The sequence below is a fragment of the Leptidea sinapis genome, chromosome 25, assembly GCF_905404315.1.
Source record: "Leptidea sinapis chromosome 25, ilLepSina1.1, whole genome shotgun sequence".
Taxonomy (NCBI): Eukaryota; Metazoa; Arthropoda; class Insecta; order Lepidoptera; family Pieridae; genus Leptidea; species Leptidea sinapis.
This window is the reverse complement of record NC_066289.1, coordinates 5,791,155-5,863,243: the sequence shown is the minus strand read 5'-3', so window position 1 is coordinate 5,863,243 and position 72,089 is coordinate 5,791,155. Positions and strand designations below refer to the sequence as shown.

Below are 72,089 nucleotides of genomic sequence, written 5' to 3'. Positions count from 1 at the left end.
AATGCAGTGCCGGTTAGGATTCTTGAAAAGCCCGAAAATTCTGAGCGGCACTACAATTGCGCTCGTCACCTAGAGACATAAGATGTTAAGTCTCATTTGCCCAGTAATTTCACTAGCTACGGCGGCCTTCAGACAGAAACACAGTTATGTTAACCCATTACTGTTTCACGGCAGATATAGGCACCGTTGTGGTATCCATAATCTAGTCGGCACCCTGTGCAAAGGAGCCTCCCACTGGTAACTGTATTTCATGTATGGCGACAAGACATTTAGGCTACTAACAACAACTACCAACAAATTAAAAGCAAATTTAAATACTACTTTTCATTTTTCAACAGACCTGATGACTATTAGAATCATGTATCGTAGTCTGGAATTGGGATCAGTAGAACTGTCCTAAGCTGTACTTGGTATATACAAAAATCCCTCCCTAAATTGTAATAATATTATTCCGCGTTACAATTACTAGATTTTCGCGATGATACCTGTACAATATTGTATATTTTTATTGAAAAGAGCGCAAAAAAAAGAATGCTGGGAGAGTTTCTTGCGCCGCTTCTTCTCTCTCAGAGCGCCATTTGTTTCCGAAGCGGTAGTAGTATCTAGTAGTATAAGAAATGACATCAAAAAGAATTCTAAAAGAATCAATTTTGAGAAAATAAATGCCTTTTATGCCTTTTATGCCTTTTTACCCAAACATACATTTCGTGATATAAATTTAATAAAACTTACATATTTAATTTATTTATTAAAGCCTCGTATTGCCTCTTGAGAAGAAACTATTTAACTATATTATCCGAATCGAGGAGAAGATGGTAGTTGATTGGGGCCAGGCTTGGCATGTACGTAGGATGTCAGAGGGTTTTTTTAATAAAGATCCTAAATTAAAACGGTTTCTCGAGCCGTGTAGGGTTTAAATTTATCGTGGAACAATAATAGTGAAGTAGGGTTGACGAATTACATCTGTATCACCACAAGTTACACCATTATTGTTCACAGTTTATTAGAGTTTTTCGACACGTCACAATTCAGCCCAAGATCTCTTCTTTTATTGCCGGTTCATACTTACTATATTTACATGGTAAGGGAAGTATCAAAGCGTGATTCTCTCTGTGTGGCCTTTATATTTCTAGCTTTTTTTATTTCAATGATTTGATGCAAATGGTTTAGACTGTGGGTATACTAATCTCTTGGTAGTTTGATACGAATTGGCTTCTACCATCGCATCTAAATACTTCTGTTATAATTCCTCATTAGTTTTCTTGGTGGCTGGTCTGGCCTGGGGGTTCATTCTTCAAGTCATAGTTTCTTCTATGGAAGCGATTTATTAAAAAACGGCCGATACATTAATTAACCATATTATAGTTTCCAGATACAGCATTGATATTGCTATATTGTGTGCTGCCTTAGGTCCACAACGGATCTCTCATTAAAAATTAATCAAATTTTAAATTTATTCATCTATATTTTACAGACTCCAAATTCTACCTTCGCACATCACGCCACAAATTAGGATATTATCCCCACCAAGTGAATGTGTGGTTCAAGGAACTTTCTTTCACGCACAACAGAACTGTGGAATGAGCTTCATTTTGCGGTGTTTCCAGGACGATACTATATGGGTACTTTCAAAAAAAGCGCATACACCTTCCTTTAAGGTTGGCAAAGATCTTGTGATTCCTCTGGTATTGCCAGGTAACCCGTACGCTCGTTTGTCTTCCTTTCCCTCATAAAAAAGAAATCAATTCCAGTTCAAACAATCCAACGTTGTGCAATTATTAAATCTAGAAGGTTCTAGCTGTCATGTGAAAAAAGTTTACTATACAGTCTTGTACCAAGGAGGCTTTATTTAAATCCAAAAATAATTCAGTATGACATCTAAAACAAAACACGACTGTTTATTAAACATACAAAATAGGTATTTTATGACAAAACTTAAATATACTCGGGTGAAATCACTCGGCACTACTAGTTAAAAATACATGGCTCGTACAAGCTTCGAGCGTTGTCACCTCGAAGGACAGACCATTAAACAGTTTAAATATATCGTGAGTAGGTTCAAGAATCCCGGATATACTCTTGTTATGGTTAAGTAATTGTAATATAGCGTATCAATACAACCATTATCTCCAAGTTTGCTGGGAAAAATTTAAATTGAATATGTACAATACCTCTTTACGTTTTGTATGTAATAGTATTTTATGATGTTATTTTTCTTTCTTTAATCGCGTGTCGTCTGCACAAATGAGACATAACAACACGAAACACGGATCCAGAGCTCAAGCCCAACTACTCTCTCAGGTTTATCAGCCAAGTCCATCTCCTGCCTCTGTTTTCTGTGGATCTTTCCTTGCATAACGAGTTGCAGCAGCGGGAATCATGCAAGATATGGGCCTTACTTTACTCTGAGCATTGCAGAACGTCTCCTTCTGGATCCAATCTCTCTATGAAAATCCCTGAACTCTCAATTTTTCTTGAAACCGAAGCATTAGAAGAAACTGCAATTTACTGAACCTGAATTTCTCATAATTATTTTGTGTGTGATTATGGATTTCACTACAACTCTAATTTGTCCAAAGACTTTATCATCGGTACGGAACAAACTTATAACTGATATTGACACAATGCTACGTAGTTTCGGAATGGAGCCTGCAAAAGTAATTTCAGTTTAATACTAAGAAAACAGAAGCTTTTTATTCCCTCGATTTGTGTTTACTCTTCTAACTGCTACAGCTTGTATGGGCACACTTTCGTCGCTATATCCCGTGAGCGTCAGTTCCGTGGTCACCTAAGAATAGACAAATTGGGCTTAAAAAAGCGTCATTACAAGCCATGATACTTATATCATAAATAATTCTAGGCCTAAATTCGATCACAAACTTCTTGCCCCTCACAGCCACTTTATGGAACTAATTACCGGCTGTAGTTTTCCCAAATTTTATCAACCATTAGCGTACTCCCAACTAAAATAAGAATTAAAAAATAAAAATCTCTTAACCGTTTATTCTTAATTAATCTGTATGTTTTTTATGTACATGCTTTTCTTCATTGATTTATACATTAATTCCAAGAATTGGGAGAAAGTATCTTAAAGAACCTACCCTAGTGGTAGAAATATATCAAATTTAAGTCTTGATGTCTTTTCGAGTTATTGTGAATGGTTTTTAATTAATTTACCTGTATATTTAATATATATGACGTCTCTTTCATAGCATTTAATTCGAAGTTTTTATAGTTCATTTTAACTCTTGTTAGGTTTATATTATGATTCGTAGTAGAACTTTATGGCAAATTCAATGTGTAATAGTAATTAAAGTGTAACCGCAGAAAAATATTTGTACGGACAGACCGGAAAACATCTTAGTAGAGTATAAGGTTGTGCGCATTTACAACACTTAATGGTAACGGTTGACATTTGTAGTAGGTGTCTTTGATCTTATGACTCTAGTGTACTGGTGATGTGATAGCATTCTCCTTTCTCTTTTAGAGTTCCGCACCGGAGGCTAACCAAAAGAATACCCTGTTACAAAACTCCGCCGTCCGTCCACCTGTCTGTCATCTGTACTTGACACTTGACATAATGTTAATAAGTAATACGTGGAGTTAGTAGATTTACCACTAAGTAATACGTGGCAATACGCTCTCTGTCAAATACTGTAATTCTAAAGCGGTAATCCGCCATAACAACAAAATAATGAAAACCAAGATGGCGGACTACAAAATGGCCGCCATGCATATAAAGAAAACGTTTTAGAAACAATATTATTGCAACAACATTGTGTTATATTGTACCATGGTAGGGAACCCTTGAGCGTGGCTACTTGCACTTGCAAAACTTCTGTTTAAAACATCCACTTTTTAGATTTACAGTTCTAATCGATTTTTTTTTCTGTTGTAGGAAATCTCAATGGCGTTTTTCGAACGATCGTCATAGCTATCTTATATCTCCATAAAGTTTATGATTTATACAATATTTGAATCTATATTTTTTTTAAATGCTTCTTATGAGTTTTGGATTTCGTGCACAGTCAATTTTAGGATGCACTATCTGATATTATCATATTTCTTCATTAATTAAAAAATAATTATTTATAACACATTTTTACCGAATTAAATCACAGATGTTGCGATAGACATCTGTTTCTATAAGTAATTGTTTTATTTGAAAAATTATAAACGAAATGTTTTGAGTTTTCTTGAGTGTGAATTCCGCTAATATTTTGTCATCAAAAAATAATTTTTAAAAATAATTTCTCATTCAAAATGGATCACTATATATAAGCTGGTATTAATACAGAACTGGAACATAAGCTGCTATTTTTAAAATAAATTGGCATTGTCTTGTCCATGGAAATCCCAGAAGTAGGTATTTACATTGATGAATAAATTCAGGGAATTCCTTCCTTGATAATATTATTAAAGGCACTTATTTTACCTTGAGGAGTTTTAGTTATATTATCTCTGTTATGTACGCACTTAAGAATACGGATGTGTATATACATGCAATCAAAAGTTGAGTGTCTCAATAGATAGAACGATTTACTCTTAGCACCGAGGCCCCGGTTTGATCTTTGCCTGCCACGAACCAATGTGATTTTTAGTTTGTTAAATCATATTATGTTCGTTTCGATGCTTTATTAAATCAGCAACGCTCTTGTAATTCTAGGGGTTGGTCAAGTTTTTCGAGAATATTCTGTAGAAACAAAAATATGTTGTAAAACAGAGACTAGATATTATTAGGAGTATGTCAATTGTCAACCCCATTTAATGAATGCTGTCGATTCATCAACTATATATATTATAAAATCATAACAAAGTAAAAACTGTAAATTGAACATTTTTTACAAGATTACTTGGTGTGTTTTCCGCTGTATTTATCCATTTGTATGCCTGTCTGTTTGTTTGTCAGGGTAAAACGGAGACACTACTGAATAGATTGAGACTGAAGACAACGATATATTAAATACAATATACTTACTTAAAACATGCATATATACTTATTAAGATCTATGACTCGGAAACAAACATCTATATTCATCATATAAATGATTGCACCTACCAGGATTCGAACCTGGGACCTCTATAGCTTAGTAGTCAGGGTCACTAACCATTCGGCTATATGGGTCATCATATTAAGATGTTGTTAATATTCTAGCCTAGTGGTATACGTGATAGACGCTAGATGTAGTCATAGTAATATCAGTGCTTTATGGCGTCTACGCAGATGACGTCGCGGGCAGCAGCTAGTTTTTGCATAAGGGGCGGATAACTTGCATTCAAAGTAAGAGCAATCGTTGACAGCTGACAAAAAAAAAAAACAATTTAATACACACAAATACTTGATTGACTTGAATGAAGTTCCTGCATCAGATAAATATTTAGAGAATGAAATACAAATGACTATAATATTCACTTCTTGTTTAATAAATATTAAATATTAAGTAATTGAAAATGAACATATAAACCAGCAAAAACACAATGTAGCATTTAAACAGTTATTGGCGATATGACGTAATTGAATTAATTTTAGTGATACGGCTGTCTTATTCAATCAATTTCATTATAATATATAGGTGAATTGAATAACATAATATAATATGTATGAAGGTAAAACGTTGCCAATTAACAAGTAATTGAATGGGTCCGGCATATAGCCAAAACATTTTTTTTAATGAAAATGAGGGACGAGACGAGCAGGACGTTCAGCTGCTGGTAATTCATACACCCTGCCAATTACAATGCAGTGCCGCTCAGGATACTTGAAAAACCTAAAAATTCTGAGCGGCACTACAATTGCGCTCGTGACGAGCTTGAACTTGAGACATAAGATGGTAAGTATTATTTGCCCAGTAATTTCACTAGCTACGGCGCCCTTCACACCGAAACACAATAATGTTTACACATTACTGCTTCACGGCAGAAATAGCCGCCGTTGTGGTACCCATAATCTAGCCGGCATCGTATGCAAAGGAGCCTCCCACTGGTAAAAACTGAAAGCTAGAACTTTATCCTCCTAACTAGGCTCCTATTTATTTTATAAAATTAATGACTTAAATTCAATTCAGGGCCATGAATGCATGATTCATGGCCCTGAATTGAATGCATTCCACGAAGCCATTTTAAGAGAGCTGAGATTACTGAGCGTCCCTAGACTTTGCTCAGACTTTACTTACGAAAAACTTAGCTGGGTGGCTGTCTTAGCTTCAGCTCAGTAAAATTTCAGTCTTTGATAATTTATACGTCTAGATAGAGTCTCTTGCTGTTAGACAACAGGCCAGGAATATTAATTACAAGCTACGTCTTACACTAGTGATTTGTATGTCACTTTGTGCTAGGGTGCGTGCATTCCACAAAAAAGAGTTTACCAATCAACCTCAATTTTTTTCGACGTTTTCACAGCTGTCACATATCATTTATATCTCTAGACATCTAGACGTATGAATGATCTAAGATTTAAGCTGTCAAATGACTATTAAGAGAAAATCAAAGATTAATTTTGCTGAGCTTACACTCAGCAAAGATTTACCTGAGTATAGTCTGTGCAAAGTCTCAGTAAGCTCTATAGATCTCACTCTAGATACTCCATAGCACTTGGTATCGATACAGATATAACAAGGTGTATGGAAGCATCGGACCTCGTGAAAACGAATTCTTGGCTGCTGCAGCATTTAGAATGTGCTGATTGAATGGCAGACTATTAGCTGAGAGCGAGTGTAGGCCCAACACTGATCTCTATACCACTGGACTGGCGGCTGTCAAAGTGCTTTTGTGCCTGTTTTATATTTGCCATTTTGGCGCTGTTGGCCATGTAGCGAGAGTCTGCGTTACTAAAACTTGTGATGACAACCTCAGCAAACATCGATAGATGGTGGGAAATTATTTACAAAAAAATTGTGAACTTTATTACGTTGATTCTTGAAGTACAAATAACACGGAAAACGAACGAAATTAATTTAAAATGCTATAATACTACTGAGTATTGTACGTCAAAAGTAGTTCTCTGGGCGCTCGCGAGTGGCGCTTCAAATAGGCACATTAAATTTGATGTCAAACATATGGATCAGCCTGTCCAGTGGTATTTCAAGTCAGTGAGGCCGAACGTGTGTAGTTGCAGTCACTGAGTCATTTATATAATGAATATATTTAGTCATCGCGCACTTGTCATAGCATCCAGAGGTAGTTTGGATTTCAAACCTGAATCGCTGGACCAGTCACCTGTCTATTCACTGATTAATTGAATAACGAACTGGCTGCTCAATATTACGGCTGCCTAGTACTAAGCCTGGGCTTTAAGGCTGAGATCTATAACAAAACAAAGTTTTTCTGTGACCTCACTTTGTGTACCGCTTAAGTAGTTGTTTCGATTTAACCACCCTATTCTTATTTAAATTTTCAGTTACGATATGACCAGAAGGGCTGTTATAGGCTACAAGTCATCTTTTAAAATACGCAGCATGGTTATAGGTGCTATCTCCATCTCCCGAGATAAAATCTTTTGCTATCGTATAGGATTTCTTCGAATTCTTTCCCTTATACTGCTTTGACTCGCTTTTTCGTACGAGATTTAAGAAATAGACATAAATGGCATCGTTTATTCATTTTACGATGTACTAAGGGTCACTATCTTTGTAGAAGATTGTTTATACGCATTATTAACCCATACGCGAGAACATGCTGATAAAGTAGGTCGGGAACGAGTTTAAAACCTTAAAGTTTGGCAACGAATCTCCTGACACCTGTTGTTTCGGATGTGCATGGGCAGTTGCCTCACCACTCCCCATCCTGAGAGCCTCTTGCCCCTTTGCCTCCTCTTATGTAAGTTATGTTCTGAGCACTCCCCGTGATAAATGCGGTAGAAGATGCAGAGAGAACCCACATCTCTACGCAATGCTAGAGAATCAAGCCGATCGGAGATGACTTGATCGTCGATGATTCGAGCCGCTCTTCGTTGTATGCGGTCAAATGGTAGAAGGTACTGGGGAGCACCCGCCCAGAGGTGAGAACAGTACTCCATGTGAGGCTGAATTTGCGCCTTATAAAGTTGCAGGCGGTGGCTTTTAGTGACAATACTTCTACTGTCTCGCCTTACTGAGTACACCAAGCTTTTTTGAGGCTAGTTTGGCCTTCTCTTCCAAGTGACCACGGAACTGAACGTCACTCAATATATCGACGCCAAGTATGCCAATACAGGCTGTGGAGACTTTGCAAAGCATAGTCTCGATTTCAGACACAAATTTGATCCGGTTCTCGGCGACGCTATCCCGGGACATGTTGACACGGCCGGTGTAGGAAGCATACCCCGTGCTGTCGTCTGCATAGCAGCGGCGAATTCCACCATCGGACATTACGTGCAAAGTACCATCCGCATCACGTAGACGTCTGGCATTCCACAACCGCGCGTTTTCTTCGCAATTTCTTGCCTCGCACAGCCACTTTGTGGAATCAACTACCGGCAGCGATCTTCCCGAACAGATACGACTTAGGGACCTTCAAGAAAAAAGCATACTCCCACCTTAAAGGCCGGCAACGCATTTCTTGACACACCTGTTGTTGCGGATGTCCATGGGCGGTTGCCTCACCTCTCATATAAAAAAAAAAGGCGATGGCTTTTAGTGAAGTACTGTCTCGCCTTACTGAGTACACCAAGCTTTTTTGAGGCCAGTTTGGCCTTCTCTTCCAAGTGACCACGGAACTGAACGTCACTCAATACATCGACGCCAAGTATGCCAATACAGGCTGTGGCAGTTAGAGAAGTGTTCTCGAATCGAGGGGATACGACAAAGGGAGACTTTTTAGTGGTGAACGCACAAACTTGTGTCTTCTTGGGGTTGAATTGGACTAAATTTTGTCGGCCCCATTCCGAGACTTTGCAAAGCATAGTCTCGATTTCAGACACAAGTTTGTTCCGGTTCTCGTCAACGCTATCCCGGGACATGTTGGCACGGCCGGTGTAGGAAGCATGAATATTGCTGATTTGCAGCATATCATTGATATGCAGAAGAAACAGCGTAGGGGATAGCACGCGGCCTTGCGGGACACCAGCGTTTATGGGTTTTAAGTCGGAGCATGCACCGTTGATAACAACCTTGATGCTCCGATCAGCCAAAAAGCTAGTGACCCACACAAACAAATCGGCAACGGCATCTCTGTTGTTGCGGATGGCCATGCGTGGCTCCACATCCCGTGAGCCTGTTGCCCATGTGCATTATTTAAGGCTAGTAAAGAATATCTTATGATTGCGCTTAATACTACTATAATTTTAAGTGAATCTGGCTATTATAATACAAAATGAATTTTTCCAATCCGATACCTAGATCTGATGATTATTGCGTTCAAACAAACAAAAACCTATACACGTATTTATAATGGTGTTAATCTATATGATCTTATTACGTTATAAAACACAATGGTGAGATTAATACGAAATTTTATACTCATATAAAAATTATAGGACCTTAAATAAGATGCGATTCGATACGACCGATAAAGGTTAACAAACTTTATTTTGATATTAATTATATCACATCAGAAACCGTTAAAACGGTGTTTGTCAAAGCGGTGATTGCGATCTACATGACACGAGCATTTGGAATTATAATAATCTTGTAATGTGATACAATTATTATTGATGATAGTAATTTATTATGTACCTATGTTTGATAATTTGGTTGACATGAACAGTTAAAATAGAATGAAGTGCAATTTAACTGTGATTGTATGATTTTTTACGGACCTACTTACTCGCCATAAATACTGTTACAATAAAAAATTAACAAAATATTACATTTGAATTTGGAATCTGTCATTTTTATATGATTGTTCATTATGTTTTTTCATTTTGGCGCCAATACATTGTGCAATATTTTGCGATATTAAAGTGGAGTGGGGTGATAAAGAGAACCGAATCGCTGTGATTGCATAACACAAAATAGGTATGGACCCAAATGCAATTTTTAAAACTCTCCATACGCTTGGTATTATTATTATATTTGTGTACCGGCCTATTTATAGGAAAAATGAGACCTCCTCTGTTTGTGACAGAAAAAGATCTGGCTGTAGTGTGAGGTTACAGAAAAACTTTGTTATACATCTCAGCCTTAAAGCCCAGGCTTAGTACTAGGCAGCCGTAATATTGAGCAGCCAGTTCGTTATTCAATTACTCAGCAAATAGACAGGTGACTGGTCCAGCGATTCAGGTTTGGAATCCAAACTACCTCTGGATGCTATGACAAGTGCGCGATGACTAAATATATTCATTATATAAATGACTCAGTGACTGCAACCACACACGTTCGGCCTCACTGACTTGAATAAATACCACGGGACAGGCTGATCCATATGTTTGACATAAAAAAAATTGTGCCAATTTGAAACGCCACTCGCGATCGTCCGTAGAACTAATTTGGACTAATTTTTCCATGTTATTTGTACTTCAAGAATCAACGTAATAAAGTACACAATTTTTTTAAAATAGTTTCCCACCATCTATCAATGTTTGCTGAGGTTGTCAACACTAGTTTTTGTACCGCAGACTCTCGCTACATGGCCAACAGCGCCAAAATGATGATGATGCCATCAGTTCAAGAGACAAGCTTGCTGAGTTTCTTGCCGTACCGTATCCTCCCTTTAAAGTTTTCACAGTATCCACACATTTTTATCGTCTATATATATTTATCTCAGTGGATACTCCATAGGGAGTGCCGCTTGCGCCTCTCTCTCCCCAAGAGAAGGTCGCCTTCGATGAAGGCTTAGAGGGCACCTGCCCAAAGCCAACATCAGGTGGTGTTTAGTGGGTAGGCACCTAGGTTTTACGTGAGTCCCACATAACCAACGCAGACTTAGGCTGTGTTAGTATGCATGAGCATTCACCACCTCCCTCCCGTCGTTATCCCGGAGGGTAACCATTTCCCTTTGTTTGGGCGCAAAAATTTACTTAGAATTATTAATTATATGTTGTATTCTTCACATTTCCTTACTTACACTCGCGTCTTTAATAACATTGCCCAGTCTAACTGCCTCTTTATACACGTGCCTTCAGTTATGTCTTAATACCAATTTATCAATTTGGTATTAAATGCCTGCCCCTTTCATTTAAGATACTTAACATTGCAACAAGATTATTGTTTTATTTCACCAGTGCACAATTAATTTTATCTAGCAGCTACAGTACCTCGCGATCAATAATCTTATCATAGTTTAGTAACATTGAAATTTCATTCCAAAAGGATTTACACTTCCTAACTTGTGACAGACAAGAATCGTGGTTAAATTTCTTCACACTCAAATGTCACCCGTGAACAAATAGATGACAAATAGTTGTATCGCTTCCCTTTCATTAGACATGCCTCCGCCCACGACTTCACTTGAAAGGATTTAACAATATAGTGATTGTATCTTAGGGCTTATACACATTTGGTGGGTTCCAAATGTAATCTAATATATAAAATTCTCATGTGTTTGTAGTTAAACTCCTTCGAAACGGCTTGACCGATTCTCATGAAATTTTGAATGCATATTGGGTAGGTCTGAGAATCGGACAGCATCTATTTTTCATCCCCCTTAATGTTAAGGGTGGCTCACGCCAATTTTTTTTTTAATTTTACTGACATTTTTTTTTTTTAATTTGTTTGATTATGTGTCAGTCAAAAAATACATATAACTTCAAATTTTCACCCATCTACGATCAACAGTTACTTTTGTATCGCGATTTTAATATCGGCAATACAACGTTTGCTGGGTCAGCTAGTTTATATATTAAGATTAAGTACTGATCAATGTTACCAACAAGTCAACCCCTAACATATTTTTCGTTGTGTCAAACCAATTTAGACATAACTTTGACTTTGAAAAGTATTTGGTGGATTCTAAATGTACCGCGTCTGATCGCACATTTATCTAGCAGACACTTTTTGTGATCTCTCGTTTTACGTTTTTTTAGAATCCAGATTATAATCTAATTTTTCCATCCATCAATACAGAATCTTCATTTCAAAATGTCTTTCTTTATTTAAAAAAAAATAATCTAAAACATCAAAATTCGTTATCCAAAAATGGATTGAAAAAATGTTCCATAGATTATAATTTAAATTAACGGTAGTTGAAATTACAAAATAAGGAAATAGATTAAATTTTCGATTTTATTTTGCATCAATATGAAGAAAAATATAGATAGTAATAATAATTAATTTGAAATAAAAATTTGACGTAGTAGTTTTTAATGAAATATAATTATAGATATAAAAAAAATAATTATTTAAATTCCGTTTATAAATAGCAAAGATAAAATATTAAAATATATGACATCTATATCTCCTATGGTCATGGTTATGGTTTGTAAAGCGGCTTTAGCAGAAAAAATAATTTGACAGATTTGCTAAAAACAATTTTAAGAAGTGGAAAATAAAATATACGCGTCATTGTGTTTCAGCACTAGATGTGATAATAGTTAGTGGAGAAATCTGGTAAAATACACAAAAAATACATAGATTAAAAAAACCCTTTTTATTGTAGTTGGTATGGGTAAGAATTAAAACATTTTAGCCTACTTTAAATTTTTACTAAGAATTGAAATGAAAAATTTTTGGTACAGAAAAAATGTAATGTAAATATAATAGAAAGCATCGCCTTTCTTTAGTGATTCTCCAAGACCTATTTACCATACACAATAACAATTAGTTTCTTGGTGTTTATTTTATGTGGTGATGCAATAGATCAAGGGCGGTGATTATAACCTTCACGGTTGTCTGTCGTCATATTCCTTAAAAATATTTCTATCGGATGATCTTCATAAAATGTTTTTTTTATGAAAATAAGGGACGGACGAGCAGGACGTTCATCTGATGGTAATTGATACGCCCTACCCATTACAATGCAATGCCGCTAAGGATTCTTGAAAGACCCAAAAATTCCGAGCGGCACTACAATTGCGCTCGTCATCTTGAGGCATGAAATGTTACTAGCTACGGCGCCCTTCAAACCGAAACACATTACTGCTTCACGGCAGAAATAGGCGCCGTTGTGGTACCCATAATCTAGCCGGCTTCCTGTACAAAGGAGCTTCCCACTGGTAAACTAAGTTAATATCGCTTCCACGTGATACAATAGTGATACGATAGCCTTAAATATAAAAAATAACAAGAAATGCATTATTGTAATGCTGACATTAAAATTAAATATTAAACTATATAATACTAGAAGACCCGACAGACGTTGTTCTGTAGATAATAATAAAAAATCTTTTTTTAAAGGAATTTGCCAATAATATTTAAAAACGTCAAGAATTATTTCGTAAAAAATGCTCCCTGTTGTTATAATGAAATTGTTTCACAGTGAAACTGACAAACCGTGCGTCACTAAAATATGTCCATACAAAACAAATATTGAAAATTATAATAATTATGGGTCCCAAATCGAAATATAAACTATCCTATCTCTCAAATTGGACTAAACTGCACTCTATGAAGTAATCCCCAATAAAATCCGTTCATTAGTTTAGGAGTCCATTGCGGACAAACAACGTGAAACGTAATTTATATATATAATGATTTGTTTTAGTTATAATAATTGAAACTGTTATTATATAAAAAATGGAATCAATGTTTTCTGAATATTAACGCTTAAATGGAGCACAACCTTTATACAGCGTGATGAAAAGACGTGACATTTTAGTATTTTATGTGAATAATTATATATAGTTTCAGAAACAAACTTCGCGGTAAAATATGTCATGAAATAATACGTCATAATCATATCAAACTAGCCGACTCTATAGGCGTTATACTGTTAATAGAAAAAAAAAATATGATGTCAGTCCCTATTCGGGAATAATGTAGTCTAAAGGCCATTGGAGATGTGTTTTTTTTATATGAAAGTAACGGCCGAGACGAGCAGGACTTTCAGCTGTTGGTAATTTGATACGCCCTACCCATTACAATGCAGTGTCTCTCAAGATTCTTGAAATATTCAAAAACTCTAAGCGGCACTACAACTATTGCGCTCGTCACCTTGACACATAAGATGTTAAGTCTCATTTGCCCAGTAATTTCACTAGCTACGGCGCCCTTCAGACCGAAACACAGTAATGCTTATACATAACTGCTTCACGGCAGAAATAGGCGCCGTTGTGGTATCCACAATCTAGCTGGCATCCAGTGCAAACCTCCTCTGCCTCCCACTGGTAAACCTGGTGTACCTAATCTTATTTAATTAGTTAAAATTGAAACAATTACCGCTTTATAATTGTTAATTTATTAAAGAATTAAGATGGATATAGTATATCGGGGACTTTTCTGAAGACCTATATAAGATACACAATTCCACCATATATAATTTTGTTATATCTCTAAAGGTTTAGACAGCGTTTGCGTTTAATTCTCCCAAGCGGCTTATTTTTTCGACTCCTCCAAAAATATCTTTAATGTTTGCAAAAACCTTACAAATTATATACGACAACCTCTCACGAGAGCCACGCTATCCATTGGTGAGAGCATTAAAAATCGGTGCAGTCGTTTTTGAGTTTATCGTGAACAGACAGACAGACGCGGCGAAGGACTTTGTTTTATAATATGTAGTAATAGATAGTATTTCTTAGATTAGATTCCTCCTATTCCTTCCGAGATCCTAGATTCTATGAGCCTCGCCAAGACAAAACAAAACAGGCCAATAATTTCATTCTAAACATACTAATGTAATATTATAATTAATCCATGAAAAGTAATTGTATTGTCTACAGTACATCTCATCGTGTCCAATAATTTACACTCGTTCCTATAAATTTCAGATTATAAGGAGTAGTTTACATCAGGAACAACTTTGTTTGAATATTTTCTGATTCATGTGTTAGCTTCCAAAATGTATGGTTTGCAGTTGATATTAGTCAACTAAGCAAGTTTGTGCTGTGATAAAATAGCCAGTGCAACAGGCAAGATAATGATATATTACAAAGAGAGAAACAAAAAAAAATCTCATATTTTCTTAGGTCAAAATGACACTTACCACCACTGCAAAAGTTGAGAAGAAGTGGCAAGACACTACTTTACAGTTCTAGCATTTTACATTAAACTTATTACAATGTATGTAAAATGACGCACCAAAATTACTTGTGTATGTTAAAAAAAAGAAAAAGTTAATAATCATTAAAGAAAGCCAAAAGACTTACAGTGCAGTAGATGTATCATGTATTCAGCCCACTAAATAATAATTAATCCAGTTTACAACCGACAATTACTTAAAACAAATATCATCATACACGGATCCAATGCAATATTTAAAAAAAAACTCATATTTATCTTACAGTTAGGCCTGGCACGCACCACTTTTTTTATTTCTGTTATATGATTATAAATTCGTAGGTCCATAGCAAAGGTTTATTTCTATTATTTATTGTGTACGTAATAACCGCTAATCTTAGTCACTGCTACACCAATTTCAATGTGGTTTTTAATAATGAACTCTTGCAATTCCCATATACATAATTCAATCCAATCTACTTACAAACAATATTTTATTACGTTAATTGACATACTACACCTATAACTACGCGATATATGCAATGGATGTTTCGCATGTTCTAGATAATACAGCTGACTTGAATGGAACGTTCTAGAAAGTATGTTCTAAAATTAGCTGACGAAGCTAATATTAGGTAGTTGAAATTCCTTAACACTTGCAAAGTCGCGGGCGTCCGATAATACTAACGAGATACATATATTTAATAATAATAATTATAGATAAGTGATCTAGTGTCTCGAGAGCGGAATGTCGACTAAAAATTCATAATGCAACTTCATACAATGCAACTTTTTTTCGTGACTTAACGCATTTACGGCAAAATGACTATTACAAATCACAATAATAAAATTGCGGTCATATTAATCTCGTTTTATGTCATCTTTAAACATGGAAACAATGTGTATATTGTTAAATAATAACAAAACACAGTGAAGAACCGGCTTAAGCTAAGTTATACATTTATGCCTACTACTCGGTTGGGTCGAGTAAGTAAGTCTTTTGTTGGGCAATGCTTCTACAATATGATCCCAGAAAATGTACAAAACAAATGTGTTACGAAATTTAAAAGAATTGTTAAAAAACGTTTGTGTGGGAAAGGTTATTATAGCTTAAACGATTTTCTTAATGACACCACGGACTGGGAATAAAGCGAACACCCTCAGGCTCTTTAATTATAAATGTTTATTGTACGATATTACATTGTAATCCATATTTTATATTAAAAAAAAAGCCCGCTGAGTTTCTTGCGCCCATTCTTCTCAGGTCTGAGGCAGTCTCTTTTGAATGGGTGGTAGTTTTTGACGTTCAATAAGTGATTTTAAATCCTATTTTGAATAAAAATATTTGAATTTGAATTTGATTGGCACTCTTCTCACGGCAAACGCTACCTAAATCCTCACGCCTCATAAAATCCAAAAAATATTAAATCAATTCATTCATTTTTTATTTTATTTATTTTGTTTTTTATAAAATCAATTTTATTTATTTTATTTTGCATTTCATAAAATCTATGGCTTACATCACTTATTAGCTAGTTTAATAAATTATGGCCGTCAAAAGTGATTTGGTTGCTTGTTGTTGAATTTTTTTTTTAGCTGACGAAGCTTATATTAGTTAGGTGATTGGAATTCCTTAATCCTTGCAAAGTCGCGGGCGTCCGATAATACTAACCAGTTAGATATTTATAATAATAATATTATATAAGTGATCTAGGTTCGTAGGAGCGGAATGTCGACTAAACATTCATAATACAACTTCATACAAAGCAACTTATTTTCGTGACTCAACGCAATTACGGCAAAATGACAATTACAAATCACAATAATAAAATAGCGGCAATATTTGTCTCGTTTTATGTTATCTTTAAACATGAAAACAATAAGTATTATTGTTAAATAATAACAAAACACAGTGAAGACCCGGCTTAAGCTAAGTTCGTATTTGATTGGCACTCTTCTCACGGCAAACGCTACCTCAATCCTCACGCCTCATGAAATCCAAGAAATATGAAATCAATTATTCATTCTTTTCTTATTAATTTTATTTTGTTTTTCATAAAATCTATTTTATGTACTTTATTTTGTATTTCATAAAATCTATGGCTTACATCACTTATTAGCTAGGTTTATAAATTATGGCCGTCAAATGTGATTTGATTGCTTGTTGCAGTGTTAGCTAGAACTAGCAGAGTAATGATGAATACTTATGTATATAAGTAATTATAATTGTTTTTCCTGAAATAGATCTAGATGAAGCCGAAAAACAGAAGCAGGTAAGTTGTGAACATAAAATTATTATATTAAAATCTATTGAAGTAAAAACTTCTTTAGCATGGTTGTGATTAAAAAGTCAATGAAACGAAAAAGCGAGGCAGTAAAAAGAGAAGAGACACACAAATTTATAAGATTTCGTGCGAGAAAATGAGATAGGAAGCATTATACAGTGTTTTGGTACCAGGCTATCATAGTTGAAGAAGAGATTGTCTTATGTATGACGCGAGTATTACCTTAATGTATTCTGACGTCATGCGCACGATGTATAACTACGTAGACACCAGGAGCATATTAGTATGGTAGCGGTGATAGTAATGTCTTTCATAGCGGTTGGAATTATGTGTCATCCTAGCAACATGTACCAGGACTTCATATGCAGTTTAGAGGTTTAATGTAAATTTTGAATCGGATACAGCGATTTCGTTGATTGAGTTTTTGGACGCCAAATTTAATTTGAAGCTGTGCAGCAGTCGCCAGTAATTGAGACAGTATTTCAAAGATATATTGAGCATATTAAAACCAAATTATTTATTTCATACTTTAATTACTATAAGCCTCTTGTATCACTCATCGTAAATGTAAGCTCTGAGTCTGAATAAATCCATGTAATTTATATGAATAAAATGTAAAATAATTATAAAACATTGTATGACTATAATCATTACTAAAACCTACAATTGTCCTCTTCCCGAAATTTTACTTTCATCTCATTATCTTAAAGCCAAAATTTTTGAAGGGTTTTCCCTATAATATGACCTAATAGATGAAAATGATGTAATAATTATAAAAATTATGATGTAATAGTTATTATATTGTTAAAAATATCACAAAACGATATCCTTAACTATTTTTTGCAGCAAAAACCAACAAGACTTCGTGCGCCTCTTCTACATCATCACGACGTTAGATAATTAGAGGTATTGATGGTCGTGTTTGGATAGTAAAGTATTTGAATGATATCAATAGCAGCGACTCATATTCGATAATATAATTATTTTCGATTATGAGTCAATATAATAATAGTATATAATGACTGGAGCTAAGTTCAAATCAGCCGAGAGTCTAGTGAGCAAGTTGCTCACGAGTTTCATACGCACTTATTCAACACACTACCGAGAAAAAAACAAAAAAGTATTGCTTAAATCGTTTATTTATTCAAAAAAAATGGTGAATATTTTCAAAATGATATTGGATTAAGTATATTTGGCAGGGTTAAATCTATCAATTATTCATCTTTCACGACACACAGCAACATGGAAAATCGCGCGCAAGTTTTTTTTTGTACACGCCAAATTTAAGATTGTTGATTACAGCCTACTTCAAAATTAAATTTTTTGATATATGCATATATGTAGTTAGGTACTTACATACTGTAAAACAAATTTCTATGAATTATAAATAATTTAATACTAACTATGATAATAATTAATGTTTTTCGTCTTAATTTGGGACATATTATTTATTAATTCCAAAAAAGTAAATGGATTATCAGCGGCAGGAAACCTCTTTATTGCTACAAAAAAACTGTATTACCTGGTTAAATTGAAAATACTCTGTATACTCTCATTTAATTTGCAGTTAGGTGCTATCTTAACTTTGTAGGGATAATTTTATTATGCATTAGTGTGTAATATTATTATACATAGTGTGTTATAGTTCGTTTTATCGTCCTAAAACGATGTAATAAGGCTCACTTTCGAACAGGTGTGTTGAAAATATTATAACAATATTATATAAATGTCTGACTGATAACTGATCAGTGGCAAAACTGGCGTGATAAACAAAAATTGTTTTTTATTATATTTATTTAAAAATAGACACTGTAAATAAGGACTAAAATAGCTTTTAATTCCCAGGGTAGTAATAGTGATTAGATTTTGGAATGTGGAATCGACAAAAATATCAATCACTGAGATTAAATTATCATGTTACTGGCTGAATGATTAGAAAACCGAGCGCGAGCCTTATCAAAAAAAAAAAGTTTTCAAAGAAGTTTTAAAACGTGCGTATTCATTCCAAGTTTCTGACATCATGTCAAATGTCAAAAATGTGTGTCTTCCTCAAAGACTGTATTATATTAATTCCAGAGATATGTGATACAGAGTCGGTATTTTACTAAGGTACATCACCTGAGAAATACAATATAGCATTATTTATATGAACATTTCTTTCATACGATAACGCAAATAAATATATATAGCTACAAATAAATAATAATAATTTTATTAGTGCACATTGTTATATTAAAAAGTTATATTTAAAAGTGAGTTGAATAAAAAGTAAATAATTAAAAAAAGGATTTTAATTACAGTGGAGAATGGGTTTCATTAATAAAAATCGATTCCCTCTTTAGTATTAAGCTAAAACATAGTCTTTTTTACTAATCGTTACATTTTAATTGTTCAATATTTTTCGTATACCTATTATAGTCCTCCCGAACTGATTTTGGACGTCTTCTGGCGTAATGGTTACTGATACTTAAATACTATACTCTCCGTAGTAACTTTGCAACTCTGATTTGTTGCATATGTACAGGCACATTTGCACACACCTGCTGATACATTTCCACACACACACCCACAAATACTCTGGTAGGCTACCAGGATTCAGCCAGACTATGACTACATTGCTGGAATTATAGGAAGCCAGGATGCTACAAACGTGTGTACAAAAGTGCGTACAAAACAAGAGAGAGAGAAAGAGTCCAAATAAGGCAAGCAAAAAGTGCAAGTAGCTGTATTAGCTGTAATAAGTTTTATTACGGACTGTTAGTTGTTAAGCTAAGTCCCTTTCCGTGCAGAAATGCTTGACGGCAATCCCGCGGGGATCAAAGAGGAAACAGAAGAAAGAGGCAGATTTTTTGTTGGTATAGGTCACCAGACCGAGTCCGAAATACAGGGTCCCTGGCATCCTGACTCCACGATACGTAATAGTATTTTAGTTCAGTTCAGAGCGCGCTCGGTAACGTACATGCTCACTGAACTTACGAATATAATTTATATTCGCGATCTGCGCGGCAACCGCCGCTGCACGGTTTTATGACTTTGAGTTCCGAAAAACTCACAGCCAATGAATGGCTGGCATTCCTTCAGCACGCAATTGATAGTATGGACGAGACCAGTATCGTCCAGATCTGTGCATCAAATTTTAAGAATGAGGAGATCATCAACGCAAAGACGCTCCTGTACGAGGTTTTCATAAAAACCAACTAGATGCCGTCCCGCAGGAGGGATGAAAGTGGAGAGAGAAGTCTTCAGGACATGATAAATCTCCTGAAGGTGACTGATCCTGACGAGGTACCGTCTTTCGTGGCAAGGAACTTAAACATGTTACCGCCCGTCACCTTCGACCATGTCGACGTCACCAGGTTGCTGAAGGACATCACAAACCTCAAGGCAGGCCTGGCAGAAGTAGTGTTATCTTAGAAAGTAGAGGCATCTTAGAACACCATCAGGGACCTGCAAGCTGAAGTTGCAACTTTGCGCAACAATACTGTTGTAAGTAGGTCAATAGAGGCCAGTAACATCAACACACGACGTGGGGCTTGCATTGCTTCGCCAGCGAGTTTTGAAGCAGCGAAATTCGACTCGACACCGGCCGCTGTGCCCGCACGTGTAAGCGGTTATGTACTTGCCGCCCGTCCCACACCTCCTCCCCTCCCCCTCTGGAGGTGTCGCCTGCTGTCGTTACGTCAACACCTCAACGTGACTGTGCTGCTGCCATCCGCCAGCAACCCAGAACTGTGTCGAAGGGTCTGATCGACAAGGATGGCTTCATTAAGGTGGAGCGGAAGAAGAGGAGGCCTCCTAGTCATAACCAATGTGGCACAGCACCGATAGGACAGAACCAACTCCTGCGTCCCGTAATCCCAGCGACGTATGTCTACGTCTCTCGCTTTCACCACACCATCAAGGCGTCCGACATTTTTCAGTACTTGGTGAAGACAAGGTTCCGGATGGGGGCGAAAAGTTGGTGACGCGTCACGCAGTAGACTTCAACTCTTTTGTTATTCGCGTCCCGACAGAACATATATCGACCTTCATGGACGTGCAGCTGTGGCCGAAGGGGGTCGTGTTCCGCAAGTATCGCGGACGTCGCCGACCGCCCGCGCCGGAAGCTACCCTACTGCCGCGAAAATGTGACGTAGATTTAAGCTATATGATATATATATATATGTATGTTAGACATAAGGTACTTATTTTATGGGCCTTGTAGCCTGAAATAAAGGAATTATTATTATTTACCCCTCAAAGAATACTCTCACCCATACTTCTAACACTACCTACACTCCCATTTTGTAAACACAGGTTGATAGAATCAAAAAAAGTTTTTTTTAATCAATATTATTGTTTTTAGCCTGCCCTCACTTTACTACGTATCCCACCTAACCACCTTAGAGAAATGGGGATGGCCGAAAATATTATTTCAAGCAGCCTCCCTTCGCATAAATTTAATATTAAGTTCGTTCTCTGTATTTAAATTTGCTTGAAGGCAATAAATTTTATTATTATAATAATTATTAAAACATCCAAAATGAAGACTTCGATAAAAGAATTTCTTACAAACCGGATACAAATACAATAGGTGTTTCACGACAAAATTTTACCACACGCAGGTGATAGCACGGCTTATCCTCTATTTTAATTAGTAAAATAGAATATTAGCAATCATTAATCCGCATTACGTGTTTCAAATCTGCTCAAATTGCACGCTAAGAAAATGAAATAACAGTAAATTATCAAAACAATCAAACATTTATGAGTGAATACATAAAGTTATCAAGTCATGATTCACAAAGCCATCCATCATCTTTATAATCTACTTAATTGAAACGTAAATGCGATTCCAAGTTTAGAAACAAAACGGTTTCTCATAGCGAAACGGGACAAGGACGATTGTCTTTTGTGATCACGTCCGTAATAAGACTTATTAGTGTATTTGCGAACTTTAATGACATTACAGTTATGGTGAATGTTTCTTTATCTACACCCATGCTTTAAATCCTCTATTAAAGATTCTGAAACAGTTAGCTTATTGCCAACATTAAAACACCCAATGTTCTAATAACCATTACATCACCCAAAAGAGTGTTGTAATGTTGTACTGAATTTCATAACAACACTCCTATGTTTTTTTTTATCCCTTCATGCGCAAAGAGTTTCAACATACAGCCACATTCTTATTGCTCGATGCATGGTATCTGTATGAATTTCAAAAAAAGAACATTTTCGTTTACGCGCTCTCCACACTCCCAGAACGTCGCACGCCGTAAAAAAAAAGTAGGTTATTCGAATCCCCGCCATTTTTCTTCTATATTTTTATTGTTTTGTTTACAAAAAGTGAGCGATTCATTTTAAACGCTGCAAAAGAACATTATATTCGAGTGAATTTTAATTATTGCACTATACAAAATGTAAATTACTACTAAAATAAATAATTGTTTCATTAATACTTAGTTTATTTGTTTATAATCAGTAATGAATTATATTAGGTAAGTAAGCTTACTGTTCCAGAATCTTTTAGAGGATTCATATTCTGGGTGTAGATAGAGTCTTGTATGCAACTGTTGTTGACTCATGTGATGCTATTATCACACTCGGCTTCGCCACAATCCATATTCGTGTTTTAATACCCCTTATTACACAACAGTTGCATAAATAACTATTACTACATGAGCTGTTAGATCCGCATTCCGGTAGGTGTCTCAATAAGTAAAATGTAATCAAATGTGATTTTTCCCTGAGTCTTAATAACTGTGCATAAAAGACAATACGATACAAGACATAAAAACAAAGTTTACTATTACATAAATTACTTTATTTAAGATGACAAAGGCTATTTTAAATCTCCTTTGCACAGGATGCCGGCTGGATTATGGGTAACAAAACGGCGCCTATTTCTACCGTGAAGCAGTTATATGTAAGCATTACTGTGTTTCGGTCTGAAGGGCGCCGTAGCTAGTGAAATTACTGGGCAAATGAGGCTTAACATCATATGTCTCACGGTGACGAGCGCAGTTGTAGTGCCGCTCAGAATTTTAGGGTCTTTCAAGAATCCTAAGCGGCACTGCACTGTAATGGGCAGGGCGTATCAATTACCATCAGCTGAACGTCCTGCTCGTCTCGTCCCTTATTTTCATAAATAAATATTAATATTTCGGTAATAACTTTATATATAAAACCATTTTTTTTGAATTTTTGTTTCTTTCATTGTTTCTTGCGCCCGTTTTTTCAGGTTTGAGGCATATTTTTTCGAATGGGTGGTAGATTTTTTCGTTCAATAAGTGAATTAAAATCCTACTTTCAGTTAAATTATTTGACTTTAAAAACACTTGATCACGAAATGCCCAGGCTGAACCTTCGACTCGACTAAAACAAACATGACCTCCGAATTTTTGGTGAGCACCTAATAATTACATAAACACCAACTATACAGTGTAATGGATAGCCCAAGTGCAGAGCCTGGTTATATTATCATCTAAAGACGAACACGTCACTAATGTTATCTTTAAATTATATAAAAATCCTGGAGAATATGATAATGCTCGGAGAAGTCTGTGAACAGGTTCTGAATTTCTACGAGAAGCTGGTCTGGTTTAATTAATCGGCCAAAACTGTATGCAAAATGGAACCTACGTGTCAGTGATTTTCTTTGTTAAGAATGAGTAAAAAATGTATAAGAATAGGTAAATAAAAAATAATATTTAAAGTTAACACACATTGTGAAACTACAAAATATTTTATCAAAATACTATTCACACAGATTACTAACGACTAAATAGTAATAATTTTATGATTTTTGATTTCATTCCATATTCGTAATAGATTGGTGATAATAGAAATCGCAATCGACCTAGGTACCTCTCAAATGTGATTGTAATTACCACTTATACTTTGATAAAATCTTAATAATTCTTTCTGCAATCCCCTACTAAAACCAATGCAAAGGTTGTAGTAATTATGGTTACAAAATAAAATGGTAGAAACACAAGTAGAAGTCTCGCTAATGATGACAAAAACTTTAATAGACTGGACCTACTTCCCATAGTTAAAGTGTTTTGAGTTATTTTAATTTTGAAATTCCTTTTATTTTTGAAGTGAATCTTCTACGTGCAGTAAACTTATACTTACAGTATTGTGTGGGTATTGATTGAGACTTAGCTGCCACACTGGGTTATAAAACACTCGTTAAAGTTAAGTTGGCGCAAGTGAACTAAAGGAGCTTGATCAGTCAAAACGATCATTTTACAAACTGAGAAAATCCAAAAATTTTCATGTTAAGAGAAAAATAGTTGCCGATCTTATAAAGGGTTGAATAAACGTAGGTATTACGTATACCTACGTTTATTCAACATTGTACATAATACTAATATGATGAATTCGAAAACATTTTTTTTTGTCATTCAAATGCAGTTTTAGCTGGCCGTGAGCAGACGGAATCTTCTCCTTAACAATCCTTCTTCAATTATTTTTTTCTATGAGTGTCATCTACAGGTTTAAGTTCTTATCGAATGGTTAGTGATTGTTAAACACTGTGTTTTTTATGAAGAAGGAGGACAAACGAGCGTACGGGTCACCTGGTGTTAAGTGATCACCGCCGCCCACATTATTTTGCAACGCCTGACGAATTTAAGGAGGTTAAGCACTTTTTGAATGTATGCTACCGCTAAGGAAGCTCATTCCACAGCTTCCAAGAACGTGGAAGAAGGCTCCTTGAAAACCGCACTGTAGAGGATCGCCACACATACCGACGGTGGGTATTATATCCTAATTTGTGGTGTGCTGTGTGAAGGTGGAATTCAGATTTTGATTAAATTGATTGAATAGAGATTTCGAGACCCAGTATTCCGACACTAGGCGAGGCTTTAAGGAAGGTGTTATCGAGATGTGTAGAAGATGGCACACAGCCTTGGGGTACACCAGCGTTCACGGGATTCAGGTTCGAACAATCACCGTTAAAAACGATCTTATGTTGCGCCCATTGGAAAAGTTGGAGGGTTCACTTGCATAAGCCCTCGGGAAGCCCAAATGATGGAAGTTTTGTTCTGTTTCGTTGATCAACTGGTCATCCTCTAGGTACACCAAGAGCTGACGGTTAATTATACTCTCAATGAGTTTGGAGAGCAGGGAAGTAATAGCTTTAGGCCCGGTAGTTTGCTGGATCCATACTGTCTCCTTTTTTTGTATCGGATGGACAAGGGCTGACTTCCATGAATCATGGATTACGTCTTTTGAGTATGAGTGCCGGAATAAACGCTTTAGCATCGCCATCTACTCAGGGGCACACGTTTTAAGCACGATTGGAGATATACCATCCGGCCATCGACTTCCTTCCTTACGTCCAACGAAAACAGAGCTGGCCGAACAGTTTTCTGTCTGAACCATACTTCAGGTACAGAGCTCTGACACCGTGGAATGGTCGGCGATGTTTTTCCGTTGTTGTCAAGAGTCGAGTTGGAGGCAAAAAGAGCACACAGAAGATCGGCCTTCTCTTTTGCCGTATGGACCAGGGTGTTATTCCTCATGTGCAGCAGAGGCAGGCATCGTTGGTTGAAGTTAACAACAGTTCAACAGTGGTGTTCTGCGACATGGGCGTCGGATAGGCACTACATTCCTGACCAGGTAATGATCGGACATTCCGAGAGGGGCGTCGACATTGACCTGGCAACTATCGGGATGTGAAGTCAGTAGAAGATCTAATAAGGATGGCATGTGGGTGTCCAGATCCGGGAGCCACGATGGCGACTCAACCGAAGTTAGTTGTATCTAGTATATTAGAAATGACATCAAAGGGATTTCTAAAGGAATCAATTTTGAGAAAATAAATGCCTTTTAATCAATTGGGACATACCAACGCCAACGCAAAATTATGCACAGATCGTCCTGCGTGAGTTGTGGTGCGTGACCCAATCAATTCGTCATTGTGCCCGTTTAAATCACCCAAGACAACGATTTCAGCAGAGGGGATATGGCAATCACGTCGTCAATTGCCGTTTGAACGCAGCCCATGAGATGATTATGCGTTACCACTATGGGACCTGTAGACACACGCATAGATTCGGACGCGGTCGTCAAAATGTACAATTATGACTGAAATGTTCAATTATGCGTGCTCTGTAGGCTTGTTAATTTCTCTGAGTTAGGCTTAGCACGCACTGCGATTAAAGGCGAGCGGCTCAGAAATAGCTGAAAACGCAAAACCGCATACAACTTCGCACTCCGGTTGGCGTTTTGCTTAATTTTACTCCAGTATCACCATGGATTTCTGGCGAGCAGCACGTGTTGCGGCTTTGGTTTTCAAAATAGAAAACGAAAACAGCGCCGCCGTAGGTACTGGGTACATTATCAGTTAAAAGACATTTCAAATGATATTTTTGCAAAATGTACGACGGCAGCATCCCGATGAGTTAATTAATTACTACAGAATGTCCATTGGTACCCTTGACAAATTATTACAATCTGTGGGCCAGTATCTACCTACAATATAAAGACACTGCATTTCGTAATTAGTAAGGCAATATCACCTATAGATCTATCCTCGGCGCTCGCCCAGTCGAGACTGAATAGAAAACCGTTACCGAATGCGGTTAACCGCCGTGCGTGTGTCACCATACTAATACTATGGGGCACAAAAAAAACGCGCTTTTACAAACCGCGTTCAAAATGTAGCTAGTTGCGTTTTTAAAATCAGTAACTGAAAAAAGTCACAAATGCGTGCGCTTGTATAGAAATCTATGTGTTAAATTTTTTTGCGTTTTCAGACTTACGTTTAAAAGCATGGGTTTAATCACAGTGCCTGCTAAGCCTTAGACCTCCATTTTATGACATTGACATGAGTTAACACATAACTGTCTAGAGTCTAGACATAAGTGTCATCGGTACCTAATTCTGTGAAGTGTGAACTGTGAAACAGCAAAATAAAAATTTGTGATTAACTGACAACTTACAGACTGTACCTAGTTACCGAAATATCAAATATTGATCAATCAGGTAAATAATTTGCAAACATAAGATTTGAACTGAAATGGAAAAAGCTTTTGAAATTCAAAGACAGGCACGAGATAACGTGAAGTCCTTACAAACATACTTCACTGACCTGCAAAATTGGGAAAAGGAGATGAAGAGGAAAGAAGCCGCACTGAAAGGCGATTTTGAACAGGTTCAAAGTCACCATTGTTTGTGTAGTGCGATTATAGTATAATATTTAACAAAGCAAAAATCCTAAAAATAATATTATAGTTTTAGTTTCCGAATACATTGTTGTTGTCGATCATTATTTGTCAAACATTTAATGAAGTGTATGTGTACAGGATTTGCCTCCAGTTAGAAGTAAGGTTAAAAAAGAGAAACCTGTAGTTGTAATGAAAAAACCAGCTCCAAGGATTGCTGCTTCAGACTACAATTCCTGGGATAAATTTGATGTGGTAAGAAATTACTCAAAAACTATTAAACTCTGTTGGCTATGGACAAATACACAAACATCAGAATTGTTGATAAAATTTATACTAGTGGGATATATTTGTGGGTCTTAACAGAGACATGATTTTCTTATAACTATAAACTACAACATGCACACAAATTTCAATTAATACAAAAAAATTACAGCTATTGTCAAATACATGTATATAGTCAGATTTATAAATTGAGTTTTGTTTCGCCTACACTGGCGGGTTTCATGAACTGCCGCTAAAATATGCAAGCTTGTTATAGACTGAACTCAATATTGCAGTCCTTGTGAGACCTTATTTATAACATCATGCTATTCCAATAAGAGTCTTGACAATGGGCTCATTGTTGCTGTTGAGATCAGAGGTGTTTGCTGTTTATTATTATTAACAGTATAGTTCAAGGAAAAAACCTTTTTATCCAATAAATGGATGTTTGCAATATAAGAGGGTATAGACATGATAATTATGGCTCTGTTGAGAGAATACTCTTTGTATGAAAGTATCTGAGTCATATTAATTTGGAAAAACTGTCACAGTTTGTGGCCCAATATCTCAACAATGTGTTTTTGGTTTTTGAATCCATTTGTATGTTTATTTGAACTTTAAGAACTTCATTATGTTAGTCATAAAAATTTACTATCTTTGTTGCATCCATTCACATAGTAATTGTAGTTAAAATAGTGGCAACGAGTTTCTTGCCACTACATATCACATTGTTTTCTCATGTGTTACAAGAGTGTATGGGCCGCAGTGATCTCATACCATCAGATACCTGTATGTATACTTATTTGTGCTGCTGTGGTAAACAGTCATGTGAATTTTGACCAATCAGTGGAGTACATACTAACAGCTTTATAATAAATTTGAAAATATATATCAATTGGACAGATATTCAGATGTAATTGACCTTGATTATAATTTGTTTAGTGTAATATTGTAGGACAAAGCATGTGAAGAAGTAGACATGGCAGATGTAGGCCCAGCATCTCTTGATAGTAAGAAGAGCCAAGAGCATAAACAGGGAAAGTTGCGAGAGGAAGCTCAGTATGAGAAGGAAAGAGTAAGTATTTGCTAGGCTTTGTTATCAAAGAGTGATTGGGTGGAACTTGAAGTCATATCTCAGGAAGAGCAAAGCTGATGTGAAGCAGTAGGTAAAGGGTAGGAAAAAATAATAACTTAAAAGTAGATATGACAATTGTAATAAGGATGGAATAAAGTCCAATGTATAAAGCTCTTGGACATTTACTACCGTCACACATTATAAATCTGTGGCCGGTGCTAAAAGGGCCAAAGTACGTTTTTGTATGAATCAAGATGGTAATGCCAGTTTATTGTAAAAGTATGATATTTTTTTGTGGTAAAAGGGTGTTAGTGTATTAACAATCTTTCAAAAGTTACTTTGTAAAAAAGGCCAATGTTGAGTGCGCTTTCATACAGTTAAGTAAAAAAAAAATGATTAAAGGGCTGCAGTATACTTAAGCCGCTAAGAAAATAATGATTATTGATATTGGCCCTATTAGCACCAGGCCACAGAAATATAAATTATTAAGAATAAAACATGTCATCAAAGACATTACAAGTTTTAAGGTTGAGCCAGTAAAACGTCGTCTTTCCAATAAGCGGTTTATTAGAATTTACAATTACTTCACTTAATGTACGAATATGGTATTAGAAGGCAACCATGCCAGGCGACTGTTGAGGCTCGACTGGCTTGCTGATCGTTTGTGTTAAAAACGTTAGTAACCAACTGACAGCTTACTGAACAAAGAGGAGATTAAGTTGTCAGGATGCCGATTAGAGAGAACCAACACTGTCTATGGAATTAAAGTAGAGTAGACTTATGGTTTTAATATTTGTAACACAAGATACTTCTAAGAAAATAGAATAAAAATAATTAGAGGCTTTATTGCCTCAAACATTGTTTTTGTGACCTAATAATTGATGGTAAGTATATGTAGGTTAATAACTTTAAAACTTTTGTCATTGCAGAACTTTAACATAAATATTATGATGGGTACTCACAATATGTATTTCATTAATTTGATGCCGATATTCTACCGTCATCAAATTAAAAAAATGTATATTGTGAGTACCCATTATAATAATTACTAGGTTAATAATTGTTTGAGACAACTGCATGAGGCTTCTTTATTTTGTGATTTTTATTTGATTTTATCTTTGAGAGAAAGATTTTATTTTGATTTTCCTTTTCTTTTTATAATGTAATGTCTATTGCGATTAATTAAGTTATATCATTGTCAAGAGGATATTTATTAATTGTTGGAGCAATAGATTATGAAATATTGTAATATTTCATCAAATATTTTTTCAGTGCCATGAGCATGGTTAGACTGTTGACGATTCTACAATATTTATTTAATCCAGCGATTCGTTCAATCTATACTTTGAGCCTTTTTTAGTCACTATAAGCTAAGAAGGTTTGTCGATAGAAAAGTTATGCTGATTGAATAATACTTAAATTTGACAACTTCATGTGCTATATATTCTAGTAACCCTGACATCTTAGCTACAGATTTGAAACCTTGCGAACATTTATATGTTGAGTATGAATGTTTGTTTCTGAGTCGTGGATGCTTATGTGTATATATAGTATAAAAAATATATGCATTTAATTATTTAACACTAAAAGTATGTATATTGTACATATATTATTGTATGTATATACCTTAGTACAGTATATTATATGCCCAGTTCAGTGTTTGAATATAAGATACAATAATAATTGTAATTTTATGTGTCCTTTGCACAGGAAGCCGGCTAGATTATGGGTACCACAACGGCGCCTATTTCTGCCGTGAAGCAGTAATGTGTAAACGTTACTATGTAACAGTCTGAAGGGTGCCGTAGCAAGTGAAATTGTTGGGCAAATTAGACTTAACATCTTATGTCTCAAAGTGATGAGTGCAATTGTAGTGCCGCTCAGAATGTTTGTGTTTTTTAAGAATCCTGAGCGGCACTGCATAGTAATGGGCAGGGCGTATCAATTACCAAACGGCGTATCAACTGAACGTCCTGCTCGAGTCGTCCCTTATTTTCATAAAAACATAATATTTAACTTAATTTCAGGGTAACACATTTGTAAAACAAGAAAAATGGGATGAGGCAATATCATGCTACAATAGAGCAATAGAACTTGTGAAGAATGATGCGATATACTATGCCAATAGAGGATTGTGTTATCTGAAGAAGGATAGGTAACTTTTTCCATAATTTTTAAATTAAATATATTCTATTCTCCTAAAAAACTGACAGCTTCTTTCAAAGGACGAGCTACCACTCGCGGCGTGGCGGAAAGACTCGTGCCATTGCTGCTCATTGGGGAGTAGCCAGTTCGATCTCTGGCCGCAATGTACCATTGTCGTTTCGTTTTTACGAATTATTTTGTACGTTAACTCGACGCTCTTGCGGTAAAGAGAAACATTGTGAAGTACACACACCAGCAAAAACGTATTAAGGTTGTATGTAAAATTGACCACCTCACACTGTGCTTCGGTAGCTTGACCCCGGTGTGTTGTAAATAAATAGGCGCACAGTAGAATAGCTTAAAAATAGCTCGTGTATAGTTATACAACTTAACTGGCTTCAATTGGATTCCCAGTTGGATGATAATATGTAATAATAATAATAACTATCTATTTATTTTCTCCTCACAAAGATCTTAAAGCTAAAACAGTACAGTCTTAGATGTAGCTGGTATTTTGTGAGGAGCTCGTGTCTGAATTATTACAGATCTCCAGGATCTCCCTAGATATTATAAGGATCCACTAGCTAGATTACCACTAGCTAGAGAAGCATTAAAAATAACAATAGATTACTTTAAACTTGTAAATTACTACTAATATAATTTGTGTGTGTGTGTGTGTGTGTGTGTGTGTGTGTATGTGTGTGTGTGTGTGTGTGTATGTGTGTGTGGATGTGTCTTATAATATTATTGTGATAATGGCGTCTACGTAATCCCATAGAAAAGTCAAGGGCTTGTATTAATCTCAATTGATTAGATTGTAATTGATGCCTGTTTTAACAATGCATTTTTTGCTCTACAGCCTCCACCAAGCTGAAAAGGATTGCACAGAAGCACTTAAACTAGACCCGACGTATGTTAAAGCCCTACAGAGACGTGCTACGGCTAGAGAGCGACTAGGTTCGCTGCGTGCGGCTTCTAATGACCTAGTTGAGGTAAGAATTATGTTATATATATTAATAATTCTAGCACACTGCTAGAGTTTCTAAAAGTGGCAGTATTGACTCATCCAGGAGTATTATTCGACATTCTAATGTTCAAGAAAAAGTGGTGAGGCGCACAGATCCCTTCCATCATATTTTATGACAGTGGAAGTGATGGCTGGTCCATGTGCCATGCTCAAAAATGGCCGCTGCTAAAGGTGACTGGTTGATGCATTTTTTAAACTGTTTAAAACCCACGACTTCGGCTCGGGCTTGGTTATGATGGCTCGATCACAATAATCTACTTTTAACGCTTGTGTCACAATGAACTATTATTTAACATATACGCTAGTGCTGTACTAAATTTATCGATGTTTTCAATATTTAATCATTCGGTGGCTGAAGGATTAGAGAAATTACTTTTACTTACGCGACGACTGATACATTTACATATGACTCGTTACCTGTTTATTTAAATTTCTATAGTGAAATGTAATATTGTAATATTAGTACTGTTGGTCACGTCTCTAGAAATGAGAACTCGATGGAGAGACTGGTAGTTCAGGGCCAGGTGGAAGGCAAGAGAGCACGCGGTCGATCGCCAACCCGCTGGATAGACGCCATCACAAAGGCTACTGAGTCCACCATAGTCCAGTGTACTCGCAACGCCTCTAACCGTCAGAAATGGAAGCACATCGCCAGGAGATCTACCCTCAGAAAGGATGTTGACCCACCGAACACTCCACCATGTACCTCGTCAGCGCAACCACGACCACTCTGACAAGAGTGTCCGACTAAGAAGAATATTAGTACTGGCTATTTGACCCCAATGAATAAATTATAATAAGAGCAGGGACGTGCATTAGATTTCCAGCAAGGTACGCACGAAGACCAAACTAGTCTTAGTTGTGCTTTAGTCTGACAGTGCTAGGTTTTGAGGACAAAATATTAAATTTGTTTTTTGTTTGTACTTGATACAAATAAGGCCTATGCTCAAATAAGGCCTATAGTGCGAAAAAGTCGTTTAATGTATTTACATCAAATATATATTGCACGAACGTATAGACTACACCTCCACAACTCGGCAAATAGGCCCGCTCACGCTCACAGCGCCAGTGTTCGTCGGTCGTTCGTGGACGACGGCCGTTTTCATTCCGTGTTATTAATTTGTCGTATGTTCTATCATATTTTATTTCTATCGTATATTATCTTCGTACATTATTTTTTAGAGTTTTATTTCAAGTTATGTACACGGTTTACATTATGACTCATCGAAAAGGTAACTATGACTTTATTTTGTATTATTTAGGATATGTGAATTAATTATTGCGTATAACATGTATGAGGTATAGGGTACGAAATAAGGCCAACTTTTTTAATAGGCCTTATTTGTAACCCTTGGCCTTGTTAGAAATTCTGTTGAATTTTAGCTTTATTGCGTTTTTTATAGATTGATTCCTGTCAGTATGTCTCCTCGAAAACGGGCTACGTGGTCTGATGAAAGCTTGAGAGCGGCAGTTAATGATGTACGTTCTGGACGATTGTCGACATACAAAGCTTCGGCGCGATATGTCGTGCCGAGAAGAACCATTAGAAATCATCTTAAAAGTGGTATTTTACATAAGAGCTAAGAAAGAAACGCTATATTTACGAAAGAGCAAGAAAAAGATTTCGTTTGCCGTATAATAAAATTTTCTGATATAGGAATACCTCTGATTCCAAAAATGATACGGATTCAAGCATTTGCTTTTTGCGAAAAATTCAATATTGACAATAATTTCAACAAAAAAACAGGACTTGCAGGAAAAGGCTGGTTAAGATTATTTTTAAAACGAAATCCCAGCTTAGCAAAACGAAAAGCACAATTCCTAAACCCAGCTCGAGCCCAGAAATTATATAAGGTTATTGTCGCTCATCATTTTCATGAAGTTCGTAAGCTTTATGATGAGTTATATCTTCATTACCATCCGGAGAAGATTTATAATATGGACTAACATTACATCATCAACAAACAGTGATTGCTCAGAAGGGTGCTAAAAGGGTGCACATGCTGGGTTCTGAGCATGGTGAGAACGTTACTCTTGTGGGATGTGTTAATGCTATAGGGAATCCTATACCCCCATGATACTTTTTAAGGGAAAAAGGAAGAAGCCGGAGTATGGTGACAATTTGCCTGTAGGATCAATTGTCCACATGGCACCAAAAGGCAGTATGACAACAGACTTGTCTATTGTTTTTATCGAACACCTAGCGAAGTATAAAACTCCTGGAAAATGCCTTCTCATTTTTGACGGTGCCAAATGCCATCTAGATTTTCGCATTGCCGAAACAGCTGAAAAACATGACATTGTCCTTTATTGTTTGCCATCCAGTACGACACACGACTTACAGCCTCTTGACAAAGCCTGTTACATCCTTTTGAATCGTACTGGGATCAAGAAGTTCTACAATATATGTACCAAACACAAGCCCAAAAGATCACTAAAACTCGATTTAACGCAATTTTATCTAAAATCTGGGCAAAGATCATGACCTATGACAATATAACAAGTGGATTCAAAGCAACTGGACTTTATCCATTAAACGTTGATGCAATACCTAATACTGCTTTTGCTCCTTCCATCTTAACAGAGCGTCGTATCAGTGAGAGTAATTTAAACGACTGCGTTGTACCTTCAGAAGTAATAAATACAAACGTAAGACCTCAAGTAAATTTAACAGGATCCGATACAAATATTGAAACAGACACTGATTCACGTCAATCCTCGCCCATCCTGAACCTGTATTTGCATAAACTGATCGATGCCGAAAAATCCTTACCATTATCCCCGGCCGCACCTGATCTTCGAGTATTTTTATCTTTTTCCCCCACAGAATGCAGTACACCAACTCGAATAATTATTAATAACCAAGATTGTGTCGAAAATCTTCCTGGGCCGAGCGGTTTACAGATTACCCGCCGACTAGTAGAATATAGTGATAGTACAGAAGATGAGCAGTGCAGTATAGCGTCTGAAGAAGAAAATTTGTACGCATTTATACGCAGGCCTATCCCCCAGAAACGCTTAAGAATATATTCTTCTTCAGACACCTAGTGTGACATCGAGAATGTAAATCCTAATAACGATACTTTCACTAAGTCTGATGGCGAAGACACTGAAGATGACCAACCTTTAGCAAAAATTGCTAGAAATATGAAGACTGATGTCCAACAATTTATGCCTACACCAGATTACGGTGTTGCTAAGAGTCGTCCACGTAAAAAAGCTTTAAATTATAAAGGCCAGAGAGTTACGAAAGATTTATTCAATACAGATAAAGAACAAAATAAGAAAAAAGCGAAGAACACAAAAAAAGGAAAGAAAACTACCAAAGAAACCTACGAACAAAAGAAGAAACGGACGATTAAACCAAAATCAACTGAAGATATAGAAGAAAAAAAGAATAATTCGAAGAATACAAAAAAAGGAAAGAAAACTACCAAAGAAACCTACGAAGAAAACAAGAAACGGACGATTAAACCAAAATCAACTGAAGATAAAGAACAGTGGTACTGTCTTGCTTGTGAAGAGGAGAGGATTGCAGATATGATACAATGCCTAGAGTGTTGTCAGTGGTACCACGAGGATTGTGTCGGCTTGACAGAAAGTGATCTAGACGCATTTGTATGTCCTAACTGTCAAGAAAATTTATTTTATAGCTACTTCTATTACTACTTACTTATTATTAATAAGACTGATTAATGTTCCTAAGCAAATTATGCTACTATTTTATATTACGTTCCTTATAACTTTCTTATAAGTAGATTACGCTATAGGTGTTATTTTCTGAGGCCTTATTTTGTTACCTTGTTTAAATAAAATAAGGCCTACAAAAAATAATTGATTTTTAAATATTTAATAATATTTTTGAGAAAATATGTTCATTTTCTACTATTTGTTTGAATAGATATGTTGTTTTTTATAGTATTCTTTATTTCTTGTATACATTATATTATATTATATTATATACGACGTCAAGTCTGACAAGCAATTTAAGTATAATATTTAGTCACATAAATTAAAAAGTTGTACAAGGATCTCATGAAAACTTGATAAAAAACTCAGAAATACATAATTTTATAATGATTGATAGTTTAATAACAATATTCGTATACTTTAAATATGTAGGCTTAATTAAGTCACTAGTTTTTAAAAAGGCCTAAAGCTAAGTTTATATAATTATCTCATTTTAGTTGATTTTTGATTGAAGATTATATAATTTTTACTTAATTCATACTAAAATATTAACCAAAAAAGAAGTCCACGCTTTTATTTATCACCTTCGAATAATTTATCAAATTTTGAGTGTTTGAAATTAGGTAGGCCTTATTTGTATCACTACATATATATAATTTAGGTATTGTACAGCACAATTTTAATTCAATTAATTCATCTTATATTTTCTACAAAGTAATTTTATATTGATATGATTTAAATTAAACTCTTGTAAGATTACATTTAGTCCGCTTTTATATTTGCTTCAGAATACGTTAGTTATTTTCCTTATGTAGCTCCACAATCTAGGTACGCGGGGTTTAAAAAAGAAAAAAAATTTTGTTATTAAAATTACCTAGGATATACATAATTTCATTTTTACCGCCCTCTTGCGGTAAAGACGCAAATTGCAATCACTGTGTCGATTTTTCATGAATTTAAGGCGACACTAAATGCCAGCGACCTTGAGCGATATGAGTTCACGGCTGCCGGCCCGCCATCTATGTAACAAAGCCAATATTTTCAAAATTCTTGCGTGGAAAACAGTTTATATGCTTACAATCCTCGTTATTCACTACTAATCTGAATAAATGAACCTACACAAAAAAGTACAAGCTATAAGAATAACTTTTCTGAGAGAAGTACCAAAAAATGCGTCACGCCATGCCAACAAACTTGTTTAACTTCAAAGAAAAGTGGTAGTTCAAAAAGGCTCGGCAGTGTTAACTATAACCAACAGCAAGCACTAGCAACCTACAAATAAGACTTAAGGATAGGTATGTGTAACAGGATTAAGTAGTGTTCATAGCTTGAAATGCTATACTTTCACCACAAAACTTGTCTAAAAACACCATGTTTGCGTGTTTTCTGCTTACTCTTCGCCTTAAGATGTTGCATAAATTTAACATCGATTTCACTATCATTCTTAATATTATATCGAGGTAGGCACTACCTAATTGCCTATATCATATACACATCCCCGAATAAGAGACACATAGTTCGTATGACCCACGTGAAAAATTTAAATTACAAATGATTGCAATATAGTCTAAATATGTTGATTGCATCATATGTGTATTATTCTGTTTTTACATAAACATAAGATTTTGCTTTAATAATTCTTTTTTAAATTTTAGGTCTTGAAGCTGGAACCGCGAAATGAAGGTGCTAGACGTCAGCTTGAAGCCATTAAAATAAGAATGAGTTCCAAAGGTGTAAGTAGTGAGGTTAGACACACAATGAATCCATTGTTAGTAAACGTGAAGTTTAGCAACTAATCCATCAACCCTAACATAAGTTATTGTAATCTTAATATATATAAATCCACTGTCGTAATGTTTGTTTCCAGTAAACTCCTAAACTAATGAACGGATTTTAATGAGGATTACTGGATGGAGTGCAATTTAGTCCAACTTGAGAGATAGAATAATTATTTTTATTTACAATATTTGTTTTGAAATCAGATATTTTCGGTTTGACGGTTCTGCTGTGAAACAATTTCACTGTAACAACAGGGAGCATATTTTGCGAATAAAATCTTGATGTTATGAAATATTACTGACAAATTCAGTATTTTATTTATTATGTACAGAACAACGTTTGTTGGGTCAGCTAGTATATGTAGGATAGACTTACTAATGTAATGATAGTATAAGTACTAACGTTTAGACAAACAAGGCGTGCGAGATAGGAACATCTCCAACGCACATACAGCAACATAGAAAACGAAAGCGATTCTATTGTTGCAGTAACTGATATTGGTTGATAAGTCGTTAACAGTCAGCCACGCTTGGCAGTAATTCCATAATATTTTGAATATTAAACCAATAGCGAACGTACACATTGACAAATAAATATCGGGCTGCCAGGTAGTATCTACACTAGTATATTGTACGTCTATGTTTAGGTATTACTTTAAGGTTATAGATATTCCATCTGCATCAAGTTGATCTCTGACATTTCACGACCACGCGTTTCATTAGAAATTTGTTCCTTAAGTCAGCCACATATATAACAGTTTTCAGACAATTATAACATTTATCACTTCTGGGTATTATTATACAAATATAATTTGTAGGTAATAAAAGTTATGAACGATGCGGGGTTTGAAAGTGCGCTCACCTAACCTTCTTTTTTTAAACGAGGAGGCAATACATTGACGTACTGCAATGCTCCCAAATTAATAATGCGCATACAGATCTTCGCTAATGGGCGTATTCCCGGAAACACCCGAATCATTCAATCGTAAGAGCCCTAAACAATGCACTTGCATTTTGCACCTTGTGCGAAAGAAATAGGAGTCAAATCATGTGTTCACAATACGAAAACAAATCGGGCGGTCGGCTGTGGTAGCCGGTCAGTCAGTCGTCTTCAAGTATTGGTGCTGACTGCACGTGTTCAGTCTATGTGGAATTATATAGAGCTCCTATTACACACCCCTCTTGTTATTATTATTATTGTAATATAATTCTACTAAGTTATGCAAAAGTAATGCATTTTACCACTCTATATAGATATCGTCTCCCGACGGTCGGGAAATATGACCGTTGCCGAAAAGTGGCAAAGATCTGTATGCGCTTTATTAATTTGGGAGCACTGTACGAGTACATAGAATAGGGAGTGTGGGAGTTTAACCACTTAAGTAGAATTACTCTAGAAAATTTATTGAAGCTTACGGTCTCGTGCCAGATTTTGGCGAGACAACACGTTTGTGGATTTCGCCTCGTGTAGAGGCGAAACACGTGTCGAATTGTTTAAAAACAAATATTGGCGGAATTAACACTAAAGAAAACTTAAATCATTTGTATAGAACTACTCTACTTAAGTCCATCATAGCCTATCCTTAATTAGTCATTATCAAGGCAACCGTTCGTTGACATCAGGCAAACTTGAAGTACCTAGAGTAAACAATTACTATGGTGATAGAACTTTAAAGAAAAGAATACCATAATTTGCCATATTTTAAAAACTATTGAATTATTCTTTATTGTTGCAGTAGCATATGTAAAATACGTTTTAAGATTTATTTTATAAGACTCGCTCGATCCTGTAGACAAACTGTGTAAACAGTTTGTAACTTATATCCACGAATCTCACCGACTTCCCTTATCACGAGATTCTCTGGGATATCTATATGGCATTTCATCGGAGAACATCCGGGAAACATGTCCACAAATGGCCCCTTACTGGCTGTTAAACGCTTACAATACCCAACATGTTCATATATCGCATGAAGTCGCGTGTAGAAGCTAGTACCTATAAGTAGAATTAAATATGTATTTTAAATGAAAAACTTTTAGGCAATAATATTCTTTTAGAAGGTAGTACATCGATTAAAATTCAATTACAAACAGTGTTTTTAATAAACGCAGTGTAAAGTAACTCCAAGTTTAAAATTACTTTTCCCTGTCATGTAATTCTGTAGTGACAAAAGTAAAATAAACACAAAAAGTATTAAATTTGGAATAACTTTACTTCAGGTTTATTAATAACACACTACAACTTTAAAGGTTATCCGTTTATATTAGCGACTTACGGCGTTACAAATAAACGTGGTATAAAGTTATAACTGATGATAAACAAAGAAAATGCATAATGTTTACAATATCGTTGACACCACTGTCAATGCAATGATAATTCTGAAGTTTTCCGAATGACAAGCTGTCTTGCAAATAAACGCGGGAAACGTTATATGTCGTGAACAAACCATTCGTAAGCAAAATGTCTATTTGTAAACATTTTACATATTCTTAGTTTAAGCTTAGTTATAACTTTATGCCACTTTAATTTGTAAGGCCGTTAATGTTTAATTACAAACCACTAAAAGACCAGAACAAACTTTAGTTAGGCTTATCACATCATAGAGTTCGATTAATTTTTCATATATGTCGACGCGGGGTCGTTCGCGCGGCGTTAAATTGAACGATCCCCGACGGCTTCTTCACTACGTTGCATACTTTAGGTTATTTTCGAGAAATAACACGAAATTTGAGTTAAGTCGGCTCGTTCAACAAAGGTATACTTAGTTTCAATAATTATACTCAACATTATCACCCAATAGGTACGGATGGAAACGGATAAAAAGCGTATTAAGTTCTGAGTGCGACGCCGCCAAAGGCCTCAACACGACTGACTCCAACCAGTTGACTAGTTCTGTCATCAGTTATGCACGACACTTTTGACATTTGAAACTGCGTCACTGTCAAACGACATGACACATGTTGTATCGTGCGGAACTTGACACAGACCTCACATCACAGACACATCAATCACATTTCTGAAGGAAACAACATTTGAAGCCATATAAATAACGACATCTAGCGGCTATTGTTTCTATTATCGGGCCATCGATAAAACGCTGCCTCGCTGATATATTATGTATTATGTTAATACAAATGTATTTTATTACTACCCGCGCTTTATTCTGTTTTCAGTCAAAATCCAAATCATCACCGTTATCCACTCCAACAAAAGAAAACAAATCGATCGTTGAAAACCAGAATAAACCAAAAATTGTAGAAATTGAGGAAAGTAAGGTCAAGGAATTGTCACCACTGGACAAGTGGAAGGATGGAGCTGGGGAGAATATCACTATTATTAAGACTGTGAAGAAACCGCCACACTTACGATCTAAGGTATTTTTGTTTTACCTCTCTAAAATAATAATTATATTTAACTAGTGGGAGGCTTTGCACAGGATGCCGGCTAGATTATGGGTACCAAAACGGTGCCTATTTCTGCCGTGAATCAGTAATATAAACATTACTATGTTTCGGTCTTAAGGGTGCCGTAACTAGTGAAATTACTGGGATTTGCCCAGACTAAACATCTTATGTCTCAAGGTGACGCGCGCAATTGTAGTGTCGCTCAGAACTTTAGGGTTTTTCAAGAATCCTAAGTGGCACTGGGCAGGGCGTGTCAATTACCATTAGCAGAACGTCCTGCTCGTCTCGTCCCTTATTTTCATAAAAATAATAGTTTAAAACAAAACTAAATAACACGTTTTATATAAAATTCAACTAAAAAATAGAAAATAAATTTTAATAAATTTAAATTGAAAAAAGTGTAAAAAAGAATATATTTCATTATAAAAAAGCGTGAGGTAGATGAATTATTATTTTAATAATATCTTAAAAATCACCCCACTTTTTTTATAATGAAATATATTTTTTTACACTATTTTCAATTTAAATTTACTAAAATTTCTTTTATATTTTTAGTTGAATTTTATATAAAGCATGTTTTTTAGATTTTAATAAACAATTATTTATTTTTCATTTTTTAGTTAAATTGTTTATATTAAATGAAGGTATTTTAATATTTGCGAATAAAAGTATTTTAGTTACATTGAAAGATCACTTATTTCAGCTAGCCGGAGATCACCGAACTAGCTCTTCTAATAATTAGCTCAGTTAAATCACGTGCTAATAATTTATAATGGAAACAGATTACTTAAACAGCGCCATCTTTTCGTAAATAAAAATATTTCTTCAGCATTACAGAATCGTTTGTATACGCGTACGTTCCATGTACCACTTCATAATTGCCTTTAGAGTTTATTAAAATGCTGCTAGATGGCGTGAAATACAAAATCACCGCCATCTATTCGCTTCTAAACGAATTAGATACTATAATTTTGTGGAACTGTCTTGACAAGTCGCGCGGTTCCTTTGTAGTTTACAATAAATTACTAGATGGCGCTTATTAGTGATTTATTAATTTAAAAATTATATAAATTGGCAAAAATATTGTTTTGCAAATTGAATAATAGAATAATTTTATCAAATTAGTGTAATGTCATCAGTCCTCGATAAATCTACAAAGTTTGAACGAAATCTAGCCGTTTAAAGTGGGTCAATATCGCGCCCAAAGAAGTCGGTTACAAACATACAAACATACAGGTGAAGCTAATAAAAAGCGTGTAAAAAAAGCTATTATAGGATTATTCTCTTCTCAGTAAATAAAGTTCACAACAACATTCTGTTTAAGTTTCTCTTCAATATTAATATAATAATAAAATATATAATTAATAAATAATATTATAATTTCAGAGAGCCCTCAAGCATATCACAATACAAGAAATACCATTAGGCTGTACCACCCCTCAGGTCTCAGTACAATCGGATAGCCTAGCACATGGAGACACCAACAATACCTCAAACACTGTAGCAAAAGTGACCCAACCAACAGAACAAGGTGATACTTACAAATTGTGTGATGTTATAATGAAGGATCTGTCTATTAGCAAAATGGAGCCACCAATGAATAGTGTACAGTTTATGCATGAGTGGAAGTATATGAAAGGCTACCCCGAAGGAAGGAGTGATTATTTAAGTGTAAGTATTACATTATTATCCAATTATCCATGCGAACTAATAATATTAATAATAAACCATAATATATGGACAATGCTGCCTGAAATAAATACAACAATAGTTTTTATTAACTTATTCTAGGATTAGTAATATTACAAGGATTTATTTTTAGATTTAAGATTTTCTATTAATAAAATTATGTACATTATTTAAGACTCTTAATATACCATTTTCATTTTTATTAATTCTATCCCTAATTGAATAAATCTTTTTCCTCAGAATAGCATAAAAATCATCTACTCTGTATAAGGCAAACACTATATGAGATGCACTACAAAAACGTGGTAATCCCAAGAACATCCTGAAAGCATTATTAAATTGCACTCTAAAAATGTTCATAGTGTTACGTGTATGCTTCACCCACAAGTTACTTGTATAAAAGGACTGACAGTAGGTGGTGAATTAAATAAGGAAAACTGCGCATTCCCTCAATATATCAAATCAAATCAAAATTACTTTATTTATGTAGTTCACGGGAATGACACTTATGAATGTAAAAAAAAAAATCTAAGCTAATGAGAAGAAATAGCAAGAAACTCATTACCACTCTTTTAAATGATGATTTAAATTTCCATCCTTTTACAAATCATTACAATTAAAAAATATATATGTAAAGTGATGCAACAAATATACTCAAACGCCAAATAGTCAATGCCTTACATGAGTAAGTCAAAATTGTAAATGTAAATGAATACAAAACAATAGTTATTGAGTACAGTAGTTGCATCATCTACAAACACTGTAAATAAACAAAGGTAATTTGCGAGCATTTAATAAGCGATTATAAACAAATATATAATATCTTTTAAGAATAAGAAGCAGAGCTTCCGGTAACAGGACCATCCTGCCACCACAAGTAGCGCCTGTTCACGAGCATGGCGCATGGGCCAGCTATCGCCTCCCTCGACCAAATTTTAGGGAAGGGTCGACCCGTCCCATGTCGCCGCCACAAGCAGTGACATTACTCGATAATTTATTAAATATTACCTCACCTGTGACTGTTTTCGTTATATGACAGTGTTTATAAAGTCACTAATTATTAAAACTTTATATTTAAAGAATAAAAACCTAATTACTTAATATTTTAAGAAAGTAATAAAAACTTCTTGGTCTATTTTTACTGACTAAACAGTAGGAGTAGTATTTATATACACTAACATGGGTCGGGTCAGCTTATAGCTATTCCACAATATGCTATATATATTATAAAAATGCCAAAAGGCACTGATGTGATTTTTGTATTCAGATTATCATGTTGAAGCGTGAAATTGATTGGTAAATTTTTGGAAAAATTTTTTCAATTAAAATTTTGAAATAAACAAAATCAACCAATTATTTATTTTACATGAGTATAATTTTTATAGTAAACTAGCTGACGCAGATAACGTTGTATTGCCATTTAAAGTAATACAAAAAAATTCAATAATTAATATTTTTGGGATATAAAAATTAGATGACGATCAATTCTCAGACCTACCAAATATATCGTTCATAAAATTTAATCGTACTACTATAAATATTACACTCGATTGCCATCTTGCAACCCTATTGCGGATTTGTGCATGATAAAGAATAATATATAAATCTCAATACAAACATAGGTGTTGATTGTAGACGGGTGAAAGTTGTTTGTATTTTTTAATAATTATAATAAAATAAAATATTTGGGGGTGGGTCACCCTTATCATTTCGGGGTATGAAAAATAGATGTTGACTGATTCTCAAACCTACCTAATATGCACAAAAATTTCATACAAATCGGTTTACCCGTTTCGTAGGAGTTTGGTAACATAGACCTGGACACGAGAACTTTTCAATTACAAATGTAGAAGGGGTTGGTAATTTAAACGCACTTAAAATTGAAATATCTGTTTTCTACTTATAACTTAGCATACATAAAGTACGTCACACGAATTTTAGGACTTTTGAACCCCTCTCCCCGTCCTTGTCACAGGTTGTCACATTTTTATAACCCCCCCACCTGATGTGACGTCACACATTTTTTAAATTTATGAATGTATTTAAAAATAATCGAGAGAAAACAGCTATTTTAATTTTTTACTTATTTTTATTAAATAATAATCTAATAAAATCAACATAAAGTCCAACATTTCATAAAACCGAAAAAACAAATGACTAGTTAGAGAATAATAAACGATTAATCCTTACCATTCAAAATTCTCGTGAATTTGAGTGTCTCACTTACATTACAACGCCGCTCTAGAAGTTAAATGACGTTGCATGAGAGATTATCGCATTGCGAGAATGCTAAATTATTAAGAACTATAGATCAAGTTCGTAAATTTTTAAAAATTTTAATTCACATCCAAACTTTGAATTTTAGTATTTTAAATTTTAACATGTGACGTCACAAAAGTATTGACCCACCCATGCCCCTTGTCACACGATGTCACACTTCGGTGATACCCTCCCTCCCCATTAACGTGTGACGTACTTGGATGGCCCCTTAATACAATTTGGGCAGCGTTACTCCTTACAATTAACAATGTGTAATGTTCTCTCGAACTGAGCGCTCTGGCTTATATAGGGCACGACCGTCACAGTGATTGTGATACACGAATCAAGTCAACCAAAGATCAATATACTATTTTAGTTATTTCTAAAATTATAGTTATCTTAATATATATAAATTACATGACACGTTGTTTGTCCGCGATGGACTCCTAAACTAATGAACGGATTTTTATAGGGATTACTTCATGGAGTGCAGTTTGGTCCAACTTGAGAGATAGGATAGTTTTTATTTCGATTTGGGACCCATAATTATTTTTATTTTCAATATTTGTTTTGTATGGACATATTTTCTATGAGAGAATTTAGTGACACAGGGTTTGACAGTTCTGCTGTAAAACAATTTCATTATAATAACAGGCAGCATTTTTTACGAAATCTTTCTTGAAGTTTTGAAATATTATTGGCAAATTCCTATAAAACAGTAAACAGCTAGTAATTATATAAAACAGTACTAACAAAGTAAGTCGGTAAATAAATGTTATAATTAATTGAGACGTCTTATCTCATCAATCATATATCGTGAACTTAAAATGTCAAATAATGTCAAAAATGTCAAAAATGTCAAAAGTGTCAAATAATGTTAAAACTGTCTTACGACAGTTCATGATGTTGGTAGCGCTTGTAAATACATCAAGCTGACACAAATTAAACCTAATATAACTTGATATTACATACTTAATTGTAAGTCGTTTACTGCCCATATTTTTTATTTTGCTACACTTATTCTTCAAACTCAAATTAAAGTTACCATAAAATGCATTATTTTAACATTTTGTTTTTGAGTTATATGCGCACAGTTTTTATGTTTGGATGTTTTTCAGATTATAGCACCATCTAACATACCCTCAATATTCGCGAACGCATTAGAAAGTGATACCCTATCGGAAATACTGTTCATTCTTCATGAGTTTAGAAACAAGTATGCACAAATTGGTCTCTCTAAGTATTTGCGTGCATTCACTGGAGTCAAACGGTTCACTGCGTTAGCTATGTTTTTAAGTCCTAGTGATAAAGAGTGTAAGTATTACAGCATGTATGTTCACACTATAATACATAATAACTTTTTTTATGGAACAGGTGGACAAGCGAGCGAAAGGTAACCACTCTTGCAACACCAGAGGAATCACAGGAGTGCTGCCAACCTTTAAGGGTGCTTAACTACTTTAGAAATACTTGTATCTATTCATAGCTCTTTAGACAACAATCTAGATGAGATTTTTAATGACATTGAAGGAGTTGATTATAAGTGATCACCGGCCCACTCTTTCAACATGAGAGGATTGACAGGAGCGTCGCCAGACTTCTTGAGGTGTGCACGCTTTGTTTAAGATATCTTTTTTTGATGTAAGTTAATTTAGCTCGTCTGTTTGGAGCTGTATAGGCGAATCTCCCTCATTATTACTAGTACTAGAATATTATGTAGGTATATATTTATATACTAGTATATTTAGGTTAGGGTACAACAACGGCGCCTATTTCTGCCGTGAAGCAGTAATGTATAAGCATTATTGTGTTTCGGTCTGAAGGGCACCGTAGCTAGTGAAATTACTTAATTAGCTTATTAAGCACGTAGCTAGTAATTAGATGAACGTCTTACTCGCCTCGTCCCTTATTGTCATAAAAAAAAGTCTACACCATAGTATATTGTAAGTCGATAACCAGGTGACCCACTTACGTGTCTGGCTCGTCTTACATTAAATAATATTGTTTTCTGCATCCATATTTATGTATAAATAAGAAGTTTTAATATTATATAGAAATAAACATGTGTTTTAAATTTTTCAGTGGTCGGAAAAATGTTGGAAATTTGCAAGACGACTGAAAATCTTAGCGACGAGGAGTATAAAGATCTGAGGATCAAATATGAACTCTAGTTATATGTGGCTTAGTGACTGACCGATGTACAGTTGCTATGTGGAACTGATCGAGTGCTTCGAACAAATTTCATGGATTGCTCGAATTATATCCGCCTTATCACATACTAGCTGATGCCTGCGACTTCGTCCGCGTAGATACAGGGTTGTAAAAAATAGGCCAGTTTGGAATTGAAGATTATCTCATGCCCTATTCCAGTTCCGGTTCCCGTTTTCGCTCCCGTTCCCAACATATTATATGAATATTATTTCGAGGAAGATTGCTTTGGCAAACTAAACCTACTATTGATATAGTTATAACTCATTGAAGTGAATTTAAGTTTTTCACAAATCCCGAGAGATCCATAGATTTTTCGAGGATAAAATGTAGCTCTAGTCAATCACCTTACCAAATTTCATTAAGATCGGTTCAGTAGCTCTTGCGTAAAAGCGTAACAAACTTACATTCACATTTATAATATTAGTAGGGATTAAACATCAAATTTATATAAGATGAATATCGATTGTTAGCCAATAATGCAATGAATTTGAATATGAGTTACAAAACAGAATCATAATATGACAAAATTCATTTGGTCATTAAGACTTAAAACAGACTCTTGTGAAAGTCAAAGAGTACTACCTGCCGCTATTTTGAAAGTGGGGAACAAGTAGCGATAAGTCATTGCCTCTCTGTTTCGAAAAATATCGATAAATTTTATGCTGTGGCTTGTATCGGGTGTCGCAATAGTACATATAATAAATAATTCAGGTATGGGTAAAGTATAACTATATACCTATATGTAGATAACTAGATAAATGTAGTCAATTTACCAGTGGTAGGCTCCTTTGCACAGGATGCCGGCTAGATTATGGGTACCACAACGGTGAATATTACTACCGTGAAGTAGTAATGTGTAAGCTATTGTGTTTCGGTCTGAAATTACTGGGCAAATGAAATTTAACATCTTAAGTCTCAAGGCGACGAGCGTTGTTGTATTGTAGTGCCGCTCAGCTTTGGGTTTCTCAAGAATCCTAGCGAGTGTAATGGGCAGGGCGTATCAATTACCACAAGTTGAACGTCTTGCTCGTCTCGTCTCTTATTTTCATAAATAAAATAATGCAAAATGCGAAACACAGTAATTCTGTTTCACTGTTTCAAGTAATACTGTTTCACGGCAGAAATAGGCGCTGTTGGGGTACCGATAATCTAGTCGGCATCCCGTGCAAAGGAGCCTCAAACTGGTAAGTCAATATTGGAGAATCTTTCTAGCATTAGCTTCTGCATACGCCAATCTTGCTACGAAGTCATTGTCTCAATTCTTACGTTAATTGAATCTTATCAGGATGCAGTTTAAGATCCAACTTCAAAATTATTGTTTGTACGCTTCGACGCGTAAGACGTTAAAGCAGAAACTCTTATGGGTAATGTTGGAACTTCCTTGCACGGTGTTTCTAAGACGATACCACATGTTATCAATGTTAACTTTGTATAAGATTTCAAAATGCAACGATGATAGTTGCAAAATATCGCATTGAAGAATTTTAATATTATTTTTTATGGCCTAATTACTTATCATTCGTGTTTTCAAGAAGTAATATTTGAACGCTTTATAAGTCTTATATGTATGTTGAATGATAAAAAATCTTAAGCTCTGTTCAAACTGAGGCGAATAACGCGCGGGAAGCGGAACGCGTTTTAACGTAATTCGCTCGCTTTCACCTCTCAAACTGACGCGACTTCCCGCGTGTAATTTTTGGTTCTACAGTGGAGAAACATCATGCATTGTGAGATCAAACAATTCTGCCTTGCGTTCTGCTCTTGTTTCGCTTTAACTTGAGCGACTACTCGCGTCAATTTTAACACGTCCATTCAAGTTAGCCGACACAATCGGCGCGAGCGACTTTCGTCCCGCGTTCCGCGCGTTATTCGCCTCAGTTTGAACAGAGCTTTAACATATTACATTTCGTTGGTTTAATTTATTGTGCTCTCAATTCTTATAACAATGGCGGATAGATTTCGCAAGAATGCAATGTTTGATAACCATTATGTTGTTTATTTTACATGACAATGTTTTAATATACTTTTTTCCATTTACCCTTTACGAGAAGAAGGTTTTAGTTCGTTAGTTATTAAAATAAATGAATTCAAAATAGTAAATATTTGTTTAATTTGAATGCCTCACGAAACTTTATGTACCCTACCTATTTAGTGCTGTTACCATAGCTCCAGTGCCTAACCCCAGTCCCAATAAGATAGTGATTGTAAAAAAGGATATAATATACAGGTGTCCCAAAATTATGGGACATGAAGGGAAAGTACCTTATATATCGTAGATAGGGTATTTTACGGAAAGAAGACTTTATGTTATTTTTAAAAGTTTGTAATTCTGCATTCAAAGATTTTCTAAAAATTACTTGCCTCGTCTGGGAATCGAACCGAATGAAATCTAAAAAAAACACCCCTACTTTTATGATATGTAGATATGAGAAAGTAGTCAATTAAGTGGGTATTTCTTTGTAAATTAATTAAATGCTCAAAATGTGATCCCTCCTGTCTTACGCAATTCGCCAATATTTTAGTGAGTCCGCTGCCTTTTGATTATCTTATCATTTTATGGTGAATACTCGATATGATATGGCACAATTCTGTTTGTAACTCACACACATTCTCGTATCGCTTTTAAACTAAAACTATGCTATAAAGTATTTTAATTATGAAGTGGGTACTTATTTACGAATAATCAATGCTATCTATGGAATGATAATATCTCTAATTTTCGAACGTCGTCGTCGGCAATGTATTACTTTCTTGAAATTTTACTCAAACATTTTACGTTGCTCCTTTGTTTTAAAATATTATGTTACATGAGAAGAGTTATGAGTTTTTGGCCATTCTTTCGATTGGCATCATAAAAGTAGGGATGTTTTTTTTTTACTTTTAAAGTCGGTTCGAGTCCCAGACGATACAAGTAATTTTTAGAAAACCTTTGACTGCAGAATTACTAACTTTTAAAAATAACATAAAGTCTTCTTTAAGTAAAATACCCTATCTACGATATTTAAGGTACTTTCCCTTCATGTCCCATAACTTTGGGACACCCTGTATATCTTACATGCGACGACTATGGCAACAGTTTAACCTTTAAAAAGCCTTATTGGCGCCCATTTTACTTCAATCCAAAACATTTATTTATATACAGAATATAATTGTTTCGGATAAATGCATTGCACTAAAAAATAAATATCGCCAGGTTCTAAATTAAATTACCTCCAATGGTTACATTTTTTTAATAACAGAAGAGGAAATATGATCTTAAATTTAGATAGTACTTGGGATTCAAATCAGTCTTACAATCTTAGAATTTCGGTCCTTAATAGAAGACCAGTTATTAGATATCAGTAAAAGACTGTCATTATGCGGGGTGAGGCAGGGGGGGCTGACCTCTCCCAAGCTCTTCAGCCTGTATGTCAACCGACTGATCGATGAGCTCAGCAGCTCCGACGTCGGGTGTCATATTGATGGAGTGTGCGTGAACAATATCAGCTACGCAGACGATATGGTGCTGCTGAGCCCATCAATTGGTGCTTAACGAAGGCTTCTGAAAATTTGTGAGTGCTATGCGGTGGCACACGGGCTCAAATACAACGCGAAAGAGTGAAATAATGATTTTCTGGCCGGATAAAAAGCGATACACTTTCGTTCCGACATTCAGCTTATGTGGTACAGCTCTAAATAAAGTTAAGCAAGTGAAGTATTTGGGTCACTGGGTTACCTAGGACCTCAATGACAATATAGATATTGAAAGAGAGCGCAGAGCGTTGTCTGTCCGATGCAACATGTTGGCCCGCAGGTTTTCACGATGCACGGAGACTGTTAAAGTTGCGCATTTTAAATCGTACTGTCAGTCATTTTACACCTGCAGCCTATGGGTTAACTACACACTGCGGGCATACAGCGATCTGCGTGTTCAATATAATATCGCGTTCCGGGTGCTGATGGGACTGCCGCGCCACTGCAGCGCCTCCGCTATGTTCGCGGCAGCTCACACAGATGGCTTTGCGGCCATCATGCGCAAGCGGTGCGCTTCTACCATGCGCCGCATGCGCGACAGTCCCAACACCATACTGCATACGCTGTCGGACCGGTGGGACTCCCCGATGCTGGATCGTTGGATGCGGCTGCACGCAGTCGTATAGTAATTTACTGTCATCATCGGGAGGTCCACCCGGACCAGCCTGTTATTTTATTTTATTTATTTTCTAAATATGTGATTTAATAAGTAATTACTAACACCATTTTGTAAGTTTGCAAATTGTACTAACAAATATGGATGTAATCTCATGAATGAATCCGAAATAAATGATTATTATTATATTATTATTATTATCCGGAATTCATTTGTCGTGTCCTAAATTGAATTGTAATTGGCTTGTAAATTAAACTACCCATTCGATCTTTACATTAGTAGGGGGAATGGCGTTCACTTGAGGAAAATATGGTGTATTTTTCAAATTAATTATTATAAATCAATATTAAGCAAAGTAACAAAATCTTAAAAATATAGAGTAATCACCAATTGAACAACAAAAACATATATCTTTAACAATATTATCTTTAACTAATAGTAGAAAAACATTAAAAACAAACATGTTTGAGCGGCATTGCCCCTGACTGGGTAATAGTCCAGTAAAGAAAAGTTTTATTACGACATTTATTTCGGAAGTTTAAATTCTCGATCATATTTTCAGTTTTTTATGTAAAGTAAGGACACAGAGTCCAAAAAATCGAAAATTAGCTTGCAGGGGTTGTAAAAGTTTTTTTCTTAATTTTAATGATAAAAAATTTAAGTTAAAAAATGCAATTGTTTATGGGTCATTGTCAAATTTCGCGCAGGTAACCGTGACTAAAAAGTAATAAACTTATAAAAAAAAATTACTCTAAAATGTCTTTAAGTACATCGATGCCCGTTAAAACAATAGCTCGTTTTGCTTTTACATTTGGCCGCGATCTTTAACTTATGATTTGTGATTTATTTCAGATTTTGTGAGTTAGGGTATAAAAAAATACAACTCTGTTATGGTTTTTATTGTGAAATTAAACAAATCAGAGTCAAATATTATGGCATTAATGATAATTACAATCTCTTATCTTATAATCACAATTATAATAACAAGTTTTTTTCATAAATTTAACCATTATTTATTAAACTCCAAACAACTCTGTTACTTCTTGAATTTTAATAATATTAAATTCTATATAATCACTCTAAATATTTATATATTAACTGCTAACAATAACATATGACTGTATAAATAGGTAACACACTAACATTTTGTTAAATTATCATGTTATACTATTAGCTTTTCATAAAAATCTGAAGACTGTCCTTTAAATCTTTGGGACAGAAAAGTAACAGGGTTGTAACACGGTAACGTAGTTGTTCTTTTTATATTCCTTACTTGACTAAATTGCACTCAGTTTAGCTTGTGATCTTAATGACGTAAATGTAAACTTAAAAATTAATAACAATAAACTTTGTGATTGGTATTTACTAATCTATTATTTAACTTTATAAAAAAATATCAAATATTCTTGAAAGGGTTACTGGAAAATGTAAATTACTCATTTTTCAAATATGTCTAAAGCCTTATCGAAATGGTAGTATATTCTTTTACCTGTACAGACTTTTTTAGGTTCTGAATAGCAAGTAAATTATCAAAAGTCACCTAACATAAATAAGACTCAACTAATTTGAATTTTGTTGCAGTATGATCGATTGACTTAAAAAACATCATTTTAACTACACCATATTCTTCAACTTCAGATAAGGCTTTACCCAGATAAACATAATCCTGTTTTAAGGTGGAAATTTTAATCAAGATAAATACACCTAGTTTTATTTTATTGACATGAATATTTTCCTTCTTGATCAAAGCATCTTCATTTTGTTTTGATGTGCCGGGTTGTTCTGACAAATCAGTGCTAGAAGGTTTTTCTTTCAATGATTAGAGGAGCATCATCATCGGAATCTGAGCTGAAGACTATATTATTAAATCCTTTGGTCTTGATCCTTATCTTTGATCTTTCGGGTTCCATCCCTGGTTCACAGCAAGACATTCTTGAATTATTTTTGTTCTTTTGTCTAGAACTTTTAATACTCTTCTCTTCAAAAATTTTCTGAATAGCACATTACTCTTTCCGATTGTTGACCTTTTTGTGGCGTTTTTTAATAGCATTTGAAAAGACCTCATATTTCTGTAGATTTGCTAAACTATCAAGCTTATCAAGATAGCTTGAATTTTAGACTTCTTCCGTTTTTCTCGATTATATCGCTTTTTATACTTTTGGTAACACTTGTTTATTGCTTCTTATTGTTCCTTTAACTTTATATTTTCTCTAAATAATTTCGATCTGTTTCTTTTTACTTGATTTCTACCGCGAGAAGCTGCTTATGTGATGGAGCTTGGAATATTTTCACGGGAAGTAGACAACTGTGGTGTAACTAAACGACGATCAGCATTTGCAATAATTTGATCTTGACTTGGAGTGGCTGGACTATTTAAATGAGGAGGTGATGGCCTTGCGGTGTACGGAACAACACGGAGCGCTGTTATCTTATCTTTCCGTCTAGCATTTGCAGATCCCATTTCTTTTTTATTACTCGATGTTCACGAGTTGTTCAAATCTCGTACTAAGCGTTTGTTTGCATGGTAGGTATCGCTCTCGATCTTTTATTTTAGATTCTGCGTCCTTCACGGGATTATTTTTACGCCTTTCTCGGTATCGTCGCTGCTTCTCAGCAGGCGTGAGAGGCATCTCAAAATCACTAAGAGTTTCTTACAGTAAACAGTAGCTATGCTGTAACAAGGTTTTTAGGTTTATAAAAATATATCTAGCACTTAAGAAAAACAGATTATTAAAAAAATTACAAAGTTCAAAGTTAAAAAATATCGGCATATTCAACTCTGTTACTTTCTTAGCAACTCTGTTACCACGCGTTAGTAACAGAGTTGCACAGTAACAGAGTAATAAATTTAACATGCCATAACCAATAAATTATAGTGTAAAGCGTAAATTACACGCTTTCTTTCATATTTAGATTATTAACCTTTTTGACAACATATTGTTTCTAAACTAATGAAAAAATAAGTTCTTTACTTACGTAATAGGTAGGTAAAAAAGTGTACGCACAATAAAAATACGCAGCAGCTTGAACGCCTCGCGGCCGAGTGATGTCTACTACTATACCCCTCCCCCCCGCTCTACTGGTCAACACGTAATAGTACAGACATCCCACCCAAACTAGTACAAAGTCGAAACAACGGTATCTCTATTTGAAGTTGCGATTTACTCAGTAACAGAGTATTCCTGACAGATACACACATTACGCGGGACAAAGTTTAAAAAAATAGTTATTAAGTGAATTTCGATACCCAACGCTTTTACGGCATAATTTATGAATATTTACAATACTCTTTTTATGGTAATAATTTATCAAAGGTAGGTTGATATAGTATAAAATGAAATTATTTGATGTTTATTATAACGGAGTGGTGGTACCATGGACATAACAGAGTTTGTAAGGAAAACCTTTCTGTTACCAATAATAACCACAATGTTACTATTCAAAAAAACTAAAAAAAAATAAAAAAAAAATTTTCTCTAGAAATGTCAATCATGAGAAATAGAAAAGATTTAAAAAAAAACATTAAGGTTAGGGTAGGTACTTTATCAGAAGCAGCAGGCTCAATTGCAATTTTTAGATGCAAATATCTCTTTTTCTATTGCATTTACAAGGAAAGTGATAACAGACAAATTTGTAATTTTTTTTTTATCTATCGATTTTGTTTCAATGTTTTTTCACTAAAAATTATATTTTCAAAGAAAATCGCCAAAAAGCTGTTTCGGGGGTAGTATTTTTTTGTTTTTACAACCCTTGCAAGCTAATTTTCGATTTTTTGACTCTGTATCCTTATTTTACATAAAAACTGAAAATATGATCGAGAATTTAAACTTCCGAAAAAAATGTCGATTTAAAAGTTTTCTTTACTGGACTATAATGCCGCTTAGGGTACGGGGTAATGACGGTCAAACATGTTTTATCGAATTTAAAAAGAAATATACATTTTAGTTTAGGAAATATTTTTGAGATCAACCTTTTACAATAAAAAAAGGCTACAATCACCAAAGTCTTCGATATCGAATCAACTTCAATTATTGTAATAAGTATAAAATACTTAATAATAATTATTCGAGGTAGTTCAAATTAGAAATAGAAATATTTTATTTTTGGACACATCAATCACAGAGATATCGCTCTGGCGAATCCCACTCTGAACATATAGCATCACCCCACAGCCCGTAGATGGTGGTACAGCGATACTCGTTATTTTTTTCCAAATTCTTCGCTAATACCTTATTAGGTAATGTATTCATTTCTTTAAGTTTTATCATACACCATAATTTTGTCATTACTGTCATCGTCGCAAAGGTGCTCTTCAACTTTACTCTCTGAAGAACTTTCTTGTAAAATTTTTGATTTTTCTCTTGTGAGATTTTTGTTTAATAATATGTTTGTTCTTATTTGCTTTGATATTTTTTTTATCATCTTTTCCGGTCTTATTGAGTTTCGCTCGTTATTTTTCTTTTTGTTATCCTCTAAAATAATTTCATAGGAGTCGCAGTTAATATGTAAGCATGTTGGTTTGTCTTTCCTTGACCTGGCTTAGAAGATAGTGCAACAGTTGGTATTCCTGTTATAGCAGAAAACGATACCGGAGGTCTTTGTTCATCATCAAGTTCTTGGGCACAACCCACTGTCTAAACAGATTCAGAGCATTGATCCTTATTTGATGGTCCAGAAATTATAGCCATACCATCAGACAGCGCATCTTCAAAATTTTGGACATTTGAGTCTTGGTCTTCAGCGATTTGATCCGATTCTTGGGCTATCAGCGACACTGCCATAAAATTCAATGAGTAAATTATCGTGGCTCTAATTCCAAATTCTCCTTTACTTATATTCGCAACGAGTACGTATCCTTTACTGAAAATATCTGCAACATCGTATCATATCTACAACGATAAAAAAAAGAATGTGTGTACTTATGTACACGCGTTAGATGTTATACTTCTTTGGCGTATGGAAAAATAAATCAAATTTTAACAAATAGTTACGATCAAAGATAGAATAAACACTCATCATTTAAGGTTAATATAAACAAGTATAGATTTTTATATATTTATACATAAAATTTGTTAATATACCAGAAATAAAATAAAACGAAAATATTTTTTTTTTTAGATAATGTAATAATTAATGATAAAATATACATACCGACAACTAACCTCAAATCTATAAATGCACTCAAAACAGTTTATTCAAATCAGTTTTAACACTAATATTCAATATATATAGATATACTAATAAATTATTAGTAAATACTATTGCCGTCGTATATGAAATTGATTTAATAAAAAGACCAAAATAATATTTATTTATCCACACTGTTTGTACTGTTACGAAACACTAAACACTTCTAAATATAAAAATACTAGAATATACAACTTAAACATAGTTATCGATTTTCATGCCACCTAGAACTAACTTCACGATGTAGAATTCAGGTGTCGGTGTGCGCGCGCATCGTAAAAATTCACTCTCATCATTTTTCTCTATCGCGCCAAAAGAAGTATAACTTCAAAAATAAGTTACTAAGGGGTAATGGCGCTCAGGTGAGCGGTATAACCCCAATCGGTCGCTTTGTAATGAATTTGAAATTAAAAAAAATACATACACAATAGTTTATAATTGATTGCATTATCACAAAATAGAATAGTTTCATGTCAGAAAGGTAAAATTAATATTCAAATAAGCATTAAAGTTTTAGACTGACAAAAAACACCAAAGAAAAGAACCAAAATTTAGATCAGCGAGGCCTCAAACGAAGATACGCACTTCACGGTAGCATGACGCGAATTGGTTGTCCGTTTGCACCGCTGTCTGTTAGAGACCCTCTTCCCTCGAGCATCACGGGACGTGGCATGTTGCTACGTTGCATTTTAAGGCGAAGAGTAAGCAGAAAACACGCAAACATGGTGTTTTTAGACTAGTTTTGTGGTGAAAGTATAGCATTTGGAGCTATGAACACTACTTAATCCTGTTACACATATCCTTAAGTTTTATTTGTAGGTTGCTTATGCTTGTTGTTGGTTACAGTTAACACTGCCGAGCCTTTATGAACTACCACTTTTCTTTGAAGTTAAACAAGTTTTTTGGCATGACGTGACGCATTTTTTTGGTACTTCTCTCAGAAAAGTTATTCTTATAGCTTGTACTTTTTTGTGTAGGTTCATTTATTCAGATTTGTAGTGAATAACGAGGATTGTAAGCATATAAACTGTTTTCCACCCAAGAATCTTGAATATATTGGCTTTGTTACATAGATGGCGGGCCGGCAGCAGTGAACTCATATCGCTCAAGGTCGCTGGCATTTAGTGTCGCCTTAACAGAGTAAGGCTGGGCGCAAACGTTCGGAAACCGAATCAGGTTTCCTGATCAGGAATTCAGATTCGGAATTCCGTGAGACTAGCGCAAACATCCGGTTTTTATGTTCGGTTGTTTTACGACCAGTACGAATAGAGACGCTTGTGAAAGCACACGCAAGTATTATCATGAACGACGAAGACGAATTGATTACTATTGCACTTTTACTGGCGTTAAACAAGAAGAAGAGGAATCGTCATTACTGGTTACACCCGTTGAATAATCGCAGATTAACAGATAGTCAATTTAATCTCAAAAGAGCAAGATTACGAGAACGCCCAGATGAATTCTTCAAATATTACAGTTACTACATGTCAGTGAAATCATTTGATGAACTTCATAATGGCATACGAAAGAAAATTACATTTGTTACCTACGACGAGTCTACAGACGTCCATTCGCTACAATGCTCGCGCGAATCTGAATTATAATTTCCGTGCATGTGCGGCGGTTGAGCCAAAATGTACGCGAGAGCTGCGTTCGGGATGACGTCATTGAGTTTTTTCCGTTCTTACGAACCGAACGTACCGAACCGAACGTTAGGTTTTTTTTGCGTTCGGAAAAATAAGAATAATGTGCGCCTTGTTGAATATTTTGTATGTAATTAGAGCATTCAGGTTTCCGAATCTGAATTCCTGATCAGGAAACCTAATCCGGTTTCTAAACGTTTGCGCCCAGCCTTACAGAGGTGAGCGCCGTTACCCAGTGACCAGTACCCCTATTACCCCTCCCTACCCTACCTATCTCGATAGAATGAGTTGAGGTAGCAAACACACAATTTGCAGAGAAATGATATTATTAATAATATAAGCTTGCTCACCGGATTTATATGATAATCTACCCACGAAACAGATCCATAGGCAGTTCATATGCTTTTAGACTGGACATTTGCAACACTATAAAGCCAGATTGCAGGCGACCCAGGTTATAAAGATATCAGCTGCTCCTGGCTTCTTGTACTTGTTCTGATGTAGACGGCCTCAGCATCTACGTTTCTTACTCTGCATATCACGTCGGGGTCACCAAAGTCGTGGCGGGTAGCTTGTAAATCAAACCACAGACTCGATCTTTAGTTAATTACGTTTATCTACACCTATGCTTTAAATCCTCTATTAAAGATTCTAAAACAGTTAACTAGCTTATTGCCAAAATTAAAACATACTATGTCCTAAAAACCATTACACATCTAAACGAGTGTTGTAATGAAATTCAGTACAACATTACACCATTATTTTTCATTACAACACTTTTTGATGATATAATGGTTACTAGGACTGGCTTTTTTAATGTTAGCAGTAAGCTTATGGGTGTAGATAAAGTCTTGTATGCAACTGTTGATAATTAGGTATTAAAAGACTTATGTGATACTATTATCACCCACATTCGTGTTTTAATACCCCTTATTACACAACAGTAGCATAAATAACTATAGCCCTCGTGAATTGTTACAGCAGTTAATATAACTCCATCACTTATCAGTTATAATTTATATAATACAAGTTAATGCCTATGACACTCGTGTTAGCGTCTGTATTAGCGACTAGCATCCTTTGTTGTCAAGTGTCCGGCGTCTATCTCTATCTCCCTCTCTCTTATGTGATAAGTTTGCACTCCCAACAATCCTGGGTTGCCAACTTAATGTGGATGCAATCGCCACATATTATTTCATAGGGAGATACTTTCACCCAGCTACCTCCTGGTTTAGATATACTGCAGTGATGCTGAAGGCCAGTGTATTTTGGCTCAGTGATACTGTCACGTAGGTCCATATCCCAGAAGACTTCTCAATACCTAATCGTATGTATCATAGTCTCATATGCACAGTCATGCAATTACAAAATACGGGCCTAAGTGTGCTATCAGGTACCTAATGCTTTCGAGCGTTCTATCAGAAATGGTCATAATGAATTTATTATGACGGATACTCATGGTATGTATCTTATTAATTTGAAGCCCATATTTCGATCCAATTGCATGATCAAGTCGCGGCGAAACAAATTATTAATACAATATAAATAGCGTGAGTACCCGTCATAATAATTAACTATTATGTTAAAGTTCCGCAACGATAAAAGTTATAAAACATACCTATGATCCTAATGTACAGCAAGCGCCCCAGCTCTCACCGAGTACCTACGTCCTAATATGGCGTCAATTCCACGCTACCACGGCAGCCGTGTTTTTCGATGTCGCGAAGGCCTTCGACAAGGCATGGACAACCGGAAGTGCCAAATAGGCTCGTGCGCACCATAAGAGCCTACCTTACTGACCGCACCTTCCGATATCGCGTAGAGGGCACCCTATCTTCACCCCGACCCATCAGGTTTGGTGTGCCACAGGGTTGAGTCCTCCCTCCCACTCTATTCACGCTCTTCACGAGCGACATTCCCAAGGTTTAGCTCGCTCAGTAGGTACGCTGACGATACGGCACTCTACTTTGGCTCCAACAGCTCAAGAATATTAAAGTGTTTCAAGCCGCCGGCCGTAGATGAACTAGGCAACTGGTTCAGAAAATGGCGTATTGAAGTGAACCCCACCAAAACTGCAGCGGAACTCTTCGGTAACGCGAATATCATCAAAGCAAAAAAACAACCAACCGACATTATTAAATTGTATGATACACCCATACCGTGGGTAAATCATTACAAATACTTAGGAGACACGTTTAACAGCAATATGAACTTCAGGAAACATATCGAAACGGTATGTTTATGTTCAACAGAACCTGATTTATCCTCAGTCACCTTTATCCTGTAGCAGCATACTTGTGTGTGCAAACTTCCGCTGAAACACAAAGTGACGCTGTACAAAACCATAGTACGGCCGATACTGTCATACGCAAGTACTGTACACCCGACTGAGCTACTTGCACAACAAGGTGCCTAACCATTCCAACATCTTGGATAGAAAGGCATGTATGTGGGTACACCCCACTTCACCATAGTCTTAACCTAATCAGACGCCACCGGCAAGTCACGGTAGACGCGGACGACGAAATTACTATCGCGAACGCGACACCCACACAAACACCGACACAGACGCACACACACCGCCATCGTAGCGCAGGCGCGGTCAAGCTCAGCAAACCGCTGGCCATCGTCATAGTGACGAGTGCAAATTTAAAACAATTCGTTGTTTTAAATTTGCACTCGCTTCATTTGCTTCGGCAAACACATTGTTTTGATACCCGACGAGATGTGAGTCCTCGTCCTGTAATTGTTTCACTCCACTCACACTTGCACACCGACTGACTGACGGTCTGACATACAACACATACACAATCACAAACACGTACATACATTCACATAAACATACACTTACTTAGAGACATTGATTTATATAATAAGGTTTATGGACAGATCTAGTTGTAAACAGAGGTAGAGAAGAATATGTTATGGATAATATACGAGGGCGGCACTGAAAATTTCGGGAATCAAGGAAGTGACACAACATAACTATTTAAAAATGTATTTATTGCTTTACGAAGTATTCTCCGCGAAATTTGACACTATTTTCCATATTTGGAATCAATCATTGAAGCAACCATTCCATTCGAAAGTTGGGGTCTCCAAAATGGCCGTTTTGTAGGCGTCCACAGCTTCTTCAGGTGATGAAAATCTCTGACCACGCAATTTATTCTTTATTTTTAGGGAAAGTATAGAAATCATTAGGGCTTAGGTCGGGGCTGTACGGCGGATGGTCTAATAATTCTATGTTTTCTTGCTCTAAAAACTCTTTTGTTCTGTGCGCAGTGTGAGAACTCGCATTGTCGTGATGGAGGATGATGCGGCGGCTGCAGTTCTCTTTACGTTAAGTTCAGAAAAGACCTGTGGCAAACAAATGCTAGCATACCATTCTGTATTAACCGTTCTTTGTCCCTCAAGAGGAATAGTCGCAACATGGCCGGTTTTGCAGACAAATGTGGCCACCATTTTTTTTGCAACACTCTGTGAACGAACAATTTTTGTTGGCTTTAACTCATTTTCGAACACCCAAACTCGTGACTGGTTTTTTGTTACGGGGTCGTTCGCGTATATCCAGGATTCGTCACCTGATACGATGTTGTATACAGCATTTGAGGATCCTGCGTGGAATCTTTTGAGAGTTTTGACGCACCAAGTAACGCGAGCCGCTTTTTGCTCTTCACAGAGAAAATGCGGTATCCATCGCGAAAACAACTTTTTTACACCTAATTGTTCATGCAAGATTATTTGTATTTGACTCATGCCAATGTATAAAATTGCCTGAATTTCGCGGTATGTCACATGTCGATCTTCCTCAATCAGCTTACGCACAGCATCAACGTTTTCTTTGGTGACTGCAGTTTATTTCTGAAAAAAAAAAAAATTCAGCAAACCAGCCATAACTTGTGGTTTTGGATGGGGCTTCATCACTATCCAAAACCACAATATCATCCTCCGGTCAACACACTGTTTTTGTGTTAAACCACTTCGACAGTCATAATAAATCATCGCTCTAGAATTTTCTCGAGTCAATTCCATGTTCTCAACGACTAAACAAGCTTGAAAAGACCTTGTGACAAGACCGAGAATTCAAATTCAAATATTTTTATTCAAAATAGGATGTGAAATCACTTATTGAAAGTCAAAAAACTACCACGCATTCCAAAATGAATGCCTCAGGCCTGAGAAGAATGGGCGCAACAAACTCAGCGGGCTTTTTTTTTCATCAAAAATATGTTTTACTATTAAAGTAACATTTACAAAGTAACAATGTAACATTGTACAATTAAACTTATTATTTAATAGCCTGAGGGCGGTCGCTCCATTCCCAATCTGTGGTATCATTAAGAAAGTCATTTATGTTATAGTAACCTTTACCACACAAACGTTTTTAACAATTCTTTTGAATAACGTAATACTTTTGCTTTGAATATTTTCTGGGATCCTGTTGTAAAAGCATATACATCGCCCCACAAAAGACTTGCTAACTCGACTTAGTCGAGTAGTAGGCATTATAAGCTTATGTCTGTTCCTGGTGTTAACATTATGGTTATGACAGTTTCTGGCAAATTCACTTATGTGCCTATGAACATACATTACATTATCAAGAATATATTGAGAAGCAACAGTCAAGATGTTAATTTCTTTGAATTTTGCTCTTAATGATTCCTTCTTTTTTTCCATCTTTTTTTAAATAAATAAATAGTATTCGATTTTAAAAACCAAAGTATTTAATATGACAGGAACAGTTAAAGTATTACATTCCCGATACTTTTAGTGCAGCCTATGTATAATGATATACATATATAATATCTAACGGTCTAATCTTAAGGTTATAACAAGAAAAAGGAATATCTATAAATATATTCTATTAAAATTTACAGATACAACAAGTATTTAAATATTAGTGTTCCATCTCATATTCCAAACACGATCTTTTAAACTTAATTAAACATATATTATGGAGATCAACATCTATGTCGTTGGTAGGTTGGTAGGTAAAGGACTGTGGAACCCTACATTTGTTCGGTAAGTATCTATTGCAAAAGGCTGAAAGTTATTCACTCTTGCATTACCACGAGGAACCTTGAAGTTAATTTTTTCCAGTAATTGAGGACAATCAAATTATTAACTATTTTTAAAAGAAAAACCTGATCTGAACACTAAATACAAACAAACATACAAATATACATATATTATATAATAATACATCACCGCACTGTACGCCGGCGAGTGTGTTATTCTCATTTTTCATTTCACTTCATTTTTATCATCTCTCCTTCCCACAAGCACACAGCAGCCGGTCCGAGGTTCAAGTCTCCTTAAGAGACGCATTGCGACTGTGTTGTGTAGTAGTATTTGCGGCCTTCACGGCCCACGTCCTATAGCGATATAGCTGGCACGGGGGCCGCGGTACAGCGGTAAAAGACTTTAGGACTAAACAGCATAGAAGAGGTCTCTCGAGTCCGACGTATGGGCCCCGTTTCGGGGTCTTCAATACGTAAATGTATTTTCCTCCTCTGCATAAAAAAATTGATAGTTGGTGATAAACCCTATCTAAACACACACACACTCACGCCTTGTTCCCGTCGGGGTAGGCAGAGACAATAGAATGCTATTTGCTTCTGTCCTTACAAACCTCACGCGCTTCCTCTACATTCATTACTCTTTTCATACATGCTCACCGGTTGCGGGTGCTTTGGACCTCTCCTTTTCTCAAAACGTCTCCAATTTGGTCGACGAATGTTCTACGAGGTCTCCCACGACCGACTTGCCCACACACACTTGCCTTATATATTTGATGCGTCATTCTTTCTTCACTTATTCGCTCCACGTGCCCAAACCATTTCAGCATTCCTTTTTCAGGTCTTGTCACAACATCATCTTTCAAACCACAGCGCGCTCGTATTACCGCATTCGGAATTCTATCAGTCAGTCTTACCCCACACATACTACGCAGTGATCGCATCTCAACTGCGTTAATTCTGCTTTTATGCTTTTTCTACCATACCCAACTCTCACTTCCATAAATTAACGTGGTGACAAGCACTCCATTATGTACAGCCATATGCGCTTCTATTGGCACAGTCTGACCGTTTATAAAGGCATGCTACGCTCCATTCACATAATTTCCCGCAGTCACTCTCCTTTCAATATCACCTTCATATCTTCCGTCTCTAGTAAACATGCTACCCAAATATACGAATTGTTCTACCCTTTCATCTTCAATCGTGATAGTACACTCAGTCAACCTTTCATCCTTCTCAAATACCATCACTTGCGTCTTTCTTGCATTTACTTTCAAACTTCTCTCTTTAAAGCTCCCCTATCTATTACAACAATAAAAAAGGCTAAACAAATGGTTGTTATCATCCGTACCGAACGGAGCCTGGAATTGCCCTTGAATGTGCTGCCGCTATTGCAACAAACCATAAAAACCAAGATGGCCGCCATGCAACTACAAAATATGTTTTTTACAAAAGTGCTTGAAAGTACATAGTGGTATAATCTGGTAAGATTTTGCGAAACTCTAACTAGCAACACAGATATTAATTTAATTTAAATACCTTACTAACTTATAGTAAACAATGTCCCGAGGCCTTAAATTAATACTATACCGCATGTAGCTAAATCACAAATATAAATAAACGCGTTTATCTCCAAATCAAATAAAGGAAAATAAGATTTAACATGTTTGTGGCAGAGCAGAAAAGTATATTACGATCCAATAAATAATTATGTAATGTTGTGAGTCAGCTGCGCTGGTTTTCGGTAAATGTTCCTAATAATAAAGCTTTATTCGGGAAATTTATAGGTTTTTCTAAGTCTAATCTAAATGACACTAGACTTTATATAATGTCTTAATATCTTCATAACCGTTTCTCCTGAATAGATAAAGCCCTCTTACACCTTTTCCAGGCTTCTCTTTGCTACTCTCGACCATAAGTTGCCTGCAACTGTTTCGATATCGTCATCCCATCTCCTGTAATTGGGTTTTGCTAGATAATGATATTTGACTACATACCTACGCCAGATACCTATATGCTATTTAAGCATACCTCGACTGTAAAAATGCGTCTCAATAGCCAGGTTTTCCCACTTTCCTGGATTTTCCCCCCACAAACCTTATGTATTAGTTTTTCAAGCATAATAAAGTTTTATCCCTCAACACGTCGATAGGGTTGTAGAAATAAGTTTTCTGATATCTACATATATAAGGCTTAATTGTAAATTGCTTTAATAAGTAGATTATAAGTAATTTTGTATATATATTTTACTATCAAATATAGAAATTTGGAATTTGAATTTTTTATTTAAATGCGTCTCAATTATGTAATTCACTATCAAGTTTATATATTGTTGTTATGAAGTGACAACAATACACTTTATCCTAGAACACGGGCCTAAGGGTACTTTCAGACAGAATGCGGTAACTAGAAGTGCACCTTAAGGCTTAAAACCTTAGTGTAAACTTCATTTATGCGAATTAAATAATACGAAATACAACGTATTTGTTCTACAGTCATATACTACAATCACATTAATTACCTACAACAATAATTTTAATTAGGTTGTACAAATATTTTTATGAGTCTCTGTAGCTTTGGTCTAAATTTTATTATTACGAGTAATATTTTTTGTCTTACTGACGGCGCACCGGCTCGTGCACAGTGGACTGTAGCCGAAGTTATCCGCGCGAGTGTTGCCCGAGCCTGAAACCTCATTCAATATCCACAAAATACATTATTTTCGCTCGGCGCGCTTAGAGAAACTTAACTTCAAAAAGTTTAAGTATCTTTTCTAAGAGAAACATTTTATTAATGTTTACTATTTGCTGTTATAGCGGCAATAGGTAATACACACACTTACATAATTACAGCTGTCTTACTATTGTGGTTTATAAGATAAATCCGGTTGACAGACAGACAGACGTACGGCAGAACAGCGGAGTCTTATGTAATAGGATTCTTGTTAATCCCTTCAGGATAAAACTTGTAAACGGCAATAAAAACGATAAACCGGTTTATTCTAAAGAGCCGCCGTTCAACTTAAAAAAAATTACAAAATTATAAAAAAGTACCGTGTTGGCGAACCCGAACTATATACTCTGAGCCCTGAGTTCGAATAAATAAAATAATGTATTTCTTGAACATTATAATTAATATCATATCACATTTTTTTGTTCATTGATAAAATTTCCCTGGCAGGGTACGTCATTAGCTGGGGCCTTTCGAAGATTGAAATTCAAAGTCAAATGAACTTTATTCAACTAGGTTTAAACTAAGCGTTTTTGAATAGTCACTATGAATATTTCATTAAAATTACCCAATTTACCATATGTTCGGAAAATGTTGAGGTGAGAACATACAAGAAACTCAACGGCCACTCTTTTTAATCAAATAGAATATATTACAATGGCTGTAACAAATTAGTTTGTTAGGTGCTGCATCCAAATTATGAATCGAGTTTAAATAATATAAATTATTTCATAAAAAGTAATAGAGAATAAACTGTATAAATATAAATTATCGTATATTAGAACTCTAAATCCATATGTTTGAGACAACAGTCAGTGCAATGCTCAGACTAAAAATCATGAGTGAGAAAATCAAAAATTTCAGTTGAATTCTTAAAAATTTTCGGTTCTCAGAATCATCATTTTGAAAACTCAATGGAAAGGAAATATTCCGTGTCAAACTGTTTTAAATAATGTTCCACATTATTTGTTGTCGGATTGGTAAACTAGGCTTCTGTTTGGGATCTATATGATTCAAGTATTTTAAGTGCTGTTTGACGGAATCTAGCACTTACAAAAAAAAAATATAAAAAAAGCAAAAGAGAAAACAGTCGGGAATGTTTGTATTAAAAAATTGCCGTTAATTTGTTCTCTTAACTGTCATTGCTTGTAGCGTCGTGCTTGGCCCCTTAATATTATATGGTGAGTTCCGCTATGACTGGTCGATAAAAAGCTTAACTTTATGTAACTCTTAAAAGTAATTTCACATTTTATCACAATTTACTTAAAATAACATTATTTATTTACCGTTTTGTGTAAGTTAACCTTATGTAATTATTACTCTTTTGAGAGTTTTTGTGATTTATTTACTTTTTTTAAACTTAGGTTTTTAAAGAAGTCGAAAAATATTTCTGTTGCATCACCTTGCAGAAAGCCTAGACAAAATGACAATTTAAAGGAGAGGCAATGGATTTCTCGCCACTTCTTATCGTTAAAGCTCCACTTTTTTGAAGTGATGTTAATTAATAAACATAACTTTGACAATAGATTTATGTGACTGTAATTAATTTGTCAATAATATTTCTTAACGTCAAGGATTATTTCGTGAAATATGCTCCCTGCAATAAATTCTCTCATAGAAATTATATCCAAACAAAACAAATATTGGATATAAAAATAATTATGTGTCCTAAATCGAAATAAAAACTATCCTATCTCTCCAGTTGGACTAAACTGCACTTCATTAAGTAATCCCCATTAAAATCCATTAATTAGTTTACGATTTTACTGGAAACAAACATCAGGACACTGGATTGTATATATTAAGATTTGCTTGATAGAATCGAATTCACATTAGCTCAGGACCTCAAACGATATTTAAGTACTAAAAAATACAATATAAGTCTTTCGATATCGGTATAAAAACGAGTATAATTAATGAATAGTATAAGTAACAAAAGAAAATCCTCAGCTCTACAGTCCTCTGTTCACTCGTATAGAAAATGGAAATGTAAAACTCGAACAACTTCATTAATTAATAATTCGTTATGGGCATGCTAATGACATTTTAATGAAAACACCGTCCACTTTCCAATGGAGTTGTGTTTGAAATTTTCAGATCAAATTTGTATTGGGCCCGCCCTTTTAATCTTTAAGATTTCCTGATGTTTGAATATAATTAAGACATGAAGAATAAATAAATGAAGACAGGAAACTGAATATAACATATAACAACATATAACGCGGAATCGAGCATTTTGCCTCTGAACGCAATCACAGAAACTATTCAATTGGTTTCATTCAAATTTTCTATATGGTAAGGCTTTCCTTTTAAACTTTCCATGTATCGGTGTTTCCTAGAATAACGGCATTACAAAATAAAAGTAAACGAGTTACCTGATCGAAGGGCCCAGAACAATTTTCCCTTTAGTCAGATTAAAAAATAATGACATTTAGTTTTGTTAGTACCTACTGAAACAACTTAAATTAAAACTCTGAACGGTAAAAATCTCTTACGAGTATTGTTCATTTATATTATTGTTTCTTTAACTAGTTAAGTTTTTATTTCCTTATATTCGAAATGAAATGCAGTGTAGGGAGGCTCCTTTGCACCGGATGCCGGCTTGATTATGCGTACCAAAACCGCGCCTATTTCTGTCGTGTAGCATTACTGTGTTTCGGTCTGAAGGGCGCCGTAGCTAATGAAATTACTGGGCAAATAAGACTTGACATCTATGTCTCAAGGTTACGAGCGCAATTGTAGTGCCGCTTAGAATTTTTTGGCTTTTTAATAATCTTGAGCGGCCCTGCATTTTCATGGGCAGGGCGTATTAATTACCACCAGCTAAACGTCCTGCTCGTCTCGTCCCTTAATATCATAAAAAAAAAGAAATTAAAAAAAAGTGTTTATCTGCCTCGGGTGATAGACCTGTGTAATTTAGGTTGTCTTCGAGCCTTGTTTTTATTTAGTAAAGTTTGAACGGATGGCTTGAACTTGTCAAAAATCAGTAAAGATCCCTATAATGATACATCTTTCAAGATTCGCACCTTCACGAACATTAGATTTCGAGTTCATAGCTACACAAAATCAAAGCGTTGTGAAATGACACTACCGAACATGAAACTAAAATAACTTTTATCGAAATACAACAATCGGAAGCAATGGAGAATAAGAACAAAAAATATAGTAAATATTGTTCATCGTCTATACCATGGACGCGGCCACAGAATATAACCGAATTGGTTGTGGGATACAATACAAGCGATATCAGGGCCGGACTTAAAATTGTTTGTAGCCCTGTATCTACTTAAACATTACTTTACCTTTTTTTTTTCAAATAGTGTAAGTTTTTAAGATATTCTAAATTCTAAGACTAAATTATACTTTTTACTGTTGAACAAAAAAAAAGTATACAAAATACTGTTTTCAGCATGCAAACACATTATGTGTTATACTTACTCGCTCACACTTTGTTTTATTTAGACAGAGGGCGCTCACTGCTGCACAACGTGAGCGTAGCCACAAACAAATCACACCGAGTTTCTGAACGAATCTATCAATGTCAAATATTCAGGACTGTCAGTGACAGTCATGCGAGTGCATGCGTTCTCGTTCTCATTCTCAGGACATACAACCTTTTTTTACGTGGACCGTGAATTACCTCATTTATTTTAATTTTAGTTATAATTGTGGTGAGGCGTATGAAGTTTTTAAACAAGCATAAGTTAGTAAGTTGTGCGATAAGTTCAAAAAAATATGTATTTAAAACAATAAATAAATAAAATACTGTTCATTTTTCTAAAATACTGTTTAATATTCTTCACAGACTTGAATATACTTTATTTCTTGTAAAAAAGAGTTGGCAACCCTAACTAAAGCAGTAATCTTATAATTTTTGAACAGTGGAACAAAACCGTTTATTCTAAGTTCTTTGATAATCAACAGTGAAGTTACAAAGAGATTTTTCGTTAAAGATTCCAGCAATAAGTGCTGGAATGTTTCTTCTCCCTCAGAGCGCCATTTGTTTTAATAACGGTGATAATTTATTACTTGTCGAAAATTTTATCCGATAGTAATTAATATTCTAAGCTTATGTCTAATATTAAAACAAAAAAAACATTATTTTAAGCGTTTCTTTTTCTTTTTTCTTCTTTTGAAAATAAATTTTTATCAGTCTTATTATACTTCAGATGCCTACTGGAAGAAATAATAATAAATGTGGGACAGAAAATTGACAAATCTTTATGCTTGTATTGTAATTATAGTTACTTCTGAGATTGTGCTACAAAGTCTGCATGTGGTAAATGGTACACCTACCGTGTAGCATTTAAGAATTACACGCATCTTAAAATTGCAAATTTATTCCGTAAACATAAATAAAAAAGGGCCAGGAAAGGTAATTTGATATTTTCCACGCTGTATTATCTTTTTGTAACACTTCATTTAAAAAGAATGTGTACATGGACTGTATATAAATTCTGGTTTTGTTGTTGCAAAACCAAACGCTATATTATTGCTTATAAATTTTGAGGAGCTCCCTAAATTACTCATGAAATCATAAAATTCAAACTCTTAAAACAGAAAATAATCAGTCCATAAATGGCATAGATCTTACATAATTTATGCGTCAAGATAGGGTATATTACTGTTAGACAACCGATATAAACAAGCCAGCAATATAAGTTAAGTGTGCGTGTCAAGCTACGTCTTACACTCGCGAATTGCTCGAAATAGGGTTTAGTTTTAAACTCAATATTTTTTTCGACATTTTCATAGCTGTAATAGTCTATCTACACATATAAATGTTCTAAGGCACAGATATGACATAACAAACACAGACAAAAAATACAATCGAATTGACACCCTCTTCCTATTTTTAAATACGGTTTGAGTCTGGCCCTGTTTCAATCCAACGTTAAATTGTTTTTATTCTGACGTTTATTGTATTTCCGACGAAGTATTACTCATTTCAACCGCATTTTGGTCGCTCATGATATTCTATATATTTTGTTTAGTTTACGCTCAATTCTTATGTGACTTTTATTGCTAGCATTATTATATGCGTTGTTTGGTAGGGAAATAAAAACAATACCATCTCTTTTAAGATGGCCTTCAGAGGTTTATTCATAGCAATAGTCATTTTGTAATTTTAATTGTTTATGTATTTAACAACATATTACATTTAAACTGTTAATTCTTAAATATAACTGTTAAATGAATAGATATCACTATTAGAAATTTTGGTCGAAGATATTATTGTTTTGAATAGATCCTTAAAAGTTACAGGATTACCAACTTTACAACACAAATTAAACATACCAATTGAAGTAAGTTCTAATATAATGAAATGCATATTTTTTTGTCAAAGTAAGAGCGATTTTGTTTTGTTGCGAAAGTTTTGCAACTCTCAAAAGTTCCAGAACTTTCTTCATCAACATTCTGTCCGTACTGGATGCTTCAAAAATACAGGCGCGGTCTTATTTTGTTAAACATTTCAATACAACTGGATTATTATTATGAGTTTTACGTTTCAGTTGGAATATATTTCTTGTCTGTATCTAATTTATATGTTGCATTAATATTACAACATTACAATTAATGGTAGGCCCATGGTCCATACAAAGAAACTTTATCTACTTCAATTTACCATCTGGATATGTGGCGGTCCTACACAGTGCGGTTTTCAAGGAGCTTTTTTCCAAGTATTACAAAGCTGTGGAATAAGCTTCCTTGTGCGATGTATCCGGGACGATACTACATAAATACCTTCAAAAGAAGCGCGTTCACCTTCCTTAAATGCCGGCAACGCTCCTGTGATTCCACTGGTGTTGTAGGAGAATGTGGGTGGCAGTGATCACTTAACACCAGGTGACCCGCACGCTAGTTTGGCCTCCTTTTCTATAAAAAAACTCTGAGTGAATGAAGCCGGACGGGAATGATAACTATGTACGTATGAGAGTCTTTGTTCAAATTGTTAAACACTGAATAGAAGCAAATGCTATTCAGGTAGTTTCTTCTAAAAAAATCATTTTTGGATATACACACTGTCCGGTTTTTGCCTCACGCAGTCTTTCCTGTATGGTCTTATTCCTTATAGTCCTAACCTGACCCTGTCTTGGCAGATCAACAATCTTCAAGTTCATTTCGTTCCGATACTTCTTCGATTCAGATTTGCACAATCAACTTTGCAGTTTACCTAAAAAGCTTAAGTGGCACAATATTATGTAGGACCATGTCCCCGTTTCGATCCTCGTCCGCCAACGTGTTTTCGGTTTTCGAATTAATATGTACGTTTGTTCGACTCTTTTTAAGGTTAGCAATGCTTTTTTATTCCTCTGGTGTAAGAAGATAGTCGGCGGTGATCACATACCATCAGGTGTCCCGCAATTATGCCCATTTGTTCCATA

General features: G+C 35.2%; 1 protein-coding gene across 3 annotated transcripts; it reads left to right on the top strand.

Annotated features, from left to right (window-relative positions):
- The first annotated feature begins 27,140 nt into the window (after positions 1–27,140).
- Positions 27,141–49,093, top strand: LOC126972083 (RNA polymerase II-associated protein 3-like). Of its 3 annotated transcripts, none has more exons than XM_050818665.1 (10): positions 27,141–27,271; positions 27,592–27,705; positions 28,670–28,789; positions 30,817–30,944; positions 31,794–31,926; positions 37,307–37,396; positions 40,604–40,804; positions 42,221–42,505; positions 45,901–46,096; positions 46,865–49,093. In XM_050818665.1, the coding sequence occupies exons 2-10, from the start codon at positions 27,643–27,645 to the stop codon at positions 46,951–46,953; spliced, it is 1,305 nt and encodes a 434-aa protein (XP_050674622.1). In that variant the 5' UTR covers positions 27,141–27,271; positions 27,592–27,642; the 3' UTR covers positions 46,954–49,093. The 3 variants fall into 3 exon arrangements, with proteins under 3 accessions (XP_050674622.1, XP_050674621.1, XP_050674620.1); XM_050818664.1 differs by having other exon boundaries at positions 27,212–27,440; positions 37,307–37,384; XM_050818663.1 differs by having other exon boundaries at positions 27,212–27,440.
- The last annotated feature ends 22,996 nt before the right edge of the window (positions 49,094–72,089 follow it).

Coding starts and splice junctions, on each gene's coding strand:
- LOC126972083 (XM_050818663.1), top strand. CDS start 27,306: ATGGAAAAAGCTTTTGAAATTCAAAGACAGGCACGAGATAACGTGAAG. Junction 27,441..27,591: donor TGAAAGGCGATTTTGAACAG/GTTCAAAGTCAC, acceptor GTATGTGTACAG/GATTTGCCTCCAGTTAGAAG. Junction 31,927..37,306: donor CTTCTAATGACCTAGTTGAG/GTAAGAATTATG, acceptor TTTAAATTTTAG/GTCTTGAAGCTGGAACCGCG.